General features: G+C 39.1%; 5 protein-coding genes and 1 long non-coding RNA gene across 6 annotated transcripts; 3 read left to right on the forward strand and 3 right to left on the reverse strand.

Annotated features, from left to right (window-relative positions):
* Positions 1 to 2,969: 2,969 nt before the first annotated feature.
* LOC124409155 lies at positions 2,970 to 3,734 on the reverse strand. The gene has a single exon (XM_046886571.1). The coding sequence runs from the start codon at positions 3,732 to 3,734 to the stop codon at positions 2,970 to 2,972; it is 765 nt and encodes a 254-aa protein (XP_046742527.1).
* An 11,245-nt stretch (positions 3,735 to 14,979) lies between these two features.
* On the reverse strand, positions 14,980 to 19,454 carry LOC124409156 (uncharacterized protein K02A2.6-like). The gene is made up of 3 exons (XM_046886572.1): positions 15,669 to 19,454; positions 15,126 to 15,500; positions 14,980 to 15,030 (listed from the first exon to the last, which is right to left on the reverse strand). Exons 1-3 carry the CDS (start codon positions 19,452 to 19,454, stop codon positions 14,980 to 14,982), a joined length of 4,212 nt encoding a protein of 1,403 aa, XP_046742528.1.
* A 2,874-nt stretch (positions 19,455 to 22,328) lies between these two features.
* LOC124409157 (uncharacterized protein K02A2.6-like) lies at positions 22,329 to 23,991 on the forward strand. Its single transcript, XM_046886573.1, has 2 exons — positions 22,329 to 22,678; positions 22,779 to 23,991. Exons 1-2 carry the CDS (start codon positions 22,329 to 22,331, stop codon positions 23,989 to 23,991), a joined length of 1,563 nt encoding a protein of 520 aa, XP_046742529.1.
* Positions 23,992 to 26,417: 2,426 nt separating this feature from the next.
* Positions 26,418 to 42,664, reverse strand: LOC124409008. Its single transcript, XR_006929490.1, has 3 exons — positions 42,515 to 42,664; positions 28,052 to 28,063; positions 26,418 to 26,428 (listed from the first exon to the last, which is right to left on the reverse strand). It is a non-coding gene; the product is annotated as an uncharacterized LOC124409008 (long non-coding RNA).
* Positions 42,665 to 59,711: 17,047 nt separating this feature from the next.
* On the forward strand, positions 59,712 to 60,620 carry LOC124409158. Its single transcript, XM_046886574.1, has one exon. It carries the CDS (start codon positions 59,712 to 59,714, stop codon positions 60,618 to 60,620), a length of 909 nt encoding a protein of 302 aa, XP_046742530.1.
* A 9,277-nt stretch (positions 60,621 to 69,897) lies between these two features.
* LOC124409159 lies at positions 69,898 to 70,302 on the forward strand. Its single transcript, XM_046886575.1, has one exon. The coding sequence runs from the start codon at positions 69,898 to 69,900 to the stop codon at positions 70,300 to 70,302; it is 405 nt and encodes a 134-aa protein (XP_046742531.1).
* Positions 70,303 to 72,089: the final 1,787 nt, after the last annotated feature.

Raw genomic sequence — 72,089 nt, forward strand, 5'->3', positions numbered from 1 at the left:
TCCAAAAAGAACAACTAATTAATTTCTACGTGGGACTTAATTATTAAGGTGATTCCTGTCTTCTTTTTTGTATCTTTGTATCGCACTACGAGAACCATCTTCAACGACACCGCTTCGAGGGAACTGAACATCGCGAAGCAGAGGTCACGTACCGGGTCAACAGCCAACTATCGTCAACTGCAACAGATCGGATACCGCCAAGTCAACTTCAGATGGATGCCTACCTAGGTTGCGTACTGGGTCGTGCGTGAAGCACAACGAAGACCTCCGATCATTAAGTCTTATCGGCCAGGAGTCGAACCATTGCTACAACGCCACTGACGCATGGATGCATCGTAGACGGCGTACAGGGCTGTGCGTCAAAAACACAATCAAGCCTCCCGTCGCGGTACTTATCAGCCTGGAGCTGAACCAGCATAATATCTACTGTCTCGCCCACTATACCGCAGAATCGTAGCTGTCTACAAACCTACGATTATCGAAGGACTGCATCGTGAGGACAAGCCCGAGAAACAGTGGTGGACCACGCCGGACTGATGGTCCTAAGGATGGGAACCCTGCGTGTAAATCATCACCATCAGGAAGGCTCGGTGCAACAGTGCCGTAGGGCCCACGGGGAGTACTAGCACTGCATAAGTTGACGACGCACCAATCCCGAATTCTGCAAAGTGTCGATACCGCAACAGTGTGAGTAGGATCATTCTTCTCGTCGTCGTTCCTAGATCTTCTCGCACACATCGATTCCGCAATACCGTGAGGGGTAGACCTTCCCCTCTCACGAGTACCGCAAGCAGCAGACCATAGCCCTTCCACATATCGCTCGACGGATCGAGAATTCTCTACATGACAACGTGGGAGGAGAAGACACCCGGAATGGACTATCGCCCATCTACACCTGTTGACCCGTACCACGTGACCCTCTGGCCCAATTGTCGATCACCGAACACCGGAAAAGGATCAGGTGACGAAATCTCGCCGAAAATCGACCGGGATCGTCAGGATCGCCGCTCGTCTCTTCACATTCTACGTTTAGCCTAGATTCCAACTAGACGTGTTTTCGCTAACGTTATTCTCGCTATCTTTATATTCTTTCGCTTATACATTTCAACTCAGTGTTCTTCTCTCATCTACCTGCTTTCAACTACCGCCTATCTCTGTACCTTCTTCTATCTTCTATCTTCGTAAGTGAGGTTTTTCTATCTATTTTGTGAAGCCACGAATTTACTTGCTTTATATCTTTTTCTCTCTTTTCTCGCCTATTATCGATTTTCTCTCTTTTATCTCGCAGTTTGCTCTGCGTAAGCCACGTGGGCTCGTATCGTATTCTCTTCTTATCTCTTATCTTATTCTCTCCCTTATTATCGAATATTGCAAGTAATTTCGCGACTGGTTAGTTTACTATTATTTGTAGTGACTATTATCTATTTCCTTGATTTATCTTGTTTGAATGATTTTCCTGATATCGCTGAATAGCAGCGCCTTACTTATGCTTTTGTAGAATATCTCTGAATACCGTATCTTATTTGAATCTCTGATTTATTGTTCTCAGTAGTGATTGTTAAATCAATTAGCTTATAAATTCTCTAATTTTGTCTCTTATTTCGTTTCTCGCTATATAATATCTATTTTCTCTCTGTATCTCTTTTATAATTTCTCAAATATCGTTTCTTTGATTTCTTACTATTTTGCTGATTGGAATATTATCGAATATCTTGGAGAAATTGTATCGTGAGCGTACCGCGTGCGCGATCTTATATCGCTGCGCGGTATAGCCGTTGTTCTCTTTTGACATTGGAGTATTGTGCCGTACCGAATAACACCTTTTTCACCGCTTTCTTTGCTAATACCGCTATTACGTAGTTTGTCCGTAGATCTCTAGTTTGTAATATATCGCATTATCATATTTTGCTTTCTATAATACCTGTTCTTGACACGTCAAGATATCTATTTCTTGTTTATCGTAATTATAATATTTCGTCGTATCGCATATATCGCACGCTGGAACCTACGTATTTCTCTAATTTCTCTTGTAATTTCTATCGTAATCTCTCTTGTAATTTCTATCATACCTGTTTTATATTATTTCGCTATACTTGATTATTTCTGACTTCGCTTCAAGTATCAAATTATCTCACTGACTTGTAATCCTTGCCTTGTCGATTAATTGCAATATCTCTTGTTCTCGATTAATTGTAATATCTCTTGTTTCTCGATTAACTATAATATCTTTTGCTTTTCGACTAACTATAATATCTCTTGCCTTCTTTCGCCAATTGTATTCTCGTATCTTCTATCTATTATCGTGCCTCATTATTGTTACACATTGCTGCGATTATTCTGTATTTCTATGTGATCATATCTTTCTCGCCATACTATGCTATTTGATTTGAATTGTAACAATTAGTTTAAGAACCTTAGATTGTGCATTGCATGCTAGCCTATTTCTTATCTGCTTTGTAAACTTGCTGATCGTTATACCGAGTAATAGTATCGCGATCACCCGCTTCATACCGCTAAATTACTTGAATAATTGTATCGCTACAGTGTTATCCTTGAATTCAACTTTCTTTCTGGCTGTACCTGAATTTCTCTGCTTGTCTTATCAATACAATTGATACTTTTACCATTTTCTTTAATATTGTGTTTTATCGAATTGGATACGACCCATCCCCTCTACCATTATCTTTACCTGCTGAGTGAGCTGTGCAAAACCGTCGTAGAATCTGATCTATTTCGTTATATCGTATTCTCTAATTATCGTATCTCTGACGCTACTGCGTCTGGCGCCCAACACTTATCTCTTTTTCTAATTATCGTTTTATTTAGTGATCAGGTCATAACTGCGCCGTAGGGTAGCGTGATTATCCCTCCCTCAAGAATTATCTCTATTTTCCATATTAAATAATAATCACGTTGCAACATATCATTTTCTACATCCCTACATTTAACATATTACTCTAAAAATTGGCTTATACTAATTTCTTCACCGTGCCACTAATCGGACTGTACTCAACGACCCGATCGTGCAAGATCATACAGTAGGCTGCGGTATTTCGAGGAAATTCTACGCTTGCTTCAAATTCCAGCCGGATGTCCACCGGTCCGATTTTCAACGATTCATTTTGTTTTGAGCAATCGATGACGATCAGGGGCGCGCGTTTTATAAATTCACTTTTCGAGAGCAGAGGTTCGGCTTCCTTGTTGTAGTAGGATGTTTGAAACTGGACATACATATCGTACAGAATGGCGTATTGATTATTGGAAATATCTAGATTTAAATTCCCATAGGGGTAACACTGTGAGTTGAGAAAGAGTTTCACATCTCTTATTCTAAAATGATCGAATTCGCTAGCATTTTTCAATGCCTCGTTCTTCCTTGCAGTTTGGAATCCCATTATGACGTATCTAGGCTTCTCCAGCGGCGTCGATGTCTTGACCGCCCAGACATGCCGCGTCGTTGACGGCAGCATCGGATACACGTACGTTTCCCAAGAACGAAATCTCATGGGAATGGCCGAGTCCTTGGCGATGTAGTCAAGTAGCTGGATTTTCGGCTTGTCGGCTAGTTTGATGTAGGGTAGCAGCCACTCGACTTTTTTAAGGGTAATTTTAAACTTCTCGGTAGTGTTTGTCTGAAGTACAGCATTTAAATCGGTGTTAGTGCGTGTGAGAATCAACTCATATTTAGCATCAGAGTTATGAAAATGGTAGTCTAAAAGAAATGCACTACTCATTACTTTTAATAATGTAGATTTGATAATTTTCCCATTACAAAATACAAAATTAATGTGTAACGAAGGCGTGTTTCATTACAAATTAAGAAAGTAGTGTGTAATGAATGCGTGTTCCATTACAAATAAAAAAGTAATGTGTAATGGATGCATTTGCTATTACGATATAAAAAAGTAATGTGTAATGAATGAGTGCTCCATTACAAATTACAATGAAAAAAAAGGTAATTTGTAGTGGAGAATATTCCATTACAAATAGAAAAATTAGTGTCCTCGCATTAGAACCTTGTACAATGCGGTTTCATTATTTTATTTTGCTTTTTTGACCATTTGTGATTGTTAGGTTGGCAACATTGCCGGCCCGCCTCACCGACTCTCCTCTCATCCCCCACCCTACCCACTACGCCGCGCGGCATTCACCCTCTCGCACTGTGACTACATGAGAGGCTTGCCGGTCTACGCCGCACGTATTATTAGAGACTGACTTGTGATATTAAGTAACTGTGATATAAGAGGAAGTAAAAGAAGAAGACTAGAGACCAAATATAAATAATAAAATAACTATATAGAGTGTTTATCAGAGGTAAGTCTTTTATTCAATCCCCGGCCTCGTTCCTTGGAATCCCATAATCCAACAGGTTATGGGCCCAGGGCACGCGGTACATTGCGCTTACTGTTAGAGAAACGTTTTTTGTGACGTATGTGCCGGAATAAGGATTGATGTGTCTTGCCTAGAGAAAAGAGAAAAACAAAGCACCGAGAGGAGAGAGCGCCCGCAGAATGTTAAAAAAATTTCTAGAGGCAAAGAAAAAATTAGAGATAAGCAAAAAAAAATTACTAAGAAAATTCGTAGCGTGGTGGCATAAGATGTACACAGAGTAATACTTATTAAGAGGATAGAGTTGTACTTATTAAGAGGATAGAGAATAGAGATTGTGGAGGTAAAAAGCTAATGGGAAAAGGTGCAGCGTACACGTGCGATTAGAAGAAAAACGTGGTCGGAACGTCGGTTCGGTCGGCCATCTTGGCTTGGCGCGAAGCCAGCGTCTTGAAAAAGGCGGCAAGCCGCACAACGCACGACGCTAGAGAATCCGTTCGCCACGAAGCGCGGAACTAGTTTTCGCGCGCGCACGAACACAAGAGCTGCCACGTGCGTCCAGGCGCATGCGGTCAACCTTCCTCAGGCTCTCCGAAAGTACGCTGAGCAACAACAGGTGCATGCACAAAGAAAAATCCATGTAAAATGCTTAGCTAATTGTTTGGGGGTCGTGATCAGAGGGAAGCGTGCTGTGCTGTGGAACTATGACTGCGACTAGAGAAATCGAGGGATCTCGTCTGTGTCCCGTGTAAGCACAAGGACTACCTAACTCCGAGAGATTTCATTGCCGTGCGTGGAATCCAACCTCGGTAACTGGGTGCAAGCACGTGTCTGGCGCAGCCGGGAGAACCGATTTTTCGTTTCGAATTGAAAGAGATTGTGTACATCACTCTCGATTCAGAAGCATAAAAATGACTTAAAAATTAGAAGTGACCTATTTTAGAATACTGCAAGAATAACAAACATAGAGTCTAGAGTTCTTGTAGTGTACTAGAGTCCGGAAAACTAGAGTTATTGTGAAATTTGTTGGAGATTTACAAAAATTAAGTCATTTTGCACAATCCCCTAACAGATGGAGAAGTCAAGAGATGAAGAGCGGCTTGACAGCGACGACGAAGAGGCTCCTGTGATGGAGATAGGAGAAGAGCACGGTGTAATAATAAGAGGTGGTCCAACTGGCCCCCGGGCGCTGTGATTATTTCATCCTAGTACGGCGAAAATCCGCCAGGTTCTCATGCGTCGACAAGGATGAGGTAAACAATAATGGCGGCGATCTAACGTTGACAGCACAGTGGTTGACAGACAATACGCGATAAACGTTTGATTTACTCACGTACTGGTCATTGACTCCAAAAACCGAAAATGCCGTTTACTGGTCGTTGACTCCAAAAACGGAAAATGGTAAACTGTTGCTGTTTGCCCAGTTGTCGGAGTGGATGTTTAGGAGCTGACAGAACAATATCTGTGTTTAGCGCTCCTAAGGATCCTGCTCTATTCGAAAAGTGGTCCAGCGCTGTAGTAAAATTTGGTGTCGACCTTAAAGTTAATAACTTTATTTGCGAAAAGCACTTCCTGAATGAGGATATTTTAAGAGAGAAAGTGCTCCGAGATCCCCAAGGAAAAATAATATTCCAGGTACGAAAAATATAATTGTAATTGTAATTCGAAAGTGTCCGTTTGTTTGTGCCTTTCAATCTCTTCGACACGAAGAAAGTGATCCAAATGATACATTTTTAGAGAAAGTACAACAGGACTCGTTTGCGACATGGAGCAGTTCCAGTCGCGTCTGCTCCTAGCTTGGCAGCTAAAATTAATAATATCATTCCTGTGCCAATGGATCTTACGGATGAGGGAGCATGTGAGTATACATACGTATAGGTATCTTGATGCCAGGATGTGTCGTACCTGAACACTCTATGCACTTGGGATAAAATTTTTGTCAAAAAATGTTTCATATTTTAGTGGGAAATAATGTGACCGAAAATGTAGACATTGCCAAAGACTTGACTGCGATAGTCTATTCGAAATGACGAGACAGAAGAAAAATCAGTAGAATTTGGAGGTGGTAAATTAACCGAAAAGCCGAATTTATTCGATGACATCTTTAAGGGAATTGTTAAACTGAAATTGCCAGATTTATCTTGGGGTATACACATGTACGAGGAGCCTACTAAATGTATAACTATTTCCCAAATTGAAAGATCTAATGATACTAATAAAGTCCCGGCCTACGTAAAGCAGGTAAATGATGCAGATAGGTTTTCAAAATGAAATTGATATTTGCACAGGATCATTCTAGCGAACCGTTGATCAGATTGAAGGTTATTCAATATTAATCTGTGTTGTGATACATACTTCAATTTGTAGATTACCTTGAATGAGCAATTACATCTGAAGCTTTTCGTTTTGCACGCAAAGGTTGTCGAAAAATCTGCAACCACTATTCAAGAAGTTCAGAGCGCGCTTGACGAATTATATAATATCCGGGTTTGCATAGGAGGTCCTGTAATTGACAGATTCCAAAATGTCCATTCATCTTGCGCATATAAAGATGCCGTCGCCAATAGGTGGAGACATAATTTATGCACTTTAGTCACATCGCAGTCATCTGATTGTTCCAAGTGCAGGTCATTAGATGTAATATTGCAGCGCCACTTGGACCGTAAACAAAAACCAAAGAAGCTACACATTGTGATGTCTCCAACACACAAGAAAAAAATAGAAATTATGCGAAAAGCACATCGTATCCAGATGCAAGCCTTGCGACGCAGCAAACGTAGAATCGAAGCAATCAAGTCAGAGCTTCAAGAATTACAAAATGAGGTGACTAAGATGTCACAGGCAACTTTCAAAGAGAGTGTCAATAAGTTGAATCTCCCTCGTGCTCAGGTATGTTATTTCATATTTCAGTGAAATCCTCATTAATTGCTGGGATTCTGAAAAACAACCTGTACCGAAGATATTTGACTACTCATGAAACTGAAATTGCATGTTCGATACACGCATCGTGTATTTTAATATAACATATATCAGTATACAATTATTACACATAGTTCTTCATATACAATTATAAAATTCAATCAATTATGTAAAATTAAAAATTTATATACAACAATATCAATATACATACTGAAATAGTATTGCTGAATTATCTATTAATACATAGTAACTATATTTATTACTTTACAATAATAACTACTCTTACTGTTTAATCAATAATTTAAAAGTATCGTTACTGGAGATATTTAAATAAAACAACTAAACGAACTCAGTGGTATTTATTATTATATTATTATGATATTTAAGGCTGGACAAGTTTAGTTCGGATCAGGTGGTACTTCAAACTGAATGTACAGTAATTGAATTCAGTTTTCGTTGCTGTCATGGAACTTTCGTATTTTTAGATTTTGCTTATTGAAGAATGCATATCTGTGGGCAAACATGCTGCGGCCAATGGTCGAAGGTACACGAGTCAATGGCTTTTAACGTGTCTGCTCTTGCAAATTCGCAATCCATCGACGTATAATTTCCTGCGGGAGAATCAAATATTACCACTCCCATCCAGAAATACAATTCGAAGATACTTACACATGATTAATCTGAAATGTGGCTTCGACGAACAATTCTTTACAGCTTTCCTGAAAAAAATGCAAACCTTGCCAGAAAGAGCAAAGCATGGAGTATTAATCTTTGACGAAATGCAAGTTCGGAAAAGTCTGACCGTTAATGCAAAAGATTTGACTCTTGTTGGACTGGTAGATGATGGTACCCAGAATAATGACATATCGACAAGTGATCTTGCAGATCATGCATTAGTTTTCATGTTTTCCTCTTTGGGCGCCAAGTTTTATCAGCCAATTGCAACTTTTGCAAGTAAATCGGCAACGGCAGGAGGAATACTTGCACAACTCGTGATACAAGCGATTATAGAAGTTGAGAAGGCTGGCGGCTAATTCGATGCCATAATTTGTGACGGTGCTGCGACCAACAGGAAATTGTGGTCTGAATTTGGAATATCTGGCAAAATAGATCACCCGTCCCATTATTTCCTCAACCCGTATGATGTAAACAGAAAAGTTTATGTACTTTCTGATTCTCCGCATTTAATAAAATGCATTCGAAACCGTTTATACAAGCAGAAAACTCTCAAGGTTATTAAAGCTAGGCACACATGCCTGCATAGTATTATCTTAATTGTAATTAATCGATAAATCTTGATAGGCATGTGAAAGAAATGGTCACCAATTTACAGATTGACGGCGGAGTAGTTGACTGGAATTATTATAAAAACCTATACGACCAAGATTACCTGAACCCAGGCCTACTGAGGGTTTGTCCCAAACTTTCAAGGCATCATATTAATCCTGACAATTGTTTGAAAATGCGAGTTTTCTTGGCAACACAAGTATGAGCTCGTATTTCATGCTACACCATTATATCTAAATACATTTATCACACTTGATACATTTCACCTAACAACGTTAGTTAAAATCTTATGTCCTATATATATGTGTATATGTATATATATATATATATACGGGTCGCAATATATATATATGTATATATATACATATATATATATTGCGACCCGTCAATCGATGCACGCCCACTGAGGATCGTGTCAGCAGCAAGGATGAGGACAAATGAGGCTTACGATACGTCACGAAATTAAAGAATGGTTAAATCGGTGAATCAAGCTGCAAAATAATAATTCTCCGAAATAAACGGAAGGAAAATTTTGTTGGGCGCCAGGTAAGCTGTACCACGATAATCTGAAAGGTAAAAAGGGAAAAAGGGAACTCGGTAGCTCAGTATTTGGCTGAGGGGAGTGGCCGGATAGTGAACGGACAACACACTTTTCTATTATAAAAAAAATTGCCCAAGAGTAAAGGTAACGAAATGTTAGTTTATTAGCAGGGACGGAAGTAGGTCTCAAAGTTACCTAGGTCGTACACAGTCCTTGAGGAAGAGTGGTGACAAAAACAAAGGATGGTTTAAAAGACTCGATACCGGAAACGGAAATAATAGCGTAACAAAATAAAACAATCTTCACTGATTGAAATACACGAATGATAGAAAGAAACTCGTAACCAAACAAGGATAGTAACTTAAATGACTGTAAACAATCTTCGTTGAGTAAAATACAAGAAATCTTAAACTTAATATCACGCGAGAATAATAACGATAACTCGAATTAAAAGACAATCTTCGATAAATAAGATACAAGAAATCTTAACGGAATAAGGTACGGAACCAACGCAACGTGACAGCTGGTGACGAAGGACTCGATATAATGCAAAGGAGCCGAAAACGGGAAACACAGCGTCAGCTGTCACAAGACTAGAACTCGTCTAATTACAAAGTAACAATACAAGAGTCTTAACCTTAAATTATGACCGGTAACAATATTTTAAACGATACAAGATATTCACTTCTTGCGCACGCGTTGTATCTACCTTAAAGGGGAGCGTACGGTTACGCGGCGCACGACACAACGGGAAGAAAGTACGGTGGCGTAACCATCCAGGGAGCGCTCGATTTGTAACTCGACAGCTCTCGAAAGGCACAGTGGCGTGGCGGCTTCGGTTCTCTGCGATGTTTCGATATATCGGATCCAGCGCCACGCGGTGGCGGGAGATAGCGCGGGGACGATTCAAACAACGACGCCACAAAGATGGCCGCAACCGACGCTATTGCGTAATATTACACGGGTGTTGCGCAATTATATAAGATGTGATTTTTGATGAACGGCCGCAACCGACGCTATTGCGTAATATTACACGGGTGTTGCGCAATTATATAAGATGTGATTTTTGATGAACGGTAACACGATAACGGGATCCAATACGATATTTAATTAAACGAGAGCAACTATCGAAACGATATTTCTTCACGGTATCGCGGTTAAGTTACCCGAAAACACAAAGGACTAGAATGACGCCGTCGCCACGCGGACGCGGGGAGAGGGGGCCATGCAGGGTAAAATTAACAGCAAAAAAATTCGGGAACAAAAGTAAGGAAGTAAATAATTGGTTAGGCTCGTCGAAATGGTCATTGAATAAATTAATAGGCCACACGAAAACCCGAGATACGGAAAATTACGACCCAAACGGTCACCAAGACAAAAGATAAGCAATTGCGTCTCGGGGGTTCGAGCGGTAACAAAAGCTCACTTACGTTAGTCGAACAGGATCGGTGTTCTCACACACAATAATTAGAGTTCTGGGTTCACAGACTCACAAATGACACAAAAAGAAACGTTAAAAAAAAACGATAAAAAGGTAAAATGCGGTAGCAAAGAAGGGAACGATTGAATGAAGAAACGATATAAAACTCGAAAAGGCAGCGAAGACCAAAACACGTCTGATCGGCTCAAGCCAAGATGCAGAAGTAAGTCGTTCGGGGACTCTTCCGCGCAGCGTCGTAGTTGCAACGGCGTTGTTTGCCGAACTTCTTTTTCGGGACGTCGGTTGGCAGCACCTCCTGGGCAGGTCTTCTGGCAGGCCTCACAGCACTCGCAGCTTTCGCCGTGCCTAACCCCTTTAAGATGCGTGGGCGGTACTTTCAGCGGTACTGAGCCAGTAGAGGGCTCTTTAACGTTCACCGACGTTGTTGGTGAACATCACATCACGGCCTTGGACCTCCCTCCTGAATAATCTGGCCGAACTTTTAATTTCTTCGGACCAGGGCGACGAAACAGCTGAGGGGGTATGGTTTCCAAGTGAGCCGATTCGCCCAAATTTCTCGGCTCCGTGGATGATGTAGTAGGCGGCAGCCTCGTAGCTCTCCGGAACATATGCGGGGGAGGCACGGGTACTAGCTGCGAGGCGTTGAGCCACCTGTCAGGACGATTTCATCCTCGTAGATGTACCCTTGGCGTTGTCGAATTGTCGGTAGCTGTTCTTTTCCCTCCTCTCTCCCTCACCGCCTTTATCTCTCAGGATATCTCGGGATAGGTGGGAAGAAGGGGAAACAAAATCGAAAGAAATTAGTAACAACACTTAAAATTACATGTATGACCATATCGACTGCCAATAATCCTTGCTGCCCTTTCACGATAACGGGGATATCGGAGGTCATATAACGCGGTGCAAATCGCCGTGTTACAATATATATATATATATATATATATATATATATATATATATATATATATGTATATATATATATATATATATATATATATATATTATATACAGATATTCAGTAATAGTGTTGCGGCGGGACTAAGATTTTACCGAGGTAAGAACGTTCAAAAACTCCAGGGATCTGAAAGCACCGAAGAATTTACACTAAAAATAAACAATTTGTTTGATGCGTTGAACCGAAAATATCCAGCGGAAGGAATACAGAAGGGCAGCAAAGAATTCCAAGTACGTACACCAATTGTAATTAAATATATTACAATAGGAACTCAGCTTATTGTTAGTATAAGTATGTCGGTATCAAAATCTAGAAAGTAGTACAGCTGAATGCTTATCATCAGCTTCTGATCTTGTAACAAACTATCTCTGTGTATATTGTTTTTCACAAATAAATAATGCGTCTGCATCATATATTAATTTAGATACTACAAGATTCTTTAGAGTGGCTGAATAGTTGGGAGCGTGAATTGATAAACGGAGTTATCAACCCTCTGCAATTCCTTACCCTAACGACAGCAGAAGGTTTGCGTGTCACGATATTGTCAACCATTGATCTAACAAATTACCTCCTGGATACCTGTCAATTTGAGTATGTACTGACAGCTAAAGCCAACCAGGATCGTCTAGAGGTACCCATATTAGGATCATTTTCCTGCTTCGAATACCCACGAACATTCAAACAATTCAATTTTCCTAACACTACACCAATTCATTTCAGCAATTTTTTGGCATAATACGTCAGGCAGGATGCCAGAACGATCATCCAACACTGCCTACTTTCTTACAATTATATAGAATGCTTTCTATTTACAAATTATTGAAAGCGCCTCGATTTGGTAACTGTACCGTTCAAGATGAGGAACAGAGACCCAACATATCCATAAATGATATAAAGTCCATATTCCAAAATAATGATGATAATAATTCATCATATAGATCCAGTCATGTTGAACACCTAAAGCAAAAATTAAATACCATAATCAATGAAACTGACTTCGAATGTGAAGACATTATTAATGTAGAGCATGATTACGCTCAGTCATCAATTGTTTATTGTATTATATATTATGTCACCGGATTCATCTGCCGCAAGATGACAAAAGTGACTACGTGTGAGACGTGCCAAATTTTTTTTAAAAATTAACAAACTGGTTCTTATTGCAGTACCAAAGAGGCTGATCTAGTGAATATAAAAACTAAAGGACGTCTTATACACCCGAACATAATTTTATTCAAACTGTTTCAGACGGTCGAAAGTATTTTTGAAAAACATTTTAAGGACGGTGTATCTGATTTATATCAGGCGACAGTTGACGATGCTCTGATGAATTGTAAGTTTTCATTTCCATGTGATTTGCATAAAGAGGAGGTTATTGCATATTGTTTGCACTACTATACAGTTATGAGAATGCGGCAATCGACAAAAATAAAAAGTCGTGAAATGGTCAAGACGAGTAGGGTTAAAAAAAGCAAGCTAAACTGTACTCTACGTAAAAAAAAGGCCAATTTTTTACATGTATTTAAACATAATAACAATATTATACGTAATACATGATTAATTCAGTGTGATTACTTTTCTTTCATCGAATAAGTGTTCCCATGGAATTTTATTTAATCCTGGGTCTTTTTATTCATCATGCATTTCATTTTCACTAACATATTGTCACTATAGTCACGTACATTCACAATACAATTTTTTTCTTTTTTTGAATATGAATGTATTCATGTAATTTTCAGCAGCAGATTTTATTTTCCACATGCAAACGTCAAACTTTCGTGGATACTGTCTGCTAGATCGCCGCCATTATTGTTTACCTCATCCTTGTCGACGCATGAGAACCTGGCAGATTTTCGCCGTACTAGGATGAAATAATCACAGAGCTGTATACAGGGAGTATAGGGCAGTTGGACCACCTCTTATTATTACACCGTGGAGAAGAGTCTGAAAACTCGCTGCTGGCGCCCTCCCCCACTGGCAGTGGAACCTCTGGAGGAGGTGCAAAGAGTAAGAGGCCGCTGATAGAGGAAATATCGACACCTCCAAAAACAGTGCCTACAAGTCAAGCGGAACGAGCTCCCGAACCGCAGAAACCGAGGGTGAGATGCGTGGAGGAGATGCCACAAAGAGGAGACATTCCGGAGCTGCTGACAGTGATACAGGAGCTAAACAACAACGTAGTAATACAGACGGTCAATATAAATGAATTGACAAAAACGCAGAGAAACCTATCGGAGGCAATGAGGGAAATTGTCCAAAAACTATTAAAAGCATCGGACAAAAACTTAGAGGCAGAGAGGATGCGATTGAGACGATTAGAGGTAAAGAGAAAAAATAAAGAAAACAATATGGAGGTAGACTCAAATCACACAAGTACCGATAACTTGAGCATTTTAGAGGTTAAGAGGGTAGTCGCGGAAGAAACAAACTTGCAAAAGATAAATATTAAGAGGGATTACAAACTGACACAGAAATGGAACATAGACATTTGGTTAGACTACTTGAAGTCCGAATTAATGAGTAACGATTTGAGTGACGTGATAGATGATAGCTTTAGGGGTCCGACTAATCTGTCAGAGGAGTCGGAAAACAAGAGAAAAAGTTTAGTCAGAGACATAATTATAAATCATATAGATGAGTGCTATCATAAGAGGATCCTTAATGTTAGAGAGCCAAAAGAGATTCTAGAGAAATTAATGACATTTAAGACGACAGAGCTAAACGTCACACACACTTCTGTTAGAGCAAAACTGCACCAAATTAAAATGAAAAGAGGAGAAAAAGTAGACGATTTCTGTCTGATTAGAGCGATTAGAGCTGTGCTGGTGGGATACAAACCGACAAGCTACGTGCTTTGGCATCTGTAGTGTACTACATTATCGATGTTACCGACTAATCAAACGGGGCTAGTTTGCTTTGTATAGCGCCTTTGTGTTTAGCGTACCTGACGGATACACTTCCTGCCTCCAATGGGCCCCTCCCATATGATCGTTGTAAAAGACACACGTGTTCCTCGTCAGTTCTTATAATAAATATATATCTAGTAATATGCAACAATTAATCTGTGTAATTTATTGACTAACGACGCACGGACACCACAAATGGCGACGAGGGTAAACTTGAATAATAATTGAAAGAGTAATTAAAGAGACTAATTCGCGAATTACGGAGTCAAGAATAAACGTGCAATAATGACGGAAGCAGCGATACGGCAACAGTTGGCTGAAATTGAGGAACAAAAAAGACAATTGGAACAGCAGCGATCACAAATTGCACGTGAGCATCAACGAATGGTAGAGGAAAGTGCGACTATTACTAATGCAAGGGCGCAATTACGTGAAGCTACAGTGTATTTGTCGGAATTGAGGCTGTGATGTACTCAGATGAAATAATAATTAATATAATACGAATCACATTCAGTCAGGGTTTATTGATGCTCACAGTTTACAGGTCGAACTAAGACTGAGGTCACTTATACCTAGGATGAGAGAACGAGTAAATTCGTAGCTATTCATGAGTTCCAATCGTACCAATATAATACATTACAGACCTTCCCGTCTAAATTAAAAACGTATATAAAATTTAACTGTTAATAATTTTTTTTTTTTAACTATCTATATTCACAAATTTATCTTGCTTACGGACTTACTCACTCTCTTCTCTCTTTGATTCACATTTAAATCAAGATCTTTCTTAAGATACGTTTTGCGAACATTTTTTGCTGCAGTCCTATTAGATTTAATGTTATTTGAAACACAACCAGGATGTCGCTTGTTTAAATTCTCTTTAACTACCTTTTCTTTCTCTTGCAAGTCAACAGTCGTTGCTCCTTCTACAAAACTCAGGTTTGTCAGTTCAACTTTTCTATTATTACTATCAGGCAAATTTCCTTTCTCTAAATCCTCCAATCGTCTTCTCATCTCTCCTTCTTCATAAACAATTTCTTCCAACTGTCTCTCATAAAATCTACCCGTTTTAAGTAATTGATCAACATGCCTTTTCCACAAAACATCTTCAACATTTTCCGGCTTACAAATATAGGTTCTATCACCTAATTTACTTGTTATACAAGCTTTCGTCCACACTGGTTTATGCGGGTTTCTATAATCTCTAGCATAAACAATCTCACCCACTTCAAACAAAACTTCTCTCTTGCCGTGAAAATATTGAACTTGTTTTTCTCTCATTTTATTTACAGTTTTCATATTTAAAAAGTTCAATCTAGTCTTAACATTACGTCCTAACATTAATTTTGCAGGTGTTTCACCAGTTGTCGAATGTGGTATATTCCTATAACTAAATAAATACCGACTAATTAGGGTCGATAACTTAATCGATTTATTTTTATTTTCCAACAAAGCTCTTTTGATACCTCTTTTGAATGAACCAACAGCATTTTCTGCTAACCCATTTGTTGACGGATGGTATGGCGCTGATGTTTCATGAGCTATAAAATTACTTTTGCAAAAATTATTAAACTCCTCAGAAGTAAGTTGCAGACCGTTATCAGAAATGATTAACCCGGGTAAACCAAATCTCGCAAAACACTCTTTCAATTTCTCAATAGTATTTGTTGAAGTTTTTTTATTCATTTCAAAAATTTCCGGCCATTTAGAATAAGCATCTATAACCAGTAAAAATTCCTTGCCTTCAAACGGACCAAGAAAATCAATATGAATTCTTTCAAAAGGAAACGTGGCTTCACGAAACTTGATTAATGCAGCTTTCCCTGGTGCCTTAGCCAACGACATACAAGCACTACAATTTTTAGCGTACGTCTCGATGTCTTTGTCTAAATTAGGCCACCAGAAATACTGTCTGGCTAATGCCTTCATTTTTACAATACCCATATGAGTACTATGAATCTCTTCAAGCAATATGGATCGTAATTTTTCTGGCACTATGACTCTGTAACCCCACATAACGATACCATCTTCCAAACTTATTTCATTAGCTCGAACAACAAAGGGTTTGAATTCTTCACTAGTACAATCAGGCCAACCATCCCTGGTATACAAATAAACCTTGCTTAAAATTCTATCACGCCTTAATTCTTTCTTTATCTCATCAGCTGAAACAGGTACTCGATCTTCTACCAAAAAATGAAAATAATCTCCCACATCTACTTGACCTTGCTGAACTTGCAATGGAAGTCGAGACAATCCGTCTGCACCACCATTGCACTCTCCTTTCACGTATTGAAATTTATAATTGAAACCACTCAAAAATAAAGCCCAGCGCTGCAAACGCCCCGCAGCCAATTGTGGTATTCCCTTATTCTCACCAAATAGTGCCTGCAATGGCTTGTGATCTGAACACAAAATGAACTCGTTACCTAATAAATATTGGTAAAACTTGTTCACGGCCCAATAAATTGCTAACGCTTCACGATGAATAACAGAATAATTCTTTTCAGCTGAACGCAAAACTCGAGATGCATAACTGATAGGCTTTTCAGAACCATCAGGTAGAATGTGTAACAAAACCGCGCCTATTCCAACCTTAGATGCGTCACAAACTAACTTAATTTCTAAGCTTGGGTTAAAATGTATCAAAAATCTTTCAGATGACATTTCCTTTTTAATTTGTCGAAAAGCTTTTTCACATTTTTCCGACCAGTCAAAAACTTGAGTCTTCAACAACTCATATAGTGGAGCTAAAATCTCTGAAATTTTCGGTACAAATTTAGCATAATAATTAACCATGCCAACAAAAGCCTTCACTTCTTGCACATCAGCTGGTCTACCTACATTAACAATTGCTGCCACTTTTTCAGGGTCTCTTTTCAATCTATTTTTATCAATTATATGACCCAGATACTTAATTTCTGATAGCATAAACGAGCATTTCTTAAAATTCAATTTAAACCCTGCGTTCGATAATCGCTTAAAAACTTCTTTCAAATTTGCCAGATGATCTTTTTTATCTGTCCCAGTAACTACAATGTCATCTAAAAAATTGATAACACCTTTAGCCCCCAATAACACTTTTTCCATTATTTTTTGGAAAATAGCACAAGCTGGTTTAACACCAAAGGGTAATCGGTTAACATAATAAATTCCTCTATGTGTCGACCAAGCCAGAAGCTCTTTCGAGTCCTCCGTTAATTCCAGCTGATTATAAGCTGCCGTTAAGTCTAATTTTGTAAATTTTTCTCCGCCACTCAAAGCTGCAAAAAGTTCTTCAATACGCGGAAGTGGATGTTTAACATCCTCAACCGACGGATTAACAGTGATCTTATAATCCGCACAGAGTCTAATATTTCCTTCACTTTTTAAAATAGGAACCAACGGAGTACCCCACGATCCATTACTTTTTAAAGTAATAACACCTTGAGCTTCTAACTTGTCTAATTCATTATCCAATTTCTTTTTCAGAGCCAACGGTACCGCTCTAGGTTTGATAAAAATTGGCTTAACTTTGTCTTTTAATTTAACTTGCACTTTCTCAAATTCATACTTCCCTAACTTACTTTCAAATAAACAAGAATACTGAACCAAAAGTGCTTTAACTTCTTTATCTTCCTCAACAGCATTAATTGAAGCAATATAAAATCCTAAGACTTTCATTAAATCTCTACCCATCAAAGGTCTACAGCCATCTTTAACAACCACAAGACTACCTTTAGCTTCAGTTCCATTTTTACATAATTTTACAACAATTTGTCCAATCGGCAACATAACTGTACCATCATACATTCTCAATTTAACAGTTGTTTCTTCCAAAATACAATGAGAAAAAAATTCCTTGTAAAATCTTTCTGGAATAACAGATTTACCTGCACCGGAATCAATTTCCATCATAATAGGTGTTCCTTTAATTAAAATTTCTACCATTTCTGGTTCAATCAATTCCACGTCACTATTTATTCTAAGCATATCATAAACTTCCTCTAAACAATTTTCATTGATTTCAATAAAGTTGTTATCTGATCTCTTTTCTTTACAAACTTTAGATAAATGCCCTACTTTTTTACAATTTTTACACCGATAACTTTTATACTTGCATCTTGCAAAACTGTGCTTAACACCTCCGCAGTACCTACATTTAAGCTCACTTGATTGCCCTTCGTGAGTTTGTGATGCACTTTTCTTCTTAATATCCTTGTTGTATTGAACCACCTTCTTCGGAATTGATCTGCTGTTGTTCGAGTAAATCTTGTGTAATTCCAATGAACTGGACTTAGCTGCCGTTGTTAAAGTCGCCTCCTTATTCCTAGCCGCTTCCAAAATTGTATTTAATGTCGCTGTAGATTCAAGTTCACATACTCTGTCCAAAACCGGACCTCTTTTTAAACCAGTAACAAATTTGTCTTTAATTTTATCGTCTAAAAGAGAACCAAATTTACACGTGATAGCTTTACTTTCAATTCGAGCATACCACTCATTCACTTTTTCAAACTCACTTTGCGTTAAATGATAAAATTCAATTCTTTCTTTGAAAACGGAAACTCTTGGCGCGAATTGTTTATTCAAAATATCACAGAGCTCACTATATGGTTTGGTTGAGGGTAAACAAGGATCACACAAATTTTTCAGCACTTTGTAAGCTTCCTGACCAATCAAGGTTATCAATACCGCTACTTTCCGGTCCTCAGGCACGCTGTTAGCCACAAAATATTGATTTAACCTTTCTTCGTATAATTCCCAATCCTCACCAATACTAAACTCTGACAACGAGCCAATAGTCGAAAAAAAACTAACACTAGGTGTTGATACAGCTTGGACTGTGTTTGGACTTTGAACCTGGCTTGACTCTAAAACCGTTGAGTTTCTCCATCTTTCCTCAACTTGTTGCTGTCGAATATTAAGTTGTTCTTGTTGCGCCATCAATTGTTGATGCTGTTGTTTAAGTTGATCTTGCCACTTTTGCAATTGAGTCTTTAAATTTTCCTGTTCAACCTGTTTCTGTTCAAGTAAAGTTTGCTGTTGCAACCACTTTGCCTGTTCGGCTTCTAATTTCCTTTTATCCTCACTTGACATTTTGAGTTTAAAAGTTTAAAAATATGGGTTTTTAAAATAAAATTTGTGCATATAACACACCCACTTCCTTTTTAAATAAACATTTTACCTCGTCGCCAATTAATGTGATGTACTCAGATGAAATAATAATTAATATAATACGAATCACATTCAGTCAGGGTTTATTGATGCTCACAGTTTACAGGTCGAACTAAGACTGAGGTCACTTATACCTAGGATGAGAGAACGAGTAAATTCGTAGCTATTCATGAGTTCCAATCGTACCAATATAATACATTACAGAGGCAAAATATGGCGTCCACGACCATGGGTCAAATTGGTCAGTTAAAAGAATTTGACATGAAAGAAGACTTCGAGCTATGGATCGAACGTTTTGAACAATTTGTTATAATTAATAATGTAATAGAAGTGAAGCAAAAGTCGCTATTTTTAACATTAATCGGTACACAGGCTTATTCATTTATACGAAATTTGTGCGCGCCGGTTTTACCGTCCGGAAAGACATTAAGCGAATTGCGTACAGTGTTGAAAGGACACCTACAGCCAGCACAAAGTGTAATAACAGTTCGTTACAAATTCAAAGAGTGCCGTCAAGAGGACAATCAGAGTATTAAACAATACTTAGCGAATTTAAAGCAAATTTCAATCTTGTGCGAGTTTGGAGACAATCTTGAGTCCAGTTTGCGTGACCAGTTTGTATGGGGACTAAAAAGTGCTGCCATTAAAAAACGATTGTTAGGTGAAGCTGGCCTAACATATCACCGGGCAGTTGAGTTGGCAACAGCGCTCGAATCGGCGGCAATAGATGTTGTCCAGATGGGTGGTTCGACATCGGATAAAGGTCAGCCTTTCCACAACATCAGGACGTACCCGAAATCAAAAACATGGAACCAAGGACGCCACGGTTCGGATTTGTCAACAACTTGTTCGTGCTGTGGGAGACGGAATCACCAGACAAAGGACTGTAGATACAAAAGGTTTCGTTGTAACATATGTAATAGACAGGGTCATTTAGCCACAATGTGTCACAATAAGAGTAGCAATCGTAATCAGAACTTTAATGTGAGCAAAGGGAGAGCTTGTAAGAATAACGGTAATTTTGCGAATTTTAAAGGCAAGGAAAATTTTAAAAAGAAGGAAAATCATAATTTTATTGACGAAGCGCATGATTTTGAGGACGATTTAGAAACACTTTTTCATTTAGATGATGATGATCAAGGAAAAATTGTAGAGAGTAACGTAGCTAAAACTGCGCCAATTTTAATAAAATTAAAGGTTGAAAATGTTATGTTGAATTTTGAAGTTGATACGGGCTCTGCAATTTCAGCTATTTCAGAGAAAATTTATAAAGAGGCCGAAATTTTGAAACGGTTGGATTTGTTACCGACAAAACGTTACTTTAAGTCATATTAGGGAGATATAATGGTTCCATTGGGCTTGTTAATAGTTAATGTAGAATATAACAATGTTAATTTTAAGAATTTTGAAATGTTTGTGTTTAAGGGCAACAGTACACCAATCGTAGGTAGAGAATGGGTGCGGAATCTGGGTTTGTTTAAATTGAATTTTGGGGAACAATCTGACCACGGAATCAATTACTGTCAAGATACTAAATTTGCAATTGACGAGGTGATGCATGAATACAGCGATGTATTTACCGATAAGCTAAGGAGATATACAAAAAAGAAATTTAAACTTGAATTGAAAGAAAACGTGACTCCGGTATTTTGCAAACCGAGACCGATACCATATGCTTTATTACCTAGAGTTGACAAAGAGATTGATAGATTGGTTATAGACGAAATTTTATTTCCAGTGGATGACAGTGATTGGGGAACACCTATTGTTCCGATTGTTAAGAAAGATAGCGGCGATATTCGCTTGTGTGGTGATTTTAAAATAACACTGAACCCAAATTTAAAAAAAACAAACACCCGATTCCGCGTGTTCAGGATTTACTTGTTAGAATTAAAGGAGGACAATTTTTCTCAAAAATTGATCTATCAAGAGCGTACCAACAGGTTGAGTTGGACGATGATCAAAAAAATTAGTTGTGATATCAACCCATAGAGGGTTATTTGCGTATAACAGATTATGTTTTGGAGTTTTTCCAGCTCCTGGGTTATTTCAAGAGGAAATGGGAAAGATTTTGAAAGGAATTGAAGGTGTTGTATGTTTTTACGACGACATTTTGATTGCGGGTCAAACACGTGACACTCATGATGAACGATTACAAGAGGTATTAAATAGACTTAGAGACTGCGGATTAACAGCACAAAAAAAAGAAATGTGAATTATTCAAAACTGAAGTACAATTTTTAGGATATGTAATTAATAAGGAAGGTATTCACATTTCTGAACGACGAATTAAAGCAATTTTAGAAATTCCTGTTCCATCAAATCAGAAACAATTAAGAGCTTTCTTGGGTGTGATTAATTTTTATGCTAAATTCATCAAAAACTATTCTGAAATAGTTAGTCCTTTATATGAACTATTACAAAAAAACGTTCAATGGTCATGGACTGAAACTCGTAATGATGCATTTAACAAAGCAAAAAAATGTTTAATTTCACATAACGTCTTAGTTCATTTTGATACAAATTTAAAAGTTAAATTAACGTGTGATGCTTCACCAACTGGAATTGGGGCGGTGTTAGCGCATGTGTTTGATAACGATGAAATCAAACCCATAGCTTTTGCTTCGCGAATGTTAACTAAAGCTGAAAGGAATTACTCACAGATTGACCGAGAGGCTTTGGCAATAGTTTTTGCAGTTAAAACATTTCATCAGTTTCTTTATGGCAGACATTTTGAATTAGAGACAGATCATAAGCCATTAATTCATATTTTTGGAAAAAAAAGGTATTCCGCAAATGGCGGCAAGTCGTCTGCAACGTTGGGCTGTTATATTGTCAGGTTATGATTTTAATGTTGAGTACATTAAAGGAATTGATAATATAAGTGCAGATTTTCTATCTCGAATGAATTCGCAAATTAAAGAGGAAGGGAATGAAGATAGTGAAGAGTTTACATATCTTAATTATATTTTAGATGATATACCAACAATTAATGACCAAATCGTGAGTGAAGAAAGTGAAAGAGATGCAGTTTTGAGTAAAGTTATTAGTTTCGTTAAGTTTGGTTGGCCAAAAGAAACTAGTAGTGAATTTAAATCTTTTGAGAATCGTAGCAGGGAATTGACGATTGAGAATAAGTGTTTAATGTGGGGACACAGGGTTGTTATTCCTTGTACCCTACGTAGTCGAATGTTGAATGAGTTACGAAATTCATATGGGAATTGTGCGCATGAAGTCACTGGCAAGGTCGTATATTTGGTGGCCTGGCATCGATAGAGATATTGAAGAGATTTCCAAGTCGTGTGTTCTGTGTTTGGAGAATGCCGATTATCCTCCTAGAGCTAGATTACATCCGTGGAGTTGGCCAGACGCTCCAAACCAACGACTTCACGCGGACTTCCTTGGTCCAATAGATTCTCAAATGTATATAGTAATTTTAGACGCTTTCTCAAAATGGTTAGATGTTAGACCCATGAGTGATATTACTTCTAAGCAAACAATATTGGTGTTAAAAGATTATTTTACGACGTGGGGTTTACCTGTTAAATTAGTTACAGATAATGGTCCTGCTTTTACTTCAAAAGAATTTATGGAATTTCTTGTGAAATATGGAGTTATGCATATACGCACAGCACCATATCATCCAGCATCCAATGGTGCAGCAGAAAATTCTGTCAAAACCTTCAAAAAGAAATTTAAGATATTAGTTAAATCAGGGCTAGATAAACAAGAAGCCTTGTTTAAGTTTTTGTTCTATTATCGTGCTACTCAACATTCAACGACGGGTTATAGTCCTGCGGAATTACAAACAGGTCGAGCTTTTCGTACGCGTCTAGATTTACTTAGACCAACACTTCGGAATAAAGTCCAAGTAAGTCAAGAAGCTCAACAGCGTAATTTTTGCGGAATTCGCTGTGTGCAATTTGAAGTTAATGAGAAGGTTATGGTGAAGGACTATAGTTCTAGTTCATGGATACTAGCTACTGTAACTAGTAAACTTTCTCCGGTCACATACCAAGTCATAACTTCAAATGGTATAGTTTGGAAACGTCATGTAGACCAAATAAAAAATTGTACTCAAGAAATTAGACCAGTTGTACAAAACGTTGAGATTAAAGAACATCAACCTGGTAGGCTAGGCAATGATAACACGGTAATGCCATCTGTAACTAGAGATAAGAATGTAATAGTAGATAAGGTAATTCAAGAAGTAGAGATAGAGACTGAAAATCACCCAAAACTTGTAGATAATTCTAATGAAAGCTGTGTTATTAATGATAAATTTAGTTGTAAGGAAATACCAAATGTATTAGAGAATAAGTTGATAAATGCGACAAAATGTGAGAGAGCAATTATGTCTAAAAAAAGAAATCCAATTATGCATAAAAATGTAATGACGATACCGACGTTACGACGCTCAAGTCGTACTACGAAACCACCTCAACGCGTAGACTTATAATATTTTGTAATGATGGATGTATCTAGAGAGAGGAAAATTAATGTAAAAGGGGAGGAGTGTAGTGTACTACATTATCGATGTTACCGACTAATCAAACGGGGCTAGTTCGCTTTGTATAGCGGCTTTGTGTTTAGCGTACCTGACGGATACACTTCCTGCCTCCAATGGGCCCCTCCCATATGATCGTTGTAAAAGACACACGTGTTCCTCGTCAGTTCTTATAATAAATATATATCTAGTAATATGCAACAATTAATCTGTGTAATTTATTGACTGACGACGCACGGACACCACAGCATCCAAATTCCAGAAAATTTATAGAGTCTCGGCATGTTAGATTTAATGAGAAAATAGTCTATAAAGACGTCTATAGAGAAAATCAGAAACAGGCAGAGAAAAATGACTGGAACTGGTGAACTCAATTAGAAGAAGAAACATTTTTTTAAATCTCACTTCAAGGGCTTGAATCGTTCCCTTAACAAGGGGCTGACAAACTCGAACATTGCGGTTACCCTCAAGCAAAATCATTTTTCTTCGGAGAGAAAGGAGAGTTGGCAAGAGATAGCCATAGTGGCAGTTGATATCTCTTTGCAAAGAGTCTATTGATTCCGCTAAATCCTCGGTGCATTTAATGTACTCTTCCAGGTATTGAAAATCACACCTGTTAAAGGGATCTCTCAGTGAAATTCTCTCACCTGTTTCTACGCAACGCAGAAGTTTATCTTTGCGATGTATCAATTGCTTGAGGCAATCGAAGAAACTGTTCCACCGAGTAATTACTGGTCCTCGTAAACCGATACCCAAATAATCTTTCATGACTTCATTGGTTTTTGGAGACCGTAAACTCTTCCAAAGAGATGTACACTTCGCTATCACATTCTTATGGCGTGCTCCGAATTCTCTCGAAGTTTCGATTATTTTATTCGTATCTGTTGTAGCAATAAGGTTGAGAGTATGACTGGCGCAACGAAAATGTTGCGGTAATTGCTTCTGGCATTCGTCTGCAAAGTCGGTGTCCAGCGTGATTTCGTGATTCGGTTCCTCAGTCATCAAAGTTTCAGAAAAATCTTCCTCTAAAAGTTGTCTGACGCTTCTTCTACAAAATAAAAACATTCATTTTCATAACAGATCAGTCTATATTCTTTTCTCATATTCATTAGAAATATACGTATTCATTGCTAAGTTTATTTTTCAAGTTCACTGCATTCAATGCAGCGTACTTGCATTGTAAAACGTAAAATGGTAAGGGATTTGAGTCAATAAGTTTTATATTTTCTGAGATATCACTGGAACCGTTTTTAAAAATGTCATCCTGAGAAACCCTTATTTGAAGTTTTTGTCTGATCAAAAATTAAAAGAAATCATTGTTTTCGTAATATATAATACTGCAATGATAACATGGAAAAAGTTTTGTATTTTTAAATAAGAAACTTACTAAAAAAAAATTTTAGTAATCGTCTTTTTTCGGTATAGAAATGAGAACATGCCCTTGAACGAATACTATCATAGCTACGACTTTAAAAAATTTGGAAAAATAATTACAAATGTTATTATGAGAAGACAGTATTACTATCATTTTCAACATTGCTGATTTTTTTCAGAATTTTGCCTTCAATAAAGTACTGAAAATCATATTCAAAAATATTTTTGGTTGGCATTGTATGAGCAATACAGGAAGGGCTTACCAGTTGGAATAATATCCGCAGCACCGTCAACACCGTACTCCTGGAATGCCTTGACAAAGTTCGATCCATTATCGGTAATGGTGGCCACAATTTTTCTGGGTGTTAAATTGAAGGACAGATGAATCTCCGCTAGAAACGTCGCAATAGCTTCATACGAGTGGGTACCAGGAAACCGCCGGCACGCAATCGCCGCGGATTTTCGATTTAAAGTATATGGATGTAGCTGTTAACAGATATCGAACATGATTTTTTTCAATATTTTTAGTTCTTGAGGAAAACATAGTTGTGAGAAGAGATACTAGGACGGTATAAGAAAATATTCAAAGGAACGATTAAATTGTGGAATTAATGGAAAAAGCCTGTAAGCGACACGTTTAAGTTCGTTTGCTTTATTGCAAATGAAAAACGACGTCGGGAAAAAAAACGATGATTTTTCTTGTCGTACCATGAAAAGTCTTAAAAATCCACGAAATTTTTTAGTTCAACTTAGATTTTCTTAAAAAAAACTTACCCAATGAAGCGTTACCCCGACAAATCGATGATTTTTCCCGGACCAAGCATCTGCTGTTGTACAAACGTACTCAATTGATGCGATTATCTTACGGAGCTCAGTGATCTGTCGTTCTGCCAGACTAATTATTGATTTTGACAGTGAGTGTCGAGTCAGATGTTTCAAAATCAATCCATCTTTTTTTATGTTGAAGTCTACACATGTACGTAAGAGAATAAAAAATTAGCGTAATGTCTCAAATCTTATAAAAATACTCTGTAAAATAAAGTTGACATACCATCGAAAATTTTTCGAAAAGATTTTCTCTCAACAGTATTCAATGGTGCCATGCTGTCCACAATGTAATTTGTGACACTTAAATTAAATTCACTTTGAGAGAACGTACATGACCATCGTTTTTTATTTTTTGGTTCTTCATTCAATTTTTTTGACAAAGAATCCTGGGTGTACTCGACATATTCTTCTGGATGACGTCTCTGCGAAGAAAATATTTTTGCATTGTTGATTCTGTTAAATTGATATAATTTGTTGTTAAAATACTAACCCTTAGATGTGTCGTCCAGTTAGAAGTACTGCGAAGTGTGCCGGCGATGATTTTTTCTCGTGGACAAATCATGCAATTGGCACGGATTGTCCCATCCACTTGTGATTGTTCTTTCACGACTATAAAGTATCTACCATCCAGGCACAGTCGCTTATTGCACTCCACATCCAAAGGATCATCGGGAGGTTCTTCGTTCTCAATAGAAATTTGGCTCAAACGATGAATCGGAAGATCTTCAACGATCTGCGATGTTGATGCTTCTGCCAGGAGGGCAAATAATAGTTAATAGTAATAGGCACACATAATATGCACAGTAAGCATATGAAATTTGTAACTTTATGAATTAATTTAACGCTTAATTACCTGAATGAGAAAATCCCCCTCGCACGACATCGCTGTGGAAAGCCATCTGCTGGTTTTCTTGCGAAGATGAGACCGCACTCTCATCTTCTGGGTCTGGAGAAATAAATCACCATGATAAGGCAGACTTCAATATATTATTTTATTTTCAGAGGTAATTGTTTCCTTTGAAGTATTGTTGTACGAAGTACACTTTCTCTAAGATCCAAAGGGTTAAATGCAGTTCTTTAGAAAAAAAAAACACATTTTTCTATGTGATTCCTCAACTCTCACGAGGAGGATGAATCAGACGACAACCACGGTAGTTTAGAAGAAAAACAGTATTGAGGTCCCATATATTTCCCAATAAAAAAGAAAAGTTGAAAAAAATTAAATTCAAAATTCCGAAGTGGTTTTTGGAAGCAAAGAACAATAATAAAAATTGTGGGATATTTTTATTGTAGAGCTCAAAATATATAGCTTAAAAAAAATTCCATGTAGTTTTTCGCTCCGATTAGCCGTTCGAGAGGTAATTGGCTGAGAAGAGAGCGAGAAAGATAAAAAAAAATCGAGAACAGATATTCCATAATACTTATCGAATTGGGTCATGTAAATGCACGAAAAAAACACGTTTTATGATGATCCTGAAGTTTCGATCGTTTGAATGCAAGGAAATTCTGTTATTTCTTGAGCAGAGCTCAGAATTATTATTCAATATTTGCTCTAGCCAATAAAACGATCGTCTTTTTCGACCAAAAAACTCAATCGACACGAAAAATTTCCATGATTTTCAAAATTCAATAAATAATCGATAGAAAAAAAAATTTTCGTTGAATCTCAACGTTGCAAACTTCAGAGTCATGTTTTATGTCATCTAAAGTCGCGGTAGCGACTCGAGATTAAATTGCGCAGTCCAACGAAAAATAAAGGTTTGGAAGTGGTTGAGTTGACGGGGAAAGCCGTATACATACAGACTGAAACGTAAACATATTGCTTATTGGAGATATTGCTTTCGACATTGTGCGGTGTACAGGTCGATGTTGACGCGTCCGCGTGTTTACGCGAACGCAAAGAATGTAGAGCCCGCGGACGCTTACGCCGTATTTTGCTGGTATCTTTACCATCCGACATCAGTAGTTTCTGAAAGCTCATGTAAATTATAATGAACCATTTCGATGACTGTAATATGCTTGTATAATTTTAAATAATAACTTGAGTAAAAAATTGGATATGTATGAAATGTAGTTTAATTCATATTAATTTCTGTGCTACGAGTTTACATTTTTAAAAACGTAAAGGAAACCTGTTGATAGATAGACTCTGAATAGTTAGGAAATGCACATGCAGAAAAAACAAATGCTATTGCTGCAGTAGATGACAGTGCTTTTTGGAGTAATTTTTACAACAATTCAAGATAAATTTACAGTCACGTTAATTGCAAAATTATAAGGTGTATACGAAGACACGCGGGAATTAAGTTAATATATACTGACACCAATAACTTTTCTTGAATTGTAATTTTTGCGACAATCTAGTGAAAAATACTCCGAAACTCAGTTCATACATTTACCAATACTATAATAAATATAACAAAAACTTGATACACACAAATTTTTTTCATTGAATAATTAGTAAACGTACCTTTGAGCAAAATACTTCCTGCTCTAAACGGTCGTAGAAACACACTAAAGCACACGGACACCGTATACACAGAACTCTTTTCGCGTGGTGTTTCCGGAAAGATAGTGGGGATAGTATCCACGTGAGTCGAACCTATCCAAACGTTCGTGATTGATTCCGAATGCTGCTGACTTGCCGAAACAATATCCAAACATTATCTTATTTTACATTGAACCAATTTTTTCACACGGTTACTTATGATTATAAGCGATCTAATAAAAATTATTAGTCATTGATATAAAATTTTTCCATTGAATGCCTAAATAGAGTGCATGTTTTAAAGTGAAACTTTTATTACATCGCCACACATTTTGTCGTACGACTATCGCGTCACGTAACGCGTGACGGGCGGCCGCAGAGTGGGGGTAAAGTGGTCAGAGCGCGGATTGGTAAAACTTGACGAAAATTTTCAGTTGCATGCGTACGATCCGAAGAAAAGTTTCACTTTCATCGTGGTTTCATACAACCACACAACCCTTTTTTTCACTTTAATGATCATTTGTGATCATTGTGGAAGATCACAAATGGTCAATACAGCAAAATAAAATAGTGAAACCGCATTGTGCAAGGTTCTAATGCGAGGACACTAATTTTTCTATTTGTAATGGAATATTCTCCACTACAAATTACTTTTTTTTTCAATGTACTTTGTAATAAAGCACTCATTCATTACACATTACTTTTTTGAATTGTAATGGCAAATGCATCCATTACACATTACTTTTTTTATTTATAATGAAACACGCATTCATTCTACATTACTTTTTTGATTAGTAATGGAACACGCTTTCATTACACATTAATTTCATATGTGGTAATGGTACATTTATACATTGCACAATAGACAGAGTAATGGGTAATGGTTACAGTAATGCATTATGAAAATAATGCATTATTTCCAACTGTAATCATAAGGCAGCAAATTCGTGTCTACTACCAAAAACGTTAATTCAGCACAGAATCCATCAAATTTTACCAAACTAGTGATCTGTTTACTTGAATTAATTGACGTCGGACCGATGCCACTAAACTTTACAAATTGGTATTCAGTTTTACCAGGTAACGCATCTGCAATGTAGCTTCTGATGAGTGAGCATTCAGCTCCGCTATCAATTAATCCTTGCAACTGGAAGTTATTAATTTTAATACCAACCAGAGATTGGCGCGTAATTGAGCAAACATTAACACTTTTGCGATCGTTGGGTCCCGTAATGGGTTGTCTATCCCACCACTGCTGTAGGAGCGAGACCGGCAAGGGTTCGTTCGGGTGGTGAGCCCATGCCTACGACTCGTGTGCGTAATTCAGTGTGCTTGACTCACACCGGAGACCGCGTACGTCTATCACGACGACCGGCTCACTTCTGATCTACTGAGTCTCATGAGCTCACTCTTATATCTATCGTACGACTCACCTGCCATCTGTACTAACCTCTCAAGTTACCATACAAGGGATTCACTCCCACATGCATTTCATCAAATTTTTTTTCACATCATTTATTGTTGATGGCAGTCCGAAAATCGTTGCGTGCGAGTGTACGGGAGGAGGCACCTGCACCCCACCACTTCCGTACACTCGCACGCAACGATTTCCGGAAAATGTATATTTATTGTAACGAAATAGTGTTCACACCCCTTATACAAGGTGTATAATCATCATATTATATAGAGTGAACTGATACCGATACAATATTCGGTCATGAAATGTTTAATCATTTGTCTTCGAATGAATAAGGTTACTGCGTCAATATTATTGTAATAATAGTCAGTCTTCAAACTCCAGTAGAAGTCCTTCGATGCTAAATACATCCACATTTTTCATACATATCCTACTGTGAAATTTCTTTGGCTCGACGTTTGCTCACGACGCACCGAGAACCCATTCATTACTTTAGATGCAATTCCTAGATTGCCCTTCATTACGTTATTATAAGCGTCTTCGGACATGGTTGGTGAAAATCAAAATATATTTTTAGCTAGTAGGCAAAGACAAGATATTGGCCGGCAAGTTGTACATATTAAAGCTTTGGTTGATTGTACCGTGTAATGTATTCATGCACACTGTTTTCATACAACGTCGAGTTTTTATTCTGCATGATTGAATAAATATTATCCCACGCTGTGAGAACATGTTCAATTCGTTAATACGCGAAATTGTGCGACAGATCAAACTCCGTGATTACTTTGTCGCTATAGCATTTATAATTGATGTTTCACAAAAATGTGCCCGCCAAGTACGTAGCGCTTGGAATGATGTTTCGATATCACTACACGAAACAGCGAGGTCCGACTTCACGACATATACCTACCTACTTGCTGAGACATCGTAGAGCTTGGGGTTCATTCCTGATTTCACGACAGAGACCGGCAATATCTAAGTTATTCTTCAATTTGGATTGTGATTTGGTTTCGGTAACTTGGCGGATTTTTTTACATTTCAGATGTTTTCGCCTAGATTTCATGACTTTTTGTAAGTATGCGGCAATGATACTGCTATACCGTAGTAATAATCAACCAAATAATTGTAAGCGAACCACAACTCTTATACCTGTTGTGATGTGTAGGATTCGTAATTGATAACTGTATGACTTATCCACCATGAAAAATTAAAATAGTGATGCGACTAATCCAATTTGCGCACGATTAGGTAAATAATAATGATAATAATCACTACCAATACCTACAACACCCGGTAGGATATGTCCCCAAAAAGTCTTTCGGAAACTTGCGCGGGGCAAGCGAGCGGATGGGATTAGTGACCATCATTATGCGTCTGCATACCGTTTTAATATGTTCAATAAAAACACCCGCATTCGCACGAGGAACAAGGATAATTGGAGAAATCCGTACTTAGGTGTAACTGGACCGAGTTCAAACCTCAATTCGTCGATTCAACGCCTGAACGACATAATCCGTGACCATATATGTCGATCTCAATTTTGTAACAAGTAATGAATACATTGCGAAGTGAAAACGATAGACGACAATTTTTTTCCTCATATTTTATTTTTTTAATCTCCTATCACAACTAGTATAGCTAAAATTTGTCAGTATCATTATATAATCCTATTTCATACAGTCCTGAATTCTTAACACTAATTTACCAATTAATAATACACGGCGCATGCACAGACATACGTTGCAACATTTTTGATATATTAATTCGGGGAATTTGCGCAAACTTGTAAGTAAAAGATGTAATACATGCAATTTCATGATAATATTCGTGTAACAAGATTTGTTTGAACCAATTAAACGGAACTGTCAGCAACTGTGACGCTCGATCACTTGTGAAACGGTAATGAAGCTTATTGATTGGTAATCATGTTGCCGATAAAACATAAATTTCGAGCAAATGCTACGAACATTATAAGAAACATAATTACCGATGTGAGAAAGTAGACTGACAATGTAACGTCAGCATTTTTGTCGACTGCGATAAGTTTGTGCAAGTTAATACCATTGTTGGTAAGTATTTTTTATTTCACGAAAATACTTAGTTTGTCCACGGTAACAGATCGTTAACACAAACAAAATTGAGATTCATCTGTCGTGCGTTCACTTGTACACACAAAATAATCTCTCTATATCTGTAAAATGTAGCAGGGTGACCCGTGATGCTGTAAAAGACGTGAAGTTAGCTTTTTACAGTTCTTATATGTCAACCACATGTTATTGTGATAGAGAAATATTTATATCTCAAAGTGAAAGTGATTAAAAAGTTCTAAATGGTATTATTTGTTCAGGACAGCATTACACTGCTCGTTCAATACTCTATACAAACATGCACAGGTAAGTAAAAGTATCGTTTCACACGTTTTACAAAATTTGCGAGAATACAAAAATTACATTGTGGGCGATAAGACTCAAACGAAAATTGTGACACAACTGGATACATGTCTATTGACGTCCGGGGAAGGTTGACAGGCGTCATGATCTGTTTGTATTAGTAATTCGACAGCGCTACAAATCTAAAACAATTATAGAGTTTAGAAAGATGTGAGAGCATAGAATAATAATATTGTCAAAGTGCATATGTGTCGGACTAATGTAAAAGTACACTCACCCGTGTACGCTTTGACTCTGTGGATTAACTATATACGTTCTCGGAGCTCGATGTACTACGTGGTGGTATGTCGATCAGGGTTCAAGTATTTGGTTTCGGTTCAATTAGGGGTGATAATAAAATTAAACTATCTCGTCGTTCAACATAGTAGGGATGCCTTGTTCATCCGTATCTCACGTTGGAACCAATTTTCTGAATCTGTAAAGATGAACATTGATGACGATAAGCATAAATTTAGATGATCGTTACACCATGATAATTTTGTGAGTATGATTATTTGACGATTGGGTTAAAACATTGTCTCTGGATGACCAATTTTACCGAACACAAGAAGGACATGTAACAAATGCTACTTACTATATGAATCGAACATTAAGTGTTCTGCAGTTGGCTGGCACAATTACAAACCTCCAGATTATGATGACCCCTTTCAGGAGCCGGGAACTTTTTTGTCGACATTTCAGTTTGAAGTCCTGGAACTTTGCTATCGGTGCCGTTAGGTTAGATAGTGAAAATATAGTCTACTTCTGAGCCGACACATCGGCTCCCGGTTCTGTGCGGGTTCACAGCAAAATTTTAGGAAGAGTTGTCAAAGTAAATTTACTCTATAGCACTAATTCTTTCACTCACAGCCAAAGTCCAGTATTATCCCAATTTTGGCAAATCAGACGTATTTTCATTTGACATTAACACAACGATTCCAAATTTAAACGAGTAATACTAATAGTTGTATAAATGCATTTTGTGTAGATATCTGGTTGTTTGCCAGCTAATGCGTAATTAAAACATTTATTTAATAGTAATTGAAGAAGTATAATGAGGAGCGACCTCAGGAATAATATCACAGATGGTTGTTACAGACTAATCGCACATATGACAAAATACCCCTCAAAAATAATTTTATAACTAAAACAACTATTCTTTGTGATAGTAAAGCGGAGACAGATGTCTAGATAACATAACGCTTATGATTATGTTCTCAAGTTATGGAATTTTACGAATTTTGCCTATAACTAGGTTACATTATTTCTCGACCATGTTGAAAATATCGCAGCGATTACCAAAAATATTGTTAATTGACAATAACGTAGGTTATTTCTCTCTTTTAGCAACAGCAGTTGTATATGAGGTATTCCATCCCAAGTGTGTAAGCCCGTGACCCTCACCCTCTCGGATTTTTTTAATTTTTTTTTTATATGATCCCATTGAGCCTAAAAGACACCCTCATATTTTTTTAGATTTTTTCGAACATCCCTTATTTCCGGAAAAAAAAAATTTTCAAAAAAAAATCGCCATTTTTTTTAAATCTGAAAAAATTCTCAAAAAACCGTGATAACATATAAAAATTTTCAAGCTATCACCCGTAGTGGGCAGATTTTTTTAAATGTGTTTTACGAGCTATTGACCTTCACAAAATTCCAAAAAAATTCTCAAATAGCTCACTTTGAGCAGATATTGAATTATTTCGGTACTCAAAATGAATATAAAATTCACAATTTGTTAAGGGTGAGACAATGAGAATAATCTTCGACACGCTGTAGTTGGTGGACACTTTTATTCGTTGACGAAAGGCGACTTGTTCCGCTCGTGGTCGGATCGAATCTGATTTCTAAACGCGCGCCTTAGGCTCATCAACCTCTCATCTACCGCAGCGCCATTTGTCTAGGGGACTTATTCTGATTCAGGCCAACGCGCCACTAGCGCCCTCTCCTATTCTCTCTCGCTCGCTCTTTCGCTCGCCCGCCTATCGGCCCCGACTTGGTCTCGCGACCTCGTCGTGCCGTTTTGGGTGACCTGCATGGACTTGAGAAAAATGAATTTCCCGGGAGGTCTATAGCCCTTAAGGAGAGACTCCCTAAGGCTGAATTGGCGTTACATACACGACGACACGTATCACGTGCTCGAATATGTTCGTGGGCGAGCGTCGAACCGCGAGAGAAACGTTTAACCAGTGCGGTCGTGTGAATCGGCAACAATATTCAAATCCACCTCAATGGTGTTTATTTCGCCGTCTCCCGAGGAATCAAACAAGTCGCCTTTCGTGTTTACAATCGTTGGTGTTTCAATCTTCACAATACATTTTTGCCATAACTATATCATGTGGCATTTTGATAATTCGCTTACAATATTTTACATTTAATTGCGTTACATTTCGACTTATGAACTGAACACAATAATTTGGTATCGTAACTAAATTCATCATGATGTAAACTGAAAGTAATTGAATTAAAGAATCAAGCAACTCAAGAATAATATAAACATAACGTGCTCGGAATTTCTGTCGTCGAGTCTTCTTAATAACGTAATACATTTTTCTCCTCTCCCCCCCTTTTTTTTTTTTTTTTTTTTTTTTTTTTTTACATACATCTTTTGGTTTCCAACACAATTGATACTATAAAATTCATTTTGAGTACCGAAATAATTCAGTATCTGCTCAAGGTGAGCTATTCGAGAATTTTTTGGAATTTTGTGAACGTTAACAGCTTGTAAAACACATTAAAAAAAATCTGCCCACTACGGGTGATAGCTGGAAAATTTTTATATGTTGTTACGGTACAGGAGGACTGCAGTCCATGTACCCACCCGTTGGTGTTGGTTCGGGTGCTATTTTTGTTGGTTCGTAGTCGTCGCCGTCTTCGTTCAGGGAACGGAAGGGAAAGAACAGTAATTAGAGAATGATTATAACTTTTATTTTGATTTGGAAATTGAGTGAAGTCGATGAGGAGTAGTTGAGGCAATGGTTTTGGGGAACGAGAGTTGAAGCTGAATGTAAGGGTAGAGGGGAATCGAAATAGCAAGGTAAGGGCGATAGCGAGTGGTGTAAGGCAAGATGGAAATAGGATGACAAGATATGGAGTGTGGGAATGGCAGGTAAAGACAAGCGTCGAGGAAGGTGGAAGAGACGTGAGGCGGGACGTCGGACGTAACAATGTTATCACAGTTTTTTTAGAATTTTTTCAGATTTAAAAAAAATGGCGTTTTTGTTTTGAAACAAATTTTTTTTCTGAGATAAGGGATGTTTGAAAAAATCTAAAAAAAATGTGAGGGTGTCTTTTAGCCTCAATGCGATCATATAAAAAAAAAAAATAAAAAAAATCCGAGAGGGTGAGGGTCACGGGCTTACACACTTGGGATGGAATACCTCATATGTACTTTGACTAATGTAAGTAACGTACAGATGTACCTTAAACTGTAAAGAAATCATGTCCACATGTTAAATAATGTTGCACTCGCGATTAATATGGACGAATTTCATAAGAATGTAAATGACGTCATTTGATATCCGAAGATTCCGAAAGTGATCATACACAATTCTCCCATCCAGTGTCGGGCATGCCAACTAATTCTATCGTATGATAATTACGTAACTTCTCTTCAGTTAAATGATTCAGTAATGATTCAGTATTGATTGATATGATATGATTGCAATCAGCAATCATACGTGTAGTACTGTGGCTTGCTGCACCATCATAAATTAATGTGATTCAAGATTTGAATCATAAGAAATTACTATGCTTGAATAATACAGCTAACTAAACCGGACATATGCTCGCGATATAAACATTTTTATTTCACACACACATATATATATATATATATATATATTGTGACGTGGCGGGTCTACCAGCCCGTCATCGACCCGCACCTCCACTCCCAGGCGGCCGCGTCAAGCGCTCTTAAAGAGCAAGGGAGAGTCCTGCCGTGCCGCCAATGAACAACCAGAGTTAGCTTTAAGATTCATGTATTGTTGCTAATGCTTTTTGTTACTCCCCCAACCCATTCTCTGAGGTGACCGCCACTGCCGCCGCCACTGCCGCCGCCAATGCCGACGCCATCCAACGACCACCCTGCGCTGCCGTCGCGGGAAACGCGGAGGTACCACAGGACGACCGGCGCGGAGTTCGAAGCCCCGGACCCAGTAGTCGCGCTGTTGCTTGCTCGGACCTCGATGCCGCCAAGGACATGCTGCCGCTGCCGCCCAGGGGTCGAGTTGCCTCCACCTGAGCCTCCGATAAGACCGGCCTTGCCACCCGGCACCCACAAATAACCGGACTCAGTCTCCCCCTGGGCTCGCCGATGCCGACCGGACATTTCCGCCTTCGCCAGACCGCCCTCGCAACACGCAGCACAGCGCGGCGAACAGACCGGCTGCCTAGGCTCCCGCCGGTCTCTCGCCAATCTACCTATCATCCCCTCCCGTAGCGCCACCGCGGGATCGCGATCGCCGAGGGCCGGCGGCCACCTCACTCTCCCTTGCGCCTCGTTGTCACTAACGTCAACCGTAACGTAGAGAAACCCAGTGTAATTTTTGTTAGGAGTATCCTCGCCGAGAAGTCGAATAGGACAAAGTGTGCCGATCTTGCATTGTATCGCTGTATTGAGTAGCTGCCGAATCTTGAGGGAAAGACGCTGGGTGCCGAAACAAGGTAGGCTAACGTTACCCCGGGCCTCGCTGGCTATAGAGTCTCAACGGCCTCAGGCCACTTTTCGCCAGTAACAGGTTGCCGGCCGGCTTTGGTCGGCCATTTTGTGTGAAAGCCCGCGAGCCTCGTGGTAGCTAAGCTTTTCTAGTTGATTAAATTGCTGATCTTGGGTGCTATTCTTATTTTATAATTACTATTACATGCTCTGGTTGTTCATTCGGTAATTTTTTGCCGCTTTATTGTACCATATACGTGGTAATAGATCGTGTACCGTGCCGCTTCCCGGCCGCGTACCGAGTACGTAAGTGTGAGAGAGAGAGAGAATCTGTGAGTGAGTGTGTGCGCCCGTGCCGTCGTTGCCGAGCGTAACTACCACCGTCAAGCAGCGACAGGCGACCGTGCCGATAATATAGAAAAAGTGAAGGAGGATTATCTCGTGTTTGTGAAGCCGTTAGATGGTTAGCAAGCTTGTGTTGAGAATTGTTCTGCCTTGGTTGGAGTTTTGAAATTGTTAACGAACTTGCTTCACCACGAGTTCGTAGTCGCACGATTTATTGAATTGTTACTGATTTTATGCCGCTTATTACTCGTTTATCTTGGTCGCTTGCCGCTCGTCGCTTCTAGCTTATACTGCTTGATTTTGCCGTGTTCTATTGACCTGTTTAATTTTGTTGCTGTGTTATATTTTATGCTATTTTGCTCTATTTTTATTTATTTTTGAATTGTATCGAAGCGTACCGCCACCGATAAGACCGCTTGCCGTGTGAATAGCTATTTTGTTGCCTTCTGCCTTGCCGTAACGGCACTATTTGTTAATAAACGCTGGTAATTACATCTATAATCATTCGATTATTATCTATACTATTTCACCTTCGCGCCCACGTTCCCCTCACCGCTAGCTAGTCGGCTGTTTTTGTGTGTGTTTGCCCCTGCTATAGTTTCGCTTTGAGAGTTGGTGGTGTGAGTTAGGTTCGCCGTTCGAGTCGGCGAACGAATACTATTGGACGGTAAATTTCGAATCTGGTAAGAGTGTATTCTCTTACGGCTCTCTCGAGCCTGGCGCCCAACACCTGTTCTGCAGTGCCGTCAATCTTTATTTTTTTCTCATCTTTCTATTGCCGTGTTGGTCAACGCCATTTTTGTAAACGAGCCTCTGTGCCGACCCCGCTTTCCCCCGGGCGAAGTAAAAAGCCCGTTACAATATATATATTTTTTATTTTTTATATAATTTTATTTTTCTGACTGTGTGTTGAAATCTTGGTGTATGGATAACTTGGTGTTGTCATACAGTCAAAAGAGTCGCATGAGGCGACTGTGTGTGTATGATAAAGAGATATTGTTAATGGTTTCTCACCGGATCAACTCTCATAATGTTGTATTTAAAATTCATGATTTTGTTTTTTTTTAATAATCAATTGATAACAAGATCAGGAAAGCCGAGCAGTCTAAAAAAAAAAGATCTTTTTATGTATTTTCAGAAGAACCAGATACAACACACGAGGACGTGTGAAAGTCAGTTTGGCCGTGTCGATGATAAAGAACAAAGTTGTCGTTGCTTTTCGTCATTTGTTTTGTTGAAGAATTTGTTTAATAAAAAAAAGAAGAAAGAAAGGACATCCTTCGCGGAACGTCAAAGAGAGTTGACGTATTTTGTCACGATCAATATTTGAATTATCTAATATTGTTTTGTTCTGAGTTCAGAGTTAACAAAATGTTCTTTTAATGGCTCAATATGCGCCGAACACGAAAAACACAAAGTTCGCGAGTGATTTTTGGCCTTTCTCCGACATATATATATATATATAAGAACACACCAGTTGATAATCTAACGAATGTGTTTGTATGAATGTTGACTAGTAACTAATCACCTACTATTGTTTGTGACTCTGGTCACTCTGCAAAGTCTAACACGATTACAATCCAAATGTGATAACATCGTATTATAGAAGGAACGCTTATGAAGTACTATATTCAAATATGTATTTCGAATATTAATTAGTTGACTCGAAATACATTTTTCTAGCACACCAACTTCGCAACTTTCGATATGAATTCTTCATATCTTCTTTAGAGGGCCGCGTCCGTCCAACAGGCTTGAGTAGTGATACCGAGTTACACTCTCAGTCATACACTTACTTGTCTCTAACATCTTACAGAAACATTCAAATTGTGCCTCTGCGACGAAATTCACATTTCTATTGTGACGTGGTATTTTATACCCCGTCACATGGGTTGAATATCGCTCTCCTTATTTTCAGAATGTCGTAAAAAGTAACGAAAACACGTCTGGGGCCAATACTCCAAAAAGAACAACTAATTAATTCCTAAGTGAGACTTAATTATTAAGCTAATTCCTGTCTTTTTTTTATCTTTGTATCGCACTACGAGAGCTATCTTCAGCGACACCGCTTCGAGGGAACCGAATATCGCGAAGCCAAGGTCACGTACCGGGTCAGCAGCCAACTATCGTCAACTGCAACAGATCGGATACCGCAAAGTCAACTTCAGATGGATGCCTACCTAGGTTGCGTACAGGGTCGTGCGTGAAGCACAACGAAGACCTCCGATCATTTAGACTTATCGGCCGGGAGCCGAACCATCGCTACAACGCCACTGCCGCATGGATGCATCGTAGACGGCGTACAGGGCTGTGCGTCAAAAACACAATCAAGCCTCCCGTCGCGGTACTTATCAGCCTGGAGCTGAACCAGCATAATATCTACTGTCTCGCCTACTATACCGCAGAATCGTAGCTGTCTACAAACCTACGATTATCGAAGGACTGCAGCGTGAGGACAAGCCCGAGAAACCGTGGTGGACCACGCCGGACTGATGGTCTTAAGGATGGGAACCCTGCGTGTAAATCATCACCATCAGGAAGGCTCGGTGCAACAGTGCCGTAGGGCCCGCACCGAGTTGCAGTACCGGAGAGATAGTCAGCGCGGGGAGTACTAGCACTGCATAAGTTGACGACGCACCAATCCCGAATTCTGCAAAGTATCGATACCGCAACAATGTGAGTAGGATCATTCTTCTCGTCGTCGTTCCTAGATCTCTCGCACACATCGATACCGCAACACCGTGAGGGGTAGACCTTCCCCTCTCGCGAGGACCGCAAGCAGCTGACCATAGCCCTCCCACATATCGCTCGACGGATCGATAATTCTCTACAGGACAACGTGGGAGGAGGAGACACCCAGGGATGGACTATCGCCCATCTACACCTGTTGACCCGTACCACGTGACCCTCTGGCCCAATTATCGATCACCGAACACCGGAAAAGGATCACGTGATGAAATCTCGCCGAAAATCGACCGGGATCGTCAGGATCGCCGCTCGTCTCTTCACATTCTACGTCCAACCTAGTCTACGACTAGACGTGTTTTCGATAACGTTATTCTCACTATCCTCATATTCTCTCGCTAACATTTCAATTCAGTGCTTTTATCCTTCCGCTCTCGACTACCTGTCTACGCTTTTCCTGTATCTTCTATTTTCGTAAGTGAGGTTTTTCTTCTATCTATTTTGTGAAGCCACGAATTTACTTGCTTTATATCTTTTTCTCTCTTTTCTTACCTATTATCGATTTTCTCTCTTTTATCTCGCAGTTTGTTCTGCGTGAGCCACGTGGGCTCGTACCGTATTCTCTTCTTATCTCTTATCTTATTCTCTCCCTTATTATCGAATATTGCAAGTAATTTCGCGACTGGTTAGTTTACTATTATTTGTAGTGACTATTATCTATTTCCTTGATTTATCTTGTTTGAATGATTTTCTTGATATCGCTGACTAGCAGCGCCTTACTTATGCTTTCGTAAAATATCTCTGAATACCGTATTTTATTCGAATCTCTGATTTATCGTTCTCAGGAGTGATTGTTAAATCAATCAGCTTATAAAGTCTCTAATTTTGTCTCTTATTTCGCTTCTCGCTATCTGATACCTATTTTCTCTCTGTATCTCTGTTATAATTTCTCAAATATTGTTTCTTTGATTCCTTAATATGTTACCGATTTGAATATTACCGAATATCTTTCTGATTTAATGATTATCGAATATCTGGGAGGAATTATATCGTAAGCGTACCGCGTGCGCGATCTTATATCGCTGCGCGGTATAGCCGTTGTTCTCTTTTGACATTGGAGTATTGTGCCGTACCGAATAACACCTTTTTCATCGCTTTCTTTGCTAATACCGCTGTTACGTAGTTTGTCCGTAGATCTCTAGTTTGTAATATATCGCATTATAATATTTTGTTCTCTATAATACCTGTTCTTGACACGTCAAGATACCCATTTCTTGCTTATCGTAATTATAATATTTCGTCGTATCGCATATATCGCAAGCTAGAACCTACGTATTTCTCTAATTTCTCTTGTAACTTCTATCGTAATTTCTTCCGTAATTTCTATCATACCTCTCTTATATTATTTCGCTATACTTGATTATTTCTGACTGCGCTTCAAATATCGAATTATCTAACTGACTTGTAATCCTTGCCTTTCCATTAATTGTCATATCTTTTGTTACCGATTAATTGTAATATCTTTTGTTTCCCGATTAACTATAATATCTCTTGCTTTTCGACTAACTATAATATCTCTTGCCTTCTTTTGCCATTTGTAATTTCGGATCTTCTATCTATTATCGTGCCTCATTATTGTTACACATTGCTACGATTATTCTGTATTTCTACGTGATCATATCCTTCTCGCCATATTATGCTATTTGACTTGAATTGTAACAATTAGTTTAAGAACCTTAGATTGTGCATTGCATGCTAGCCTATTTCTTATCTGCTTTGTAAACTTGCTGATGGTTATACCGAGTAATAGTATCGCGATCACCCGCTTCATACCGCTAAATTACTTGAATAATTGTACCGCTACCGTGCTACCTCTGAACTCACTTTATCTCTGGCTGTATCTGAATTTCTCTACTTGTTTTTTTTTTTTATACAATTGATACTATTACCATTTCCTTTAATATTGTGTTTTATCGACTTGGATACGACCCATCCCCTCTACCATTATCTTTATCTGCTGAGTGAGCTGTGCAAAACCGTCGTAGAATCTGATCTATTTCGTCATATCGTATTCTCTAATTATCGTATCTCTGACGCTACTGCGTCTGGCGCCCAACATTTATCTCTTTTCCTAATTATCGTTTATTCCGTGATCAGATCAGTACCTGCGCCGTAGGGTAGCGTGATTATCCTTCCCTCAAGAATTATCGCAAATTTTCTTTTACCTATAATAATCACGTTGCACTATATACAATACGGCACACGAAAACAAAACATTTCGAATACAGGTTGATGAGAGAAATTAATGACACTGGTGTCAGGGCGGCTAGGTGGTCTAGTGGAGTAAGTCTCCGGCAAAGTATCTCTAGATGCCAGGTTCAATTCTTGGCTCCGTCGTTAATTTTTCGACTCAACTAATTAATATTCGAAATACATTTTTCTAGCAAACCAACTTCGCAACTTTCGATATGAATTCTTCATATCTTCTTTGGAGGGCCGCGTCCCTCCAACAGGCTTGAGTAGTGATACCGAGTTACACTCTCAGTCATACACTTACTTGTCTCTAACATCTTACAGACACATTCAAATTGTGCCTCTGCGACGAAATTCACATTTCTATATATTCAAATAAACATATCCCTGTACAACGTGAACATGCACGAAGATTTCCCCCAAATTAATTTTTTGAACTCAGCTAGACGGCGTTCAGAGACGCAAATGTATGCAGTTTTCGCAAACACATGTATCCGTGTACATCATTAATGTGAATGTAGTTATTTCACAAACGTGTAGTGACTTCCTATGACACCGTCCGACACTGGATTGGTGATATGAAACATATTAACATAATAAACATAAAATGTAAACACTCCTGTAAGAAAATATAAGATTAATGATTTACCCTCATTATGCGTTTGGACACAATGTGTGTGTTCGGTCTTCGTTCAATGTATTTGACACATTCCTCTATATAGTGCCAACCAGTAGCTACATGGCTATACAAAATTATCCAAATTTTGTCATCCTGTTACGCATAAAGAGGTGTAGATCGAAGTGTAGATTGTAAAGCGATGTGATACATGTGGTAAAGTGTTGTCGATAAGCAAATTGACCTGTATCGGATAGTTAGTTCCTTTTTTGTTACTCCGGCTTTCACCGAACAATTTCGTGAATTAAAGCTCTAACGGGCTTTTTACTTCACCCGGGGGAAAGCGGGGTCGGCACAGAGGCTCGTTTACAAAAATGGCGTTGACCAACACGGCAGTAGAAAGATGGAAAAGTGATAATTGACGGCACTGCAGAACAGGTGTTGGGTGCCAGGCTCGAGAGAGCCGTAAGAGACTATACTCTTACCAGATTCAAAATTTACCGTCCTATAGCACTCGTTCGCCGACTCGAACGGCGAACCAAACTCACACAGATAAATTCGCAAGCAAAACTATAGCAGGGGCAAGCACGCAAAACAGCCGACTAGCTAGCGGTGAGGGGAACGTGGGCGCGAAGGTGAAATAGTATAGATGATCATCGAATGATTATAGATGTAATTACCAGCGTTTATTAACAATCAGCGCCGTTACGGCAAGGCAGAAGGCATAGACAATAAAATATATACACGGCAAGCGGTCTTATCGGTGGCGGTACGCTTCGATACAATTCAAAAACAAAATATAACACAGCAACAAAATTAAACAATTCAATATAACACGGCAAAAATCAAGCAGTATAAGCTAGAAGCGACGAGCGGCAAGCGACCAAGATAGGCAAATAATCAATGAAGCACAATCGTTAACAATTCAATAACTAATGCAATAGCAGAATCGTTGTTAGGCAAATTCGTTAACAATTTCAAAACTCAGAACAAGGCATAACAATTCCAGAAACAAATTCGCTAACAATCGAACAGTTTCACAAATACAAGATAATCCTTCGTCGCTTTTCTATAATATAACGGCACGGTCTCCTGTCGCTGCTTGATGGTGGTAGTTACGCTCGGCAACAACGGCACGGGCGCACAAACTCACTCACAGATTCTCTCTCTCTCTCTCTCTCTCACACTCACGTACTTGGTACGCGGCCGGGAAGCGGCACGGTACGCGATCTATTACAAGTTATATGTTACGATAAAACGGCAGAAAATTACCGAATGAACAACCAGAGCATTCAATATTCGTTATAAAATAAGAATAGCGAATAAAATCAACAATAGAATCAAATAGCAAAGCTTAGCTACCACGAGGCTCGCGGGCTTTCATACAAAATGGCCGACCAAAGCCGGCCGGCAAGCTGTTACTGAGGGAAAAATGCCCTGAGGTCGTTGAGAATCTATAGCCAGCGAGATTCGGGGTAACAGCAGCCTACTTTTTTACGGCACACGCGGCGTCTTTCCTTGAGAACAGCAGCTACTTGGTCTTACAGGAAGTCTACCGTCGGCACAGATACAAAATACGCACTAAGGCAAAATGACAAAACTAGTGATAAGCACAAGAAAAACTCAGAGCGAAGCAAATAGCAATTGACTGGTTCACAGCGCTAGGGAGAGTGAGGTGGCCGCCGGCCCTCGGCGATCGCAATCCCACGGTGGCGTTACGGAGGGGGGGGGGGGGGGGGTGATACGTAGATTTTGGTGATAGACCGGTGGGAGCCTAGGCAGCCGGTCTGTTCGCCGCGCTGTGCTGCGGGTTGCGAGGGTGGTCTGGCGAACGTGGAAAGGTCCTTTCGGCATCGGCGAGCCCAGGGGGAGACTGAGTCCGGTTGTTTGTGGGTGCCAGGTAGCAAGGCCGGGCTTATCAGAGACTCAGGTGGAGGCAACTCGACCCCTGGGCGGCAGCAGCGGTATGTCCTGGGCGGCATCGAGGTTCGCGCAAGCAATAGCGCGACTACTGGGTCCGGGGCTTCGAACTCCACGCCGGTCGTCCTGTGGTCCCTACGGTTTCCCGTGACGGCAGCGCAGGGTGGTTGTTGGACGGCGTCGGCAGTGGCGGCGGCAGTGGCGGTCACCTCAGAGAATTTGGCGGGGGAGTAACAAAAGCATTAGCAATAATACATAAATCTTGAAGCTAACTCTGGTTGTTCATTGGCGGCACGGCAGGACTCTCCCCTGCTCTTTAAGAGCGCTTGACGCAGCCGTCTGGGAGTTGAGGTGCGGGTCGGTGACGGGCTAGTAGACCCACCACGTCACAACATATACCGGGACCATCTCTAGAAACTAAACAGGAACTGCGCATGCGCCAAATGATTCAATTTTATTGGTCAGCGAAATTGCCCCGCGGAGTAATTTTCGTCAGCTAACCAAGGCGACCAACGTACACGAAATGTGACAAGGCTCTGAATATCTCGCGCGTAAAGTAGCGTACTGAGGTTATGTTGATATTTATTCCTACTTATCGTGAATTTTCTACGAAAAGTGTCATTCAGCAATACCGTAGTTGATATTAGAAGATATTTAATCGACACAATAAAGGCGTCAATGGAAAAACAAATATCAAAAGCTACAGAAATTGGATCAGTTATTTATTGAGAGTAGAAATCTGAAATTAAATGTGGAACGTCATCAACGAGTGGGAGTCTAGACAAACTGAGGCAGGTAAGTAAAAATATTGTTTATTTCAAACAGATTCTTTATTTACATAAAATTACAAATAAATGGATTGTTGAAACCCAGTAGAAGGTTGCTCCAGAGTAGATTTGTTACAGTGCAGTGCTCCGGAAGCCAGTAATCAGTGCCAATGAACATGAAATATTAAAATAAAATCAGTAACAAGGAACAAAAGAAATAGTGTATCTTGAAACACAAAGCTTAGGAGTGCAAAAAGTAGCAATTCGTTTTTCTGTCGCAATTTATTGAAAATTAGTGGTATTCAAAACAATTAGAAGCTCTTGTCTGATGATAATATCTTTTAATATTTTCAGGTGGGAAACAAACATCATCGAAGCGAGACTAAAGTTGTCAGGCGTTGAAGCGTGTAAGTAAATTTCTGATACTATGATATTTGCATATAACAATATTTTCACATGTATTCAATGATAAAATTCGTTCGTTCTGACAGACTTGAAGTTTCAAGTTTGGATAATAGGATGAAAATCATACCTTACCTGATGGTCAAAACGTTTTGGTGGCTAGGACCCTAATTTCTCGATTGGTGCCACCGTTCCAACCATCGAACCTGGTTGTTCCGTTGTTCCATTAGACAACAGGTATCCGAAGGAATTTCTTCTGGTCATCGCCACCTTCTGAACATCAGTCGTGGCAAAATTGAAGAGCACGACACGCTACAGATCATGGTGTTTGAATATTCCATTATTTTAGATCTATCGAGCCAATAGTAATAAGTTTGTTATTCAACAATTGCTGCTAACTAATTTTACAGAGCAATCATTCCGTGCACCATTGTAATCCAAGCAGTATTATTGGCCCACATTATTTTTCAAATTTTATTATCGGCAGTTTTGATATTTTATTTTTCACTCTCTTGGTATTCAATTCAGATGAATAGTGTTTCAAGTGTTAAATCAGATTCCAAGGATGAATTTTGATGTGTAAACTGAACCAATCTCAATCTAAAAATGTTGGATAACTTCAGTTGAAAATGTCTTTAAAATCAATATTAATCGACAGTATCATCTGACTAGCTAGTTGCAGCTATCATCCGTGCTTGAGCCTCGTTCAACCCCGGCAAGGTCTAAGGAATGCATTCACTTACTAGTACACGTTACAAATGATCACTTTGTCTACAATAGGACTTACTTGCTGGCTAACTTTTTTATGATGAATCTTTATCAGGGAGTCATCCGGTAACTTATTGAAAGCTTGAAACCAGATTCAATTTTATACTCTTACAATGGTCCTTCATTGAAACTGAGAGTTTGTGAATCTCCATTTATTACAATTAATTCTGCAACCCATGTTAACACTGTTCGAAACAAAAAATCTCATCCTAAGATTGGAAATGGAATCTGCAATGCAAAAGTTATCTAGTGGCACAAGTTAAAAACAAAGAACCTTATAACGGTTTCTGCGACAGAGGGATTACTTTCGGATATTCATGTTACTGGATGATGTTCGGAGCACTATGAACAAGATATTGTATTGGATTTAGGTTTAAGTAAATATTGTCATAAACTTCAGTGAAAATTAGATATTCATTTGTTTCAAAGAAACAAGGAGTACAATGTCGAACCCGATAAGTCAACATTTTCATATGAATGTTCTGAACATTACTCTAAAACATGATTATCCTTAAAGTTAATTGTGACACTGAGGCACATTTTGAAAATGTTGATTTTTAACTTGTGTCACAGAATGTTTCTGAGTTTTACTCTTCGGATTAGATTTTTTTAGATTAGATTTGAAATTGAAAGAAACCGTAAGATCTACAATTTCCTTTTCCAACCAATAGAAGTGGCCGATGATCTCTGCATGTGTCATGAATTGAATGGGAAGAGAAGACATCAGCGAACAGCAGAGATGCTATTATTTTGGCTGTATTTTCTGTTGAAAGAAAAAAATTTCATTGATATTCTTAATGTATGAAGTAATGAAAATGATTGAATAAATTGTCCCTACCTACCTGCTTCGTTTCTTCCAAGCACCCAACATTTGAACAGATTTCTTGTTTCAATCGAATAGGACGAATTTTCAAAGAGCATCAGCGTTAAATTCCGACCGTTCTTTGCACAATCAATTTTCAATGACAAATGCTTCCCAAGCCTTTCCGAGTGACTATCTCAATAACTTGAGATTCTAACCTCAAAAATGCATGTGAACTACATCGCCGACAGAAACAGAGTTTGACAGCAGGGTCTCGGGGTGGCCAGACTGCACGGACGACGGATTTAAATTCGCGCATGCGCAGTTCCTGTTTAGTTTCTAGAGATGGTCCCGGTATATGCATCGTGATGATTGAAAATGTGAGTATTTTTGCTTTGGTTTTATGTGATTATTAATCTATCACAAGACTATCAGAAATGAATGATCATCAGATGGAATCATTGGTGCAGCGTATTTTACAATTTTTGTCGTTCGCCTTAGGTAGTTGCGGTTTTTTCTGTTGATGCCTTGATGTATAGCTGACAGCGATTTCACCCATATATGTTGTGACGTGGTATTTTATACCCTGTCACATGGTTTGAATATCGCTCTCCTTATTTTCAGAATGTCGTAAATAGTAACGAAAACACGTCTGAGGCCAATACTCCAAAAAGAACAACTAATTAATTTCTAAGTTAGACTTAATTATTAAGCTAATTCCTGTCTTTTTTTTACCTTTGTATCGCACTACGAGAACTATCTGCAACGACACCGCTTCGAGGGAACTGAATATCGCGAAGCCGAGGTTACGTACCGGGTCAACAGCCAACTATCGTCAATTGCAACAGATCGGATACCGCCAAGTCAACTTCAGATGGATGCCTACCTAGGTTGCGTACATGGTCGTGCGTAAAGCACAACGAAGACCTCCGATCGTTTGGACTTATCGGCCAGGAGCCGAACCATAGCTACAACGCCACTGCCGCATGGATGCATCGTAGACGGCGTACAGGGCTGTGCGTCAAAAACACAATCAAGCCTCCCGTCGCGGTACTTATCAGCCTGAAGCTGAACCAGCATAATATCTACTGTCTCGCCTACTATACCGCAGAATCGTAGCTGTCTACAAACCTACGATTATCGAAGGACTGCGTCGTGAGGACAAGCCCGAGAAACAGTGGTGGACCACGCCGGACTGATGGTCTTAAGGATGGGAACCCTGCGTGTAAATCATCACCATCAGGAAGGCTCGGTGCAGCAGTGCCGTAGGGCCCGCACCGAGTTGCAATACCGGAGAGGTAATCAGCGCGGGGAGTACTAGCACTGCATAAGCTGACGACGCACCAATCCCGAATTCTGCAAAGTATCGATACCGCAACAATGTGAGTACGATCATTCTTCTCGGCGTCGTTCCTAGATCTTCTCGCACACATCGATACCGCAATACCGTGAGGGGTAGACCTTCTTCTCTCGCGAGTACCGCAAGCAGTTGACCATAGCCCTCCCACATATCGCTCGACGGATCGATAATTCTCTATATGACAACGTGGGAGGAGAAGACACCCAGGAATGGACTATCGCCCATCTACACCTGTTGACCCGTACCACGTGACCCTCTGGCCCAATTATCGATCACCGAACACCGGAAAAGGATCACGTGACGAAATCTTGCCAAAAATCGACCGAGATCGTCAGGATCGCCGCTCGTCTCTTCACATTCTACGTCCAGCTATCGCTAATTACAGACGTGCTTTCGCTACACTCAGTGACACTTTACTATCGCTATTTTCTGCTTACGTATTCTAACGATTCAGTGCTTTCTACTTTCCGCTTTTCGACTACCTGCTTCTCCGCCTATCTCTGTTCTATCTTCGTAAGTGAGATTTTTCTTCTATCTATTTTGTGAAGCCACGAATTTACTTGCTTTATGTCTTTTTCTCTCTTCTCTTACCTATTATCGATTTTCTCTCCTTTATCTTGCAGTTTGCTCTGCGTGAGCCACGTGGGCTCGTATCGTATTCTCATCTTATCTCTTGTCTTATTCTCTCCCTTATTATCGAATATTGCAAGTAATTTCGCGACTGGTTAGTTTACCATTATTTGTAGTGACTATTATCTATTTCCTTGATTTATCTTGTTTGGATGATTTTCCTGATATCGCTGAATAGCAGCGCCTTACTTATGCTTTCGTAGAATATCTCTGAATACCGTATCTTATTTGAATCTCTGATTTATTGTTCTCAGTAGTGATTGTTAAATCAATTAGCTTATAAATTCTCTAATTTTGTCTCTTATTTCGTTTCTCGCTATCTAATATCTATTTTCTCTCTGTATCTCTTTTATAATTTCTCAAATATCGTTTCTTTGATTTCTTAATATTTTGCTGATTGGAATATTATCGAATATCTTTTGGATTTAATTATTATCGAATATCTTGGAGAAATTGTATCGTAAGCGTACCGCGTGCGCGATCTTATATCGCTGCGCGGTATAGCCGTTGTTCTCTTTTGACATTGGAGTATTGTGCCGTACCGAATAACACCTTTTTCACCGCTTTCTTTGCTAATACCGCTATTACGTAGTTTGTCCGTAGATCTCTAGTTTGTAATATATCGAATTATCATATTTTGCTTTCTATAATACCTGTTCTTGACACGTCAAGATATCTATTTCTTGTTTATCGTAATTATAATATTTTGTCGTATCGCATATATCGCAAGCTGGAACCTACGTATTTCTCTAATTTCTCTTGTAATTTCTATCGTAATTTCTCTTGTAATTTCTATCATACCTGTTTTATATTATTTCGCTATACTTGATTATTTCTGACTTCGCTTCAAGTATCAAATTATCTCACTGACTTGTAATCCTTGCCTTGTCGATTAATTGCAATATCTCTTGTTCTCGATTAATTGTAATATCTCTTGTTTCTCTATTAACTATAATATCTTTTGCTTTTCGACTAACTATAATATCTCTTGCCTTCTTTCGCCAATTGTATTCTCGTATCTTCTATCTATTATCGTGCCTCATTATTGTTACACATTGCTGCGATTATTCTGTATTTCTATGTGATCATATTTTTCTCGCCATACTTTGCTATTTGATTTGAATGGTGACAATTAGTTTAAGAACCTTAGATTGTGCATTGCATGCTAGCCTATTTCTTATCTGCTTTGTAAACTTGCTGATTGTTATACCGAGTAATAGTATCGCGATTACCCGCTTCATACCGCTAAATTACTTGAATAATTGTATCGCTACCGTGCTATCTCTGAATTCGCTTTATCTCTGGCTGTACCTGAATTTCTCTACTTTTCTTTTCAATACAATTGATACTATTAACATTTTCTTTAATATTGTGTTTTATCGAATTGGATACGACCCATCCCCTCTACCATTATCTTTACCTGCTGAATGAGCTGTGCAAAACCGTCGTAGAATCTGATCTATTTCGTCATATCGTATTCTCCAATTATCGTATCTCTGACGCTACTGCGTCTGACGCCCAACAATTATCTCTTTTTCTAATCATCGTCTTATTCAGTGATCAGATCAATACCCGCGCCGTAGGGTAGCGTGATTATCCCTCCCTCAAGAATTATCTCTATTTTCTTTTTTAAATAATAATCACGTTGCAATGTCTAGATTTGATCATTTTTATGTTGATAACGACGTATGCTTATTATAATACATTTGTAATCGTGAATGGGCATATTATTAATAATTGGTTAGGTGTTATCAGTAGCACTAACAAATCGCGTATGTAGCTAAGGTATTCTCTCCATTACAAAGATGTAAGCGTTTTTAGCTTGTGACGATATAAAGGCAAATCAAACTTCGGTGCCAAAATTCAACACCAATCACGACAAAACGTGATTAGCCAGAACAGCAAATCAGAGATCGATAGCGGATCGCCTATCCGGCGGACAGGTGGATCTCGCTCTCTGCGAGAAGACGCCGAAGCGACAGGTCGCTAAATTTTTGCCTCGCGCGACCAAAGTATAAATTTTTCGTAAAACTCGTGCAATGAGTTTATAAATCAAGGTAATTTGCTCATCAAGCGCATCAGCCGCCCATTTCAACATCCACCTTTGAGACTTATCATCGATCCTGGAGCAACAAGACGTCAAGATCGATAGTTGGTGACGACCAACTATTGATTCTTCCAACATTCTTTACCATCCAACATCTTCGGAGCCATCCACTTCACCAGGACGATTGTAGCTAAGTTAACAAATGAATGAATCGTAGGTGCCTGTGCCACATTCATTCATTCGTCATTTTACTGTATCCGAACAACTTATAATACTGTCTTTACTTCAAACAGATTACTTGCCGCAACTTAGAATCTCTCAATGTCGAGTCATTTTTCAACTTAGAGTCATTTGAACGGTAAGTAGTCTCATCTTTATGTCTTTGGCAATTTAACGTAGGCGTGTTTTAAGGAGTGTGAATGATTATTTATTTTTGTCTTATTTATTGAAATCTGCCCGCTGCTTTTTCTTGCATATACTCTCTCGGATCAAATTTAAATGAAGGGGATCCTTTCCAGTGAACATATCTTCGTAATTTCTGCATATTCATTTAATATTCTTACCATCCTTATATCGCATTTTCATTATAATAAATCTCGAAATCATTTGTGGCGTGAAAGGTCGCAGCCCGAAAAGTAACGTCACAAGCTCCTCGTGGCCAGATTCGCTTACGAACCGCCGTATCACTAACATTTAACCAATTATTGGCTTTGTCTTTTAGCATTGCCGTATAGTGTCCTTGATCGAGATTTTCCCCTTCGTGAAATATAGCGCTACTTATTTTGAATTTGACACCGGCAAGCGACACTTTTGTTGTAGGTATCGCGTTTACCTTAAAATTAAGAATTTTCGTTGCATGCCCATCTTGATAAGAAAATACCATTAACTGCACGATAATTATGTTTCCGACTGAAGTTACGACAGTTTTTTGTAGTCTATCGTTTTTGTGGCAGTTTTTGCATTCACTGTCAATTCTTGACCATCGTGACAAAGTAGTATTCATTAAATCCTGTAGGTTTTTGGGAAACTTGGCACCTGGTGCGTCTGTAACGGGTAGAGCTAATATGTGATTGGACTGTGTGTTGTCCGAGCTAGTGCCACAATTATTGCATCTAGTAGCTGTGATCAACTGATGTTCGATTGCTTTACGTACAGTATTAGACTTTTCTAACAGTGCCATTAAAAATTCGGCTACGTCTCGCTGTGTTTCTTCTTGGAAATGTCCGCCCGCCAACTCTCGAACTGCGAGTGAATTTAATTTAGTTCTATTTTTGACGTACGAATAGGCTAATTTCTCTAATGCATCGTTGTTATTCAGTTTGATCAGCTCGCATAAAATATTTGGACAATGAAACAGGCAGTGGAGAGTGGCGTTGGCGTAACAAGAAACACCGTCGACATTTTCGATGCCGAAAACGGTTTGCGAGGAGTCTTGTAATGCGTCACTATTTTGTCCTATTTGTATTTCTTGTACATACGTTGAAAGCGACCATACAGCGTCTTTGACTAATAATTGCAGTACACGTGTAATATTAATTTCAGCCAATTCCGGTTTATATAGCTTTCTGAGCCGATTGTACTCTATAAGTGCCGATTTCTGAACCTTCGCTGACCGCGGATTCAAATTTATCAAATGTAATCTTTCGAGTTATTTGACTCTTGACAAAGCGACGTATGCTTGTCCGGAAGTGAATATAGTCTCGCCAATGTCTACAACAACGCTATTTAAAGTCAAGCCTTGACTTTTGTGAATGGTTACTCCGTAACTGAGAGACAGTGGAAATTGATCCCTGAATATATATGCACCGTTCATTATTTCAAACTTCGTCGATGCTCTTTCGATAGAATATTCTACTCCCGATGCTAAAGCAATTTTTACCGACTTTATTTCGCGCCCGTCGATATCTTGAGATACGGAAATTACGTAACCTATTGTACCATTATTAAGACCTATCGAGACGTCAATATTTCGTCTTATCATGCCCCAATCTTAATGGTTATAGTTTTTGCCAGTTCAGCTGTGCGAGTGCTATCCTCGTGTTCTTGGTTTAAAAGTTTTGTTATTTTTTTTTCAAATATGGTATACAATCTACGCTATGCATTGCGTTGAGGTGTATTAGTAGCAATACAAGGGGGATTCTGCGTAGAAATACCTACTTTACCGGCAAAGCACCCTCCCCCCGCCGCCGCCCAGCCCGAACGCAAACCCATCAAGGTTATCCCCACTCCGGCGAGCCGTCAGCGTTCTGCGCTACCATCACTTTGAGTCTTGTCGGTAAGGGGTTACCATCGTTTTGATCCTTGTCGGTAAGAAATCCCCTAGATTGGTGTGCCGGTCGGTAAGAAATCCCCTAGATTGGCGTGCCGGTCGGTAAGAAATTCTCTAAATTGACGTGCCGGTCGGTAAGAAGTGCTCTGTCAGTTACCGTACTTCTTACCCTTACCATGCTTATCGAGTGTGATCGAGCGGGATCGAGAATCTGCCTTACCGAGCGCAATCGCGAACTCTCAAACGTTCGAGCGCACCCCCGTGAATCCTCCAACGTTCGAACAAGAATCCTCGCACATGTCGCGTTGATAGCTTCCAGAAAGTTCTAGAAGATTCTCCAACGATCGAGAGGTTTCGAGGCGGAAGTTCGACGTTGGGGAGGCTTACGCAATGACTCCGACAAGTTTCGACTTGACGTCGAGCCGCCCGAGGTCGAAGGATTGCGGTGCGACGTTGAATACGACGACCCTGAACGAATTCTCGGAATTTTAGGCTGACAAACAGTTCTCGGAATCGGTCGACGAGTTTCGACTTGACGTCGAAAGGCCTGCGTCCATCGGTTTTCGGTGCAATGTTGAATTCTGGAAGGTTCCGGAGCCGTGAGAAAGATAACCTGCGACCCTGAACCGATTCTCGGAATCTTAGGCAGACAAACAATTCTCGGAATCGTCCGACGAGTCGCGACTTGACGTCGAGAGGCCTGCGTCCATCGGTTTTCGGCGCGTCGTTGAATTCTGGAAGGTTCTGAAATTTGTTAACGCTAACTCTTAACTAGCAGGGAAGAGGTTTTAAATCAACGGTTGATATTGGTAAAAACTTTTTTTTATTGATAATAAAGAGTATAGTATTTTATGTTTGCTCTTATTCAACGGTATCCTGACCACCAAGCTCCGGACAGTAAGAATTAAGAACTGGTCGAGTAGATGCCAACAGGCTTTTGTATTTCTACACAAAATTTCGCAGTAACAATACGTTTTGAGCAGCACAGTTTGGATGTGATATAGAGTGATGTGTACAGTTCAATTTAGTATCCGACATTTTGTTCAATTTTTGCAACGACGGACAACTCAAATCCATCAGATCGACAACTTCAACGTTTTCGCCTAGAACTTTCTGCAGCCAAATCTTCTTCTCCAATCCTTTTACGCAAACCATTGACGCGTCACGCAGCGACACGCATTCGACGGTGAAATTAAGCTTCTCGAGAGGTACATCACCGCCTTCCCCGGATAACCCGTGATAATTCCGTGACAGCCACAAATTTTCGCTCTTAAACGGAGCGAGTAAAGAATTCCAATCGTACGGCGGTTGGAAGAAAAAAATTGACGGGTTAGTTTCTTCGTTGACTGATATAACTGCCAACTCTTTTGGCGTAAAACCAGGGCCTGGTCTGTTGAATCCTTGCACGTCAACTATGAACTCCATCGTGAATAAGACTGAATCGAAAATCGCAGCCTTCAAGGTTTTTAGACCAATTTTCTCACCCCACCACTCAGCGGATTGTACTCGATTATACGATCGTGTAAAATTAAGCAATAGGCAGATGTACCGGCGGGAAAGTTATTTTTAGCCTCAAATTCGATACGAATGTCAACCGGTCCAGATTTCAGAGCCTCGTTTTGTTTCGAACAGTCGATGAATATCAGAGGTTCGTACTGTAGAAATTCGCCCTTTGTCAACAAAGGTTCGGGTTCCTTGCCGTAGTACGTAGCCTGGAAGTTGGCATACATCTCGTGCAGCAGTGCGAAGCGATTATGACTCATGTCCAGGTTCAGGTTACCGTACGGATAATAATCGGCATTCAAGAAGAGCTTGTCGTCGGTGATGTTACAGTGATCAAGATGGCTGGCATTTTTGTCGGCTTTGTTTTTTCGATTCGTTTGAAAACCGAGAATAACGAATCGCGGTTTCTCCAAATGAGTGGACGTTTTTACAGTCCACACGTGTTTCGTGGTTGCCGGTAGCAGAGGATATTCGTACATCTCCCAACTGCGGAAGCTCATGGAGACAGGTGTATCTTTCTCGATGAAATTCAACAGAGCAATTTTTCGTTGGTCCGAAAGCTTCACGTACGGTACTAACCATTCCACTTGATCGATCACGACTCGAAAGTCTTCGTCTTGATTTTGAACAATGGCATTTGAATCGCTCTTTGATCTTGTGAGAATCAGCTCATGATTCGCGTTGACGATGATCTTGCGATAGTCTTCGGCAAAGCCCAATATCATGCTCAAGGGAATAACCACATCGAAGTTACCATCGGCGTTAGTTAATTTTTTCGTTTCTCGAACATCGAGCCATCCAGCGGTTTCCATAAGCCAACTCTGACCAGGGTTGAGCGAGGCGAAACCCTTCAGCAGACTGGTTAGACCAACGTTTTTGCATTTGTCAATCTCTACAGCGTTTAGCTCGTACCGTACGTCTTCGAACAGATGGCAGATGGCATTATTGACCAGGGTTGTAACCGCTGCTGGACTGCCATCTGATTTGACCAATTTTCCCGAGATATGCAGCGAACTCTTGCTTGGTAATATGCATAAATCCTGATGCTGAACGGTGATGCGAATCTCGTCGCTGTTGTTAAAAGTTGATGACGCATACGGCTTGTGTGCATGTATTTCTTGGTGAGCGATCGACTCATCGAAGGCGACGGGTGTTTGAATGCTCAAGATTTCCTCCTCCATGGTACGTAGCAGACAACGAAACAGCAGAACCGCAGTTTTATTCGTTGGAAATTCCTCTTCCAAAAGGTGTCACTTTTAGACCCAGAGCTATCAGGAATTCCACGTTTTGACGTGTTAACGGTTTGGGAATCGATCGATGACTGACTTGATCGGGACATGCCGCCTTACTAATATAACTCTTGTTGGGTAATCTGTTATATACAATACCCATATTTTATTACGATTTGATGTGCCGTCTCACAGTTATAACTTCTCCGCGAAAATTAACCAAGTCTCCGTCTTGATCTACTAACCGAAGCTGTATGTGATCTATGGTCTTTACGGTGATCGGAAGATAAATGACGTGCGACGGCACTTCCACGATCTTATACCACGGTGGAACGATGGGGAAAAATTCGTGAATAGTATGAACTTTGCGCTCATAACCGTAGGCACCCGTTGTAATGCTACATTCGACTCGCAACGCGTTGACCTTGAGAATGGCTACAGGCATATCCGATTGGTGAGTTTGGTTAGCCGTCGATACACGCGGTGTGAATCCAAGAAGCTGACCAATAGAATCACTAGGCTCAAGATTCACGACGTGGTTACATTTGATTTCGCTGCATAACGTATTATTGTTAGGTTTGATGCTGATTTCAATGTCTGTATTCTTCACAGCGTCTTGAACATACTTTTCGATATCCTCAATTTCATAGCTGCCGGTAGATATGGTGACTACCTTATCACCTATGTACAATTTATTGTGGCCAGCGTCAACGTTGGGAATGGAATTGAAGGTTAACAATTCAACGAGACCGAGAGTGTAATTTTTGTCTGAAGCAAGTTCGATCGGGGGAAAATATTGCGCTTCGAGAATCGAAGACGTTCCCGATATCGTTAACGTAAACGAATCATCCATGGCTGCAAGTGTTAGACTGCCTTCACTAAATTATGTACGACGTTTATATAGCTCACCGCTCAGAAATTTCAGACACAAGTGTCCGCAATCGAACGTACCGTAATCTTGATATCTTTCATCGTTATATTTCACGCTACCAACACCGAGATATTGCACGAGGTCCAACGGAGGTTGAAGATGACCGAAACTGTCAAAATAGATGACATCGTTGCCACGTTTCTTATACGCAACCCAGTGTGTCTCAGGACCGTCTTTATCGTCAAGACGGCTGCCTCGTTTTTACGCGGTCCGTTTTGGGCATTTCGTTTCGCATAAAAATACCTCGGAAATACGGAATTTTCATAAGTTTTGCATATTTCAACAAATCTTAATTGGTTAACGCTCGGCGTGGTAGCGTCACATTTAGTTTTTTGAAAGATGAAGACCAAAACCTTTCTTGTACGGTTTGAGATGGAGACCTTTACCCAATGCGATCGTTTCCATTGTTTTGTTGTGCCGATTACTTTCCTCTCATTCTCGTTTAGCCGCGCTCGCATCGTTGACAGCTTTTGCTATACCTGCAATACCCCCCGCTAATGCACCCGTAGCGCTTAGACCGGCAAAAATTGGTATGAGAAAAGGTAAAAATCCACCAACTTTTGAGGGTACCGGTAGAATGCGCGGTGATCGCACGTTATGTTTACCACCTTCTTTTTTCACAGCTTCTCGAGCACCTTTCAGTGCAGATTTGATGCTTGTTTTCGCGTTGTGGCTCGGTATCATGGATTGCTTTGCCGCGCGTATGATTTTGTTCAAGGGAACGCTCTTGGGTTTTCGACAACCCATGCCTAACTTTGTTTTTACCTTCATCGTGTTCGCTACAGCCCAACCGGTTGCTTTTTCACCTAAATTTGCGTCTTTTGCTAAAACCCGTTTCCAGGCTTTCTCGGCTAATATTTTATCCGCGACGTTTCTAGCCTCGAGATTTTCACGATTTTTCGAATATGCTATATCGTGTTCCTTACACGCTGCGTCGAGAGGATTGATACCAGGATCGCCTCTCGCGAGTCTTTTCGTCAACTTTGTACCAGGACCGCAGTATTGGTAACCGGGAACATGTAGCTCGATAGGGAGTTTGTTGATGATGCTATTCACCAATCCTCTCCCACGTGATCGTTTTTTCGAGGATCGCTTACGATCGCGTGTGTGCACAATCATGTTCGCTCTTCGACTGAGGGAAAGTCCTTATAAACGATGCATTTATAGAAAATCGAGCAGTCACGTTCGAGATGAAGTTTGAGACACAATCGATCAAGCTACCTGTGGTGAACTTTGACAAATATACGCAGCAAAATGAAAAACCGAAAAAACGCCACGGTGAACTGTTACCGAGTAGTGTACGTGCGGTATTTTGTGGACCTTCTAACTGTGGCGAAACCAACGCATTGTTCTCACTTATAACGCATCCGAACGGTTTGAGGTTTGAAAACCTGTACGTTTACTCAAAATCTCTTAATCAACCGAAATACAAGTTTCTCAGTCAAGTGCTTGAAAGCGTCGACGGTGTTGAATACTTCCCCTTTAACGAGCATGAGCACGTCATCGCACCGAAAGAGACGCAACCTAACTCAATCATGACATTCGATGACGTAGCGTGCGAGAAGCAGGACAACGTACGCGCATACTTTTGCATGGGTAGACATCATGACGTAGACTGTTTCTATCTTTGTCAGACGTACGTGCGGATCCCCAAGCATCTCGTACGCGATAACACTAACCTGCTGGTCTTATTCAAACAAGACGAAATGAACCTGAGACACGTATACAACGATCACGTAAACACCGATATGACGTACACAGAGTTTAAAGACTTGTGTGTGGCATGCTGGAACGGTGACAAATATGGGTTCCTCGTGATCGACAAGGATCGAGAGCTCGACAACGGTCGATATAGGAAGGGATTCGACAATTTTATAAACATGACAAAGGAATAAAGTACACGGTCATCGAGGGAAACGAAACAGTAGCGTTGCTGAGCTAGTTGTGTCAACATGCAGGAAATTTGGAAGGAAAAAGAAGTCTTGCGCCGTATTGCTCAAGCGAGTAATGCAATTCGACGGAAGCATAAAATCCTCAAGACGGGAAAAGAGTCGCTGCAGGAAACAATGAAGGATGTCTTCAAACCTGTGGTAACCCCGCTGCAGGAATTAGTCAACGTCTCTCGAGACACGAAACCTGTAAAGCAGGAGGTGAAGGAAGAAATCAAAACTGAAACGATGGATGAACCGAAGAACGAAATGGAATCTGAAGCTGAAGATTCTTTTGCAACTGCAGATGAAGAGGATCAAACAATCACAGAATCATCTGCAGGATTAGAAGATGAATATCTTAGAACGCTCGAGGATAAAAACAGACAGAACGAGCTGGATACTTTATACGGGGTACGGAACCTTTCTACCGCCGGGCTGATGGTTGGTGACTCACCGATAAGCTTCGAGCGCAATTCCATCCGCATAGGGAGTACAGTCTACCCGAAAACTCAAGGTTTGCTGGAGTTGTTGTTCAAGAAGATGCCGAATAGCGTTCACGTTACCCCCAACGACAAAAAGAATTACAAGAACATCCTTCTCGCAACAAATGCTCACAGAAAGTATTGCAGCGCCACCGAGCCTATCCGAAACACCCCCAGCGCCAAATTCAAGCACCTAATTGCAGAGCTGCTCAACATCAATATATCATCACCATCGTCATCGAAGCGTACGGGCAAAGGTGTTTTGCTACCTCAGGCTTGGGTTACGCGACAGGGTGTTAAAACAGATTATATTTTCTGGGACGACGCAAACGAGTTGGTGGAACGTCTTCGTTTGCTCACGGCATCTCAAGCGGCTGGGAATACAAGTCACAACAACGAAATTATGTCGATTCTCGAAGAATTGCGGGAAGCTGGAATCATTTATTAATCAATCCACGCCGTTTCTGCAATCATTTACGAGATGAGCGTCGACGTGTTTGGACGTCAGCTGAACAAAAACACAGCTGCGAGCACTCGAGGTCCTCCGGGTGTCGGATTTCACGTAACAGCGGACGGGCACTACGATATACGCAACAAAAGACTGTGCAATATAGCTGACCCCGTGGAGCCAAACAATGCTGTAACTTTGAAAATCTTTCGTCGTAAATTCCACTTGCTGCAAAAACAACTTGACAATCTTGATCAAATGATCAAAGTATTGGATACCACCACATGGAAAGCCTTGAACACCTTCTACACAGATTTTAGAACAGGCAGAACCTGTCGATTCGAAACGCTGAAATTCTTTCCAAATTGGATACCAGACTGAGAGCATTGGAAGATGAACGGGGAAAAGCTAGCGCTGGTGACGGAACTGCCCACACAGCACAAAACGTCCATGGGATATCCCACTTGTGTCTTATACAGCCCATATATATCCTGGACTATAACGATATCCTAAAGATATCCTACATAAATCCAGGATCACGTCAATGTCTATAGGATATCCTATTGTTGGACTTGGACATGCAGGACATTTATAGAATGTGTGTGCGTGTGTCGTGTGCATATTATACGTATGTGTATGTACATAATATAACAGTTCATTCTGACATTGTATATAATGTTGTTACTATTTTTGACCGGTGATATGCATTTTTTTGTGAATATTATTTCAAAGTTCGCGCGACCGTTCCGCGTTCGGCGATATGATTTTTGATCAGATCAGTGTTGTGATACATATACTTGGCACTGCCTTTAGGCACTGCCATATAGAAATTGGAACGCGCGGCAACGCGCGCTCTCTTGCTACCCGGCTTTTGCGCGCGTTGCACGTGCTTTCCAATATCTCGGACATGGAAGCTGCAAAAAGCGGTAAGTATGCATTTTTAATATCGAATAAATAATTAAGGCAATTATAAAGTTGAATATCAATTACCTGAATAGGTGAAGGCATTGATAAAATTGTTATTAGATTTATTCTCACTTTCAATTCAACATAACCTCAAATCACACACGTGTTACGTTCTGAGAGGAACGCCACGAGTTGATTATGATTCACTGCGTGATTTGGTTAATCTCTTGACTTACGTAGTTGATGTTCGAAAATCTGCTGATCAGCTCCTCAGCTCTTCTCGTTCGGCTCAATTAATTCTGAGAGTTTGTAAGGTAATTAGGCTCGTGCCAACCATCACTATGCGTGATTGAAATAATTCTCTTTACACAACACTTTAATTTAGAATAAACATTTATTAATAATCAACAATGTTCTTTACATTCTCAATTGTCGAATTTACAATGGTTTATAAACTGCTGTTTCGCTTATTACAATCGCAACTGTTATTAAATCTTCGAGGTTCTGAGTTTGACTTTATTCACTGAGTCTAAACTTTTCTATGATTTGTGGATTAAACTCTGTTCTAAAGTTGTTCTGTTTTCTATAGCGTCTAAAACTGTTCTCTCTGATGTCTGGATTTATTCTGCTCTGATCTCTCTGATATCTAAGACTGTTCTCGCTGATGTCTGGATTTATTCTGCTCTGATCTCTCTGATATCTAAAACTGTTCTCGCTGATGTCTGGATTTATTCTGCTCTGATCTCTCTGATATCTAAAACTGTTCTCGCTGATGTCTGGATTTATTCTGCTCTGATCTCTCTGATATCTAAAACTGTTCTCTCTGATGTCTGGATTTATTCTGCTCTGATCTCTCTGATATCTAAAACTGTTCTCGCTGATGTCTGGATTTATTCTGCTCTGATCTCTCTGATATCTAAAACTGTTCTCTCTGATGTCTGGATTTATTCTGCTCTGATCTCTCTGATATCTAAAACTGTTCTCCCTGATTTGAATTAAGGTTGAGAAAAGAGGTGGAAAAAATAGGAGGAGTTCGAAAGGGTTACAGTTTCTCGCGGGTCTAGGATGATTGGATGAGGATATTAATTAGTATGGGGGTAAGGTTTCTGATTAGTGCGTAGGATCTTGGCGGGGAATTAGCGTGAGGTGGTTGGTTTAGAAAGCAAGCGGCGATACGCTAATTGGCCGCGTGATCATTAAATAAGGGCGCTATTCCTAATTCTGAGAATAAGGCTTCTTTATCTGAGAGCTATTCATGACTTCTCTTCCCACGTTTCCTCTGTTTAGTCTACTCGACTATCTTTATTGAGTGATAATTGCAAGTGATTATTGACTTGAATTATCGCAGGTGTTTATTACTCTGAGTTATTGCAAGTGTTTATTGCCCTGAATTATTGCAAGTGTTTATTACTTTGAAGCACTGCAGCTGCGATCGTAAATTAAGGGATTTATTTAAAAGCTAGTGTTGAAAAATATAACGGTCAAATGTGAGAAAAATATAAGTACCATATATGTATATAAGTTTAGCTGATGAAATAACGGTTAATATAGCGTAGAGAACTGTCGATATAAGAATATTGCACGTTATGATTATAATTGTGCATGTCGGTATTAGTTTTAGTAGAACTACGGGTAAGAGCTCCTAAAGCTCTCCTATGGTAACTGCACATCGGTAATGTAGGATACAGAGAGGGTGCCCCCGTGGATACCGGCTGGCACGTAACACACGTGCAGCATCGGCAGTTGAATAATTGCCCGTAGAATTCTGTTGTACAGAGAAGTTGGAAATCTACATTAGCGATATAAATATTTATTAGAGTTGCTTGGATCGAAATGAGATATAAAGTACATAGTGATAAACCAATTTTGACCAATACTTGTAGCTAAATCACGATCGATATGCCAAAAATCAATAGAACCCACAAGCACATTTCTGATTTCTCAAATCGGCATTTGCGACGACTTGTAGCCAAAGAGGTCTCGGTACAGAAATCCTTATTATTATCAAACTGTGTTTCATCCACAAGTCAGAAGAGATGTGATTTCATAGAAGTACAGGGTGAGGCTACACAAAGTAATGAAAGTAGCGCGTGCGATTTTCCCGATGGTATTGTCAGTGAGGAGGAACAATGCGTTACGAATAGTACAGAATTTCTTGATGCAGACAACAGTAGTTCGACAGGCGATGACACGTCAGATACTCATTCTAATATTTCCGAACATGTAGTGCAGATTCGTGTTGAAGAAAACCTCAAGGATAATGAAAATTTTGAAACTTCACTTAGAAATTGGGCAATTAGTGAAAATATTACACATTCTGCATTATCTGCTCTTTTAAAAATCTTAAAGACTCATAATTGTCACGCGTATTTACCAAAAGATCCACGAACTCTTCTTCATACGCTAAAAAGCACCAATATTAGAAATGTTCCGCCTGGATCATATTGGCATTTAGGTTTCCGCACTGCTTTAATTCAGTACATTGAGGAATATGCCAATGATTTGATAGCTAATGTGAATACTCTATATGTAGGTATAAATGTCGATGGGTTACCGTTATCTAGATCATCTACCCATGCATTGTGGTCAATTTTATGTTCCATTGATCCGTCAAATTCTGTTTATTTAATTGGAGCATATTATGGTAACGAAAAACCAAAAGACGCAAACATATTCCTAGCAGATTTTGTAAACGAAGCAGTTGATTTAGTTGCGAATTGTTTGATTCATAATGATAAGTCATATGAGATCCGGATTCATAAAATTATATGTGACGCTCCCGCGAAATCTTTCATTATGAATGTAAAAAGTCACACAGGATATAGCAGCTGCACGAAATGCATAACTGAGGGAGAATATCGAGAACGTAGAGTATGTTTTCCAGACATTCGGGCAACTACACGAACTGACGCTGATTTTAGAAACCATAGTGATGAAAATGATCATTTAGGAAATAGTATATTGGAAGCGATTCCACATTTCAAATTTCCTGCTAACATAACATATGATTTTTTACATCTGGGTTGTTTCGGTGCGATGAAAAAACTGTCATTGAATTGGGTGAGTGGTAATCACAATGTTCGCCTTCCTTACAGAAACTGTGACTTGATATCGGTATGTTTAGAAACAAAAATCAAACCAGTTGTTCCATTAGAATTTGCTAGAAAACCTCGATCGCTTCGCTATCTTAAGCAGTGGAAGGCAACTGAGTTTCGGCAGTTATTATTATACACAGGTCCTGTAGTACTCAAACCCGTTTTGTCCAGAGATATATATAATCATTTCGTTACGCTCCATGTTGCATTTCGAATATTATGCTGTCAAAGTTTATCACAACAATATTTGAACTACGCCCAAGAATTACTGGACCATTTCGTAATAACTTTCAAAATTCTGTATGGAGAACATCAGATTTCTCATAATATTCACGGTCTTATTCACTTGCCTGCTGACGTCAAGAAATTTGGCCCATTAAATTCATTCAGCGCCTTCAAATATGAAAACTTCATGCAAATGATCAAAAAATTGATACGTAAGTCAGAAAAACCTCTTCAGCAATTAAGTCGTCGTTATGCAGAAATAAAACAGAATTCCCCCAAAAAAATTATCGGACAAGCTGAAATTTATAGGTTGCAACCACAAGTACAGTTGCCATATTTTTATCACGGTACACTACTTTCAGCCGGTAATCATCCGCAATATAAAATTTTGAAGTGTAATGGATATACATTCAAAATTGGTGATAGGGCAAATAACTTTTGCCAATTAATTGATGAAACTATTATTAAAATGGAAAATACAGTCCATGATTCCACAAGAAATTGTTTACTTGTTATTGGCAAAGAGTATGTAGAAAAAAGTGACCTATTTACAGAACCTTGTCCATCTTCGTTAGTAAATATTTTTGTCGTGGGTCGGTTATCTGAAACTAGATTATGGCGGGCATCAGAGATAAATAAAAAGATATTTATGATCCCTTATTCGGATAGTAAATTCGTAGCAATGCCTATGCTGCATGAAAAATCATTATAAGGTATTGAAATTAGTTAAATTCATGTGTACATTGTGGACATAATATAATATTGAATGTTACTGGAACTAGCATAATATATTCTAATGACAATATATTTCTCTTGGGTGATACAGCTGAAGATGACTGATTCTGATAAACGCTACTATATCGTCGAATTCAAAGACGGTTTACAAATAATACCTCGGAACTGGTTCTACAATGAAGAAAAAACAAAAGCATATTGGCCCACTTCCCTGAAAAACTTTAAAACGTATGATAATGCAGTCGAAAAAATGAAAGATATTGATCATGACCAATGTTTGATTGTTATGGTCGAAAGAATCTTTGGTTCAACAGGTATTACATTATTGACATAGTACTAGATTCATAATTACATGAGTCGCTGAGTTAATCTTTGAATCCAATTAGCTGTACTACCAAATTCATTGTACAGGCATATACCTTTGATACATGGTGTGTGATTGTCAATTTGATTTTATGTGGTACACTTTTTAGTAATTAAAAGTACACAACTTCTTTAGATTTCTTTCAAACAGCCAAACAGAAGCTAAAAGATGCAGAGAAGATCTCTGATCTCAACTCAGACGAGGAACTTACAACCCTAAGAAAACGAAGGCAACAATATGCATCAAGAAAGCTCTCTAGTAGTGATATCTCAGATTCAGACGAGTCACCTCCAGATCCGCGTATACTTGAGTACCCTGCTCCATCAGTGAAGAACTCATTGATTAAAAGTACACCCATTGCTGCCAAAAAAATGAAACTCACAGAAACCGATGATGTGAACAGTAAAGATTACAAACCATCAAATTCAACAGATTTCAATTCAACCCCCCGAAGAAAACTTCCTTATAAAGCAAGTAACATGATGTCTTCAAAAAAGTTTACGCATGAAGAGTTTGACGATAACAATGTAATATCTGAGAAGGGGTGCCAAACTCGCAGTGAATATGACTCAGCTAGTACTACTAATTCGACTGTGCAAAGAAAAAACCAAACTGATTTTGGCTGTGCAAATAAATTAGTACGAAGCATAACAGGATTAGGCTCTCCCACTGCAGACAATGGTAAACATTCAAAAATAGTTGAAAAATGAGGAAAAAAATTAGATATTGAAGGAATTGAAAATTCTTTTAAAAATAATTTAATTGCATCACAAAATGGTTGAAATATTCTTAAAATTAATACTTTATTAGCACCTTTACGAATTTGAATGAAACTTAGAACCTTTATAAGTATTTTCCAGTGATTATAATTGTCGAATTCTAACCCTTGGTTCACAGCAATCACTACATCGTTTGAAAAACGAATAAGTTCAATATCTGCATATTACTTCTTTCTAAAACAACATATTTATAGGTAGCATCGACTTCCAGAACTCTGTCTTGAGACAGTTTGCCGACCTCAAGCAAAAACTGAAAATAGTCATTATGAATCAAGATGACTTACTGAATCAATGGCGTAGAACTAATGACAATGTGCAACGTGAAGCGGAAGAACAAAATGACGACAGTATCACAAAGATCATCGCAGTGTTACCCATATCAGACGATCAAACACTGAAGGACATTGAAACGTCTATTGTTGATGTTATATGTTACAAAAAGCTAGTGAGTATAATTTCTTAATTACGAATATTCACATGATTCTAAACAATTTTTAAATGGAACTGAATCAGTAGCCAGTGAAAGTCAGGGCTGATTGAGTACAAAAATATCCTGACGTTGATTCTTCTTCAACAGGGCTCCGCCCCAAACGGTTAATTGAATTATTTTAAGAAAATTAGAGAAGACAAAATCAAGACTGAGTCTAGTGCTTCCCTTAGCTTGCGACGAATGGGATTTTGTATTCTCTTATTTTTTCTGGTATTTTTTCTCATTTTTTTCCACCTCCACGTGTTATTGCAGTGTAATCAACCATCTGGAGAAACATGATAAACTTAAGATCCTGTAATTTTTCATCACATATATACCTGCCAATAATCCAGTAGACATTTCATAGAAATATGAAATTCTGCATGCATAATATTTAATTATCCTTGATTGTTGAAATCATTTTTTTCTACAGGTTAAAGAACTTAGCAAAATCGGTGGCAATAGCTTGAAGTCTGTCACAATCAATGTGGTAAAACGTCTTTTCTCAAACGAGGTCGCACAGCAGTACAGTTGGGAGGGAAAGAAAAGAAAAAAAAAGTTTTCTGACTTGACGATGTGTAATGCTATCTTGGGTGAGTATTCTAATTGAATCGAATTGGTAAACGTATTTACTTTTCAGATGCATATTCTTGACTAATTTTTTAGGAATGGGTGACATGAAAAGCATTCATCTTTCCTTCAAATTGTAAAAATCAATCAACTATTGGAAATTTTCAGTCTATAACAAATTAAATTGAGATGCAATAAGATAAAGCAATTCCTCTATTCACAGATACTGTCCGACGGAGATATGACAATGCTACAGATCATGAAATTTCCCAACCGATTAGAGACTGGCTGCGTCATGCCTCAGAAAGGGTAAAGAAAAGAGTCATACCGCCTGCACAAAACTCATAAGTCTTTCAATCTGCAAGTACACTGAAAAACAAGAGAAGTCTGTGAAGGAATATACGATTGAATTACGTCGTTGATTAATTTCATAATACCCTATGGCATAGTTCAGCTAATAACATTAATCTTTCTTTTTTTTAACTTGTCCCAAAGTAATCTATTTTCGAGCGATAGCAGACTTTTCTTGTAAATACATAAGTATTCATAATTGTCATACTCATATATCACTTCTTATAATCTATAAATCATAGCCATCTGTTATAAGTCTATCTTTAATTGAAGGTTTTGATTGACTGAAAATTTTTGAACTTATTCTTTATTTTAATATTGTTTTTAACGCAGTAAGCCACTGCTTTTGATTTTTTCACCCTAGAACTGATTCTATAGAAGTTTTAACTGAACAGTCCTAATTATATTCATAATTATAAGTTTTGTTCACTTATATATATTTTATATGAATGTTTACGCGCTTAAAAGTTTATTACAAAAAAAAAAAAAAAATCTTGAAAATCAATGAAGACTGTTAGTCTAAATACGCACGATAAATGTCACTAAAAGATGACATATTTTATTTATACGTACTATAATATTACATGTACTTATGAAAAAAAAGGAGAAGTATTTTTTTCATTTTATATTTTGATGGTTTCACGAGGAGCTAAAGACTGCTTTGTTTTTTTTCTGTTCTTTCAATTCATGGTCTATTATATAATTACGATCATGACTGTGTCTTAGTTCATGCACTTTATATTGTATTTACGCAAAAAAGAGGAATATTTCTGTTTTATTTTTCTGACTTGGTATTTCGGATTTGAAAGGGCTAAAGACTGCTTAATTTCTAAGTTGTTTTTTGTTTTCTTTTTTAATTAATAATTAATAATTTATTTCATACCGATCGTGAATGTGTCTAGTCCATGTATATATGAATGTATATTGTATACGTTGTATACGTCAATAAAATGCCATATTTTATTATTCAAATTCTGACTCACATCCTCTGATTATATTCCTATATATATAATAGTATTTTTCTAAAAAATTTACCTCCAATACATGTCACTGAGATAGCCCTCGGATGTAATGTGAATGTGAACAGAACGTACTGCGGAAGTCCGGGTTATATTCGCGAATATTCATAGGATGTCGTATTGTGCAATCCTACGGATATCTGAAAAGCGGACATCTGGATGTTCCTAGAACATCTTGTATACATCCGGGGGATGTATTAGGATGTGCTAGGGATGTCCGCAATGGACGTACAGTACCTCCAGAGGACATTTTATGAACGTATTTTGCTGTGTGGGTGCATAAGCCTGCACGCCGGAATTACCCACGTCGTCGTGTAGATGTGCGTGGCATCGACGAGACCTGGCAGGCGGATCTTGTTGATATGATTTCGTACGCTGGACAAAACAAAGGCTACAAGTACATGCTCACAGTCATTGATATTTTTTCAAAGTATGCGTGGGCTGTACCGATAAAGAGCAAGTCCGGGGATGATGTTACAAAGGCGATGGAATCTGTGCTTGTTCAAGGACGTGTACCGAAAAAATTACACGTCGACAGAGGAACAGAATTTTACAACTCAAAATTCGGATCTCTTATGACACGCTATGGAGTCAAACTTTACTCCACGTACAGTAATTTGAAGGCTTCGATCTGTGAACGTTTCAATCGTACGCTGAAAAGCAAAATGTGGACACAGTTCAGCATGCAAGGAAGCTACAAGTGGTTCGACATCTTATCTGATTTGGTATTGGCTTAAAACAACACCAAACACCGAACCATACGAATGAAACCATCGGACGTCACGGTTGCAAACGAGAAGCAATTATTGCGTCAAGCGTACGGAGGGCTTCGAGCGATACCTATCAAACCGACAAAGTTCAGAACTGGCGACAAAGTCCGAATCAGCAAATTCAAAAACGTCTTCGAGAAAGGTTATACTCCCAATTGGACGACTGAAATATTCACAATAAGCCGAGTGGAAAATACTCATCCTCTCACGTACAAGCTCAAAGACTATCAAAATCAACCCATCGCGTGCGGTTTCTACGAACAGGAGCTCCTCAAGGTTGAACATCCGGACATCTATCTCGTGGAAAAGGTTCTCAAAAAGCGTGGAAAGAAATTATATGTTAAATGGTTAGGTTTTGACAGTACACACAACAGTTGGATAAATGAATCTGACGTGTAACATCATTATTGAATAAATGAGATTCTATTGCAAATAGGCATGTGTCTTTATTTTACATCTTATATAATAAAACAACGTTGTACAATTATATTTCATAACCTATAGATCACGATACGGTAATTACAAAGCTCAAACGTATACGCTAGGGTCCAGGCTTATAGCCCCACGGAAGCGTGTCGGTCGTGTTGTGAAACACGATCCGCTTGTCGTCATTCCAGCTCAGTGCCACCTTCTTCTGTTCCACAGTATAAACCTCATGCTTTTGACTCAAGAATAAATTCTGACTTTTGATCAAATTTTCATGTTGTAAAGCACATTCCAAATAATCATTAAAAGTTATTGTTCTCAACGTTGATCCCTTAACCCCTTTAGCAGGTTTTTTGTCGTTCTTATCTCCTAAGACCCTGAATGAATATAACTTTGCTCTTAATCCTACAAATTCTAACATTATTCGACCGTTGTTTTCATCCTTCATCAGGCCGAGGACTTTTTTATTTGCTAAAGGCATTCCGTAAGCGTTATCGACTGAGTAATCAGATGTGTCGAATTTATGCAAGTCCATTTTCATACACTGGTATGCGTCGGGGACGGTGATGTGATATACTAAACTATCTGTATCAGTGTACATTAATTTTGCTTAGTTGCCAAATTTATTCTTAATATCATTGTAGTGAAAATCGTAGATATAAGTTTTCGAAAGATCCAGGATGGAGAAACCTGCATACAAAGGTTTGTTTAGTTTGACTTTCGTTTTCTTTAATTCGACTATTACCATATCTTCATCAAAAATGGTGCAGCTATGGAAATTTGGTTTAGCTATAGTAGCTCGAGCACCGTATCTTCCGTCCCATTTCGTGATCAGCCTGACATCTCTATACTTCCTACTATTTTCCATTGTTTTACCGAAAACTGCGTTGTTCATTAATTTATAAAAGTTTTTTTCAAATTCGTTGTTCGATTTTTTCCGTAAATCAGTATTCAAATCTATGTAATTTTTTAGCCATGGTGTTTGCCGGAATTTGAAAACTTTGTGAATTTTAACCAACTTCAGACCTAATTGTAAGCATTGTTTTAAAACGCGGTAATGAATAACATAGTTTTGTTTGGGAAGTAGCGTGGTCGTCAATTTCGGTTGCTTAGTACTCGAGATCGGAGGTATGTAGTGCTCCGGACACAGTGGTAAATCTTTATGCATTTCATGCAGTTCCGCAGGATATTCCAAATCTACCTCTAATATGTAACCGAACTCCGCATCGTCCGAGATGGTAAGAACGTCGCATTGTCTGAAGTCTGATACCCATTCGAAGGAACTGTATGGGAGAGCGAAGCTCATAGCAGCACCGTACAAATTGTTAACATCGAAGTACATGAGATAATATTCTTCGACTTGTGGATCGAATGCCTCTTCCATATATCTGTTGTTGGCTTTTGCGTATCTGTTCGAACACTGCGACACACCACCTCGGATACCTTTTTCTATAAACATAATCATATCTATATCAATGAGAAGCTCGAGCTCGATGCCGGTACACTTTAACATTGCATCAAACGACAGACCGGGCGCTGTGTAGTAATGTAATGGGTCCAGTTTGTAAGTTGTCCAACAATTCTGTCGAAAATTTTGAAAAACGTCAGCTAGTAAGAATACGTCTGTTTGTAGATATAAATCTGAATACTCTCCCAAAGTTTGAACGTTAAAAGTTTGCCAAACTTCACATGCATGTGCATAGTCGTCGTCTGATATATCCCGATCGTTTAATTTGGAATAAAATTGTGGTTTGGTCGGT

The sequence above is a fragment of the Diprion similis genome, chromosome 8, assembly GCF_021155765.1.
Source record: "Diprion similis isolate iyDipSimi1 chromosome 8, iyDipSimi1.1, whole genome shotgun sequence".
NCBI lineage: Eukaryota > Metazoa > Arthropoda > Insecta > Hymenoptera > Diprionidae > Diprion > Diprion similis.

What these genes read in the sequence shown, in the direction of transcription:
- LOC124409155 (XM_046886571.1), bottom strand. Translation starts at nt 3,734, where the DNA reads ATGAGTAGTGCATTTCTTTTAGACTACCATTTTCATAACTCTGATGCT.
- LOC124409156 (XM_046886572.1), bottom strand. Translation starts at nt 19,454, where the DNA reads ATGTCAAGTGAGGATAAAAGGAAATTAGAAGCCGAACAGGCAAAGTGG. An exon ending in ACTTTTTAAATATGAAAACT is followed by an intron (nt 15,501 to 15,668) that starts GTAAATAAAATG and finishes TATATTTGTAAG; the next exon opens with CCGGAAAATGTTGAAGATGT. An exon ending in TGAATCAAAGAGAGAAGAGA is followed by an intron (nt 15,031 to 15,125) that starts GTGAGTAAGTCC and finishes TTTTTAATTTAG; the next exon opens with ACGGGAAGGTCTGTAATGTA.
- LOC124409157 (XM_046886573.1), top strand. Translation starts at nt 22,329, where the DNA reads ATGGCGGCAAGTCGTCTGCAACGTTGGGCTGTTATATTGTCAGGTTAT. An exon ending in ATTGAGAATAAGTGTTTAAT is followed by an intron (nt 22,679 to 22,778) that starts GTGGGGACACAG and finishes GTCACTGGCAAG; the next exon opens with GTCGTATATTTGGTGGCCTG.
- LOC124409158 (XM_046886574.1), top strand. Translation starts at nt 59,712, where the DNA reads ATGCAGGAAATTTGGAAGGAAAAAGAAGTCTTGCGCCGTATTGCTCAA.
- LOC124409159 (XM_046886575.1), top strand. Translation starts at nt 69,898, where the DNA reads ATGAAACCATCGGACGTCACGGTTGCAAACGAGAAGCAATTATTGCGT.